General features: G+C 36.1%; 4 protein-coding genes and 1 pseudogene across 5 annotated transcripts; 4 read left to right on the forward strand and 1 right to left on the reverse strand.

Moving 5' to 3' along the window:
- The first annotated feature begins 4,566 nt into the window (after positions 1 to 4,566).
- On the forward strand, positions 4,567 to 5,356 carry LOC140021646 (small ribosomal subunit protein bTHXc-like). Its single transcript, XM_072072936.1, has 3 exons — positions 4,567 to 4,827; positions 4,952 to 5,016; positions 5,103 to 5,356. The coding sequence occupies exons 1-3, from the start codon at positions 4,647 to 4,649 to the stop codon at positions 5,229 to 5,231; spliced, it is 375 nt and encodes a 124-aa protein (XP_071929037.1). The 5' UTR covers positions 4,567 to 4,646; the 3' UTR covers positions 5,232 to 5,356.
- Positions 5,357 to 31,154: 25,798 nt separating this feature from the next.
- LOC113717763 (transmembrane 9 superfamily member 2) lies at positions 31,155 to 36,524 on the reverse strand. 2 transcript variants are annotated; one of them, XM_027242564.2, is made up of 8 exons: positions 36,343 to 36,524; positions 34,484 to 34,636; positions 33,927 to 33,967; positions 33,261 to 33,837; positions 33,012 to 33,140; positions 32,760 to 32,916; positions 32,178 to 32,662; positions 31,155 to 31,623 (listed from the first exon to the last, which is right to left on the reverse strand). In XM_027242564.2, the coding sequence occupies exons 2-8, from the start codon at positions 34,630 to 34,632 to the stop codon at positions 31,404 to 31,406; spliced, it is 1,758 nt and encodes a 585-aa protein (XP_027098365.2). In that variant the 5' UTR covers positions 34,633 to 34,636; positions 36,343 to 36,524; the 3' UTR covers positions 31,155 to 31,403. The 2 variants fall into 2 exon arrangements, with proteins under 2 accessions (XP_027098365.2, XP_027098364.2); XM_027242563.2 differs by having other exon boundaries at positions 34,484 to 34,642; positions 36,343 to 36,523.
- Positions 36,525 to 38,837: 2,313 nt separating this feature from the next.
- On the forward strand, positions 38,838 to 41,883 carry LOC113717635 (small ribosomal subunit protein uS11m). The gene is made up of 2 exons (XM_027242403.2): positions 38,838 to 39,004; positions 40,799 to 41,883. Exons 1-2 carry the CDS (start codon positions 38,863 to 38,865, stop codon positions 41,548 to 41,550), a joined length of 894 nt encoding a protein of 297 aa, XP_027098204.2. The 5' UTR covers positions 38,838 to 38,862; the 3' UTR covers positions 41,551 to 41,883.
- Positions 41,884 to 44,343: 2,460 nt separating this feature from the next.
- On the forward strand, positions 44,344 to 48,759 carry LOC113718932 (transmembrane 9 superfamily member 3-like; annotated as a pseudogene).
- A 2,870-nt stretch (positions 48,760 to 51,629) lies between these two features.
- On the forward strand, positions 51,630 to 53,693 carry LOC113716459 (uncharacterized). Its single transcript, XM_027240791.2, has 3 exons — positions 51,630 to 52,087; positions 52,914 to 53,114; positions 53,444 to 53,693. The coding sequence occupies exons 1-3, from the start codon at positions 51,977 to 51,979 to the stop codon at positions 53,477 to 53,479; spliced, it is 348 nt and encodes a 115-aa protein (XP_027096592.2). The 5' UTR covers positions 51,630 to 51,976; the 3' UTR covers positions 53,480 to 53,693.
- The last annotated feature ends 14,625 nt before the right edge of the window (positions 53,694 to 68,318 follow it).

Genomic DNA, 68,318 nt, shown 5'->3' on the forward strand with positions numbered 1-68,318 from the left:
ACCTCAACCTCATTCTGCGTTCGAAGCCAAGCTGGAAACCTGGGTCCCACAATGATGGATCCCATCAGAATTCATTGGGAGTTGAAATGGAGGAACCCACGGGGAGATCACGTTCAGAGCGAGGGAGTTTCCAGTTAGGTCCAGTGACTTTAGCTCTCGGAGTTTCACAAAATGGTCTTCAGATAGGACACCAGTTAATGAATTGTAACCAATGTCAAATACTTGTAGCTTCGTCAGCTGCCAAAGATTGGTCGGTATGGTACCATTTAAGCTATTATAGGACAATAATAGGTTTGTTAGTTTTGGAAGCTGGACCCTTGCAAATTGTTATTCCCCTTATCCAAATAAGTAAGACTGCTTGCATTACAAAATGATTTCAACGTTGAATCATCAAAGCGGTTTGAAGATAGATCGAGATGAACTAGAGAGGTCATTTGGTCAAACAGGCCATGAATTGGATCAGAAAGATTATTATCACCAAGACGAAGATCATGGAGGCCAGTAAGATTAAGGAGCCAAGGAGGGACCATGTAGTTGTTGAAATTATTTTCACCGAAGTCAAGGGAAGCAAGAGATGTGAAATTGACATGTGAAAGATGAAGATAGATGAAAAGATCACAACTATTCAAGTCTAGTATTGTTAGTGAATGACGCATGTTAATTGACTATACCCATCTTGAGCAGCTGTAAGGTTCACCCTGGACAGGACTAGGCCTTTTAGAGAAGAGAGCCCAGCAACCCATCCGTGATCCTTAGTGCTTAATGAATTCCATACTGGGGAGAAAACTGAATCTCCAAGATCTAAATACCGTAAATGTGAGAGATTTCCTAAATGACAGGGAATTTCACCATCAAATCCTGCGCTTGAGAGATTGAGGTATCTCAAGTTTTTCAACAATCCAAGGAATGCGGGAACTTGGATTCCCAAAAAATTATTGGAGCTCAGGTCCAAATATCGCAAATTGGTCAAATTGACCAAAGATGGATTTAATTGGCCTCCCAAACAGTTTGTGCAGTGATAACCATCATCATCATAAAATGGCACCGTATTGCATATATCAAGTTTCAAAAGACTACCACTAGTTTTGTGGCAACTAATGTCTTCCCATGAACAACAGCTTTCTCCAATCCAAGATAATAGATGATTTGATTCATTTATCAACCCACGTTTGAATTGAAAAAGAGCTTGTCGTTCATTCTCAACACAGGAGACATTTGAATAATTATGAGCTTGTTTGCTGCTGCCAAATGGGAATTGGCTGGTTACAGGAATAGAACTAAATAAGAAGAGTTGTAGTAAAGATGAAAAAGTACAAAGAAGACGATGCTCCATTGGATTTCTCTGGTACAATTGGTTTATTCGATATAGTTAGCTCAGATGGGTGGCCTCATTTATACACTTTAAAAAGCATCACTTCACCGTTGTGTTTGTATGAAGTAGGAAGGAACTATACAAAGGTGATAAAGCGACGATGACTTCTAGTCTTCGTTGAAAAAAATCTGTTGACATGGTGGAGGAGAAAGACAGCATGGAAAATCCTTGCGTGCTTGTGGGGAAAATCCTTGGCGACATACAAATGTAAATAGTAATTCATTTTTATCTGGATTTTAATTTGATTTGGATATATACCTACGTCACCACAGAAAATCAATACTAACCTATGTTTTGTTATTCATATTAACTAGTGATCGGGACACATTGTATGTGTGTATAAATAATTCAAGCTATGTTTAGTTGTAAAAATTAGTTTTACACTTTGAAAATTTATGTTTTATGAACTTTTGTGTGAAAAACAATAAACACGAGTATTTAATTTTTGTTAGTTATCGTTAATTGTAAGCATTAGCAATACAACTAAAAATTTTGCATAAAACAAGAAAAAGTAATTTTTCAAATATGGTTATGCCATTTTACCCCTTAGTGTAAGAATGAAAATGGTAATGTAAAAGATGACAAAAAATTTGTTTTATAGTTAGACATGAAAGAATTAATGTTTGATATAATATCATCAAAAAAAAAAAAATCAGCGTTCGACTTCATATTTATTTATTTATTTGGCAAGCAATATCCAAATCTTGATGGTTTGCAATCTATAAGATAAGGAACTTAACCATTTTCTTTTATGACAATTACAACTATACAGGCATGGGGGACAGAATTAGTTTTTTTGGGAAGAATTGATAGTTATATTAGTCACAACTGTACGCATGTCTATATGGCAATTATTCCTTAAACAAACAAGTTCATAACTTCGTTTATATGTTACATGATTGTAATCACACCTTTCTCAGTTTGTGTCCATTTTAATTAGATGATTAGGAATGTTTACAAATGGAAAAAAGCGAAAATACCATATTTTTTAATATGAATTCTGACATCTACAATGTATAAGCAGGTCCCCAAAAAAATTTACTGAAAAGATGAGAGCTGCACACTTTATTTCATTATAATATTCGCCTAATAAAAATGCATTTGTCCCCTCAAACAAAATGATAAATCATTATGCTAGCTGTGTGGTCTAACTCCAACGTAGTAGCACAAGTGACACACAGTCAAATCCCAAAAAAAAACAAAAAGGAATTCTTGTCATTGTAAATTTTTTTTATTGGGCAAATTCCACTTTACCCCCTGTGGTTTAGCCATTTTTTTACATAACCCCCCTATGGTTTCAAAAGCTATACATAACCCCCTCATGATTTGGATTAAAGTATCAAAGTGATGGAAATGATCATTCATAACGGCGTCACCTAAAATGTCAAAATTACCCTTATGCAAAGTTGAAATTTATGTATTAACCAAGGGGGGTTATGTGTATATTTTGAAAATTATAAGGGGGTTATATGGTAAAATATTAAACCATAAGGGGGTAAAATATTAAACCATAAGGGGGTTATATGGTAAAATATAAAAATCATACGGGGTTAATGTGTCATGTATTTATAAGGGTAATTTTGATATTTTTAGAAGTTCCGTTACACGTGACTGTTTCCGTTACTTTGATACTTTAATTCAAACCATGAGGGGTTATATATAGTTTTTGAAACCATAGGGGGTTAAAAAGGGTAAACCACAGGGGGGTAAAATGTAATTTACCCTTTTTTATTTGTTGTGCACAAGTGACACACAGTCAAATCCCAAAAAAAAAAAGGAATTCTTGTCATTGTAAATTCTTTTTGTTTTGTTGGGCAAAATCACCTCATTTTATTGATCATCAGATATCTAACAAATGATTAATATCTAACATTGTGAAAGTTTTTATTCCTACTATTGTTCAGTTCTTATTAAACTTCGAGTAAGCATCTGATCTAATCGAATTTGGCTGATGAAAAGAAAAGTAATTGGCTAGAAATATTGGTGGAATAGTACTATAGAAATGCTCCGCAGGAATACTACTATAGTAATTAGCTAGAAACCTTAGCGATTGTGACGTAGAAAATGCACTGACCCCCTAAATGATGCAACCCTGCTTAGACAGATATCCATCATTAGGGAAAATCGCCAATTTAGTCCTCAAACTATTTTATTAAAGTCGATTTGGTCCCTCAACATTTTATCGTACGAATTAAGTCCCTTAATTAAAATTCTTATGCCAATTGAGGACCTATACGGCGTTGCCACCCAAAACACATGTATCTGTATAGAAACCAACGGCGAGGCAGGGGCTTTTTTGGAAATAAAAAAATATAATTTCTATATCCTCCTTTTCGTCTTCTTCATCGTGGATCGTTTCTTCTTTTACGGGTGTTTTTGGGATTTCACCGGTTAAGCCGGCTTCCATCATCCCCTTCTTACAGGGGTCTAAGTGGTTGCCCAGTAGCCAACCCAGTATTGGGAAGGCGGGGAGTTTGATAGATAAAGGGGGAACTGCTGCTACGGCGGATAAGTCTAGTAATACCGGGAAGCAAGGGCCTGTTGTGGAGAAGAGTACTGTTGCTGCAGTGGCGGCTGAAAAAAAATCATTTTCTGTGAGTCATGGGTTCCATCATTGTTGTATATTGCAATTTACTGAAAAACTTGTAGAACTGGAATTAGGCACCTGTATTCTCGGAAGCCTCTGATGGAGCATTATAAATTTGTAGTCTCTTTTAAGTAAAGCCCAACTTCCTTCCTTGTTAGGACTTGGAACTCTTGGTCTCGTTGTGATTCTTGTGAAACTCAGAAAAGTGCATGTTTCACAAAGAACTCAAGTGATGTAATGTTGCTTACGGGCTGGAAAAAGTAGGAGGAGGTTTGAACTTGGAAAGAAAAACAAAGAATCATCAACATACGTATTGTTAACATAATCCTTGTGGGAAATCTTTGTTAATTGAATCATTAATATTATTGAAGGGCACCACCGGGAGGGGGCAAGCAACGCTTTCATTTTGATGATCAAACGGTTGCCCGTTTCTCCCAAGTATCAGGAGTTGGGCCCTAGGACCAACCATCATCATCGAGCATCAAAGACCGCCCACAAAGTAATCTATCTAAACAAGCCCAAAATCTAAACTAGTAATTTAAGAATTCCCAAAAAAAAAAAAAGACACTTCATCCTCTTGACTTGACGGCATTTTGATTTTATCCGAAAGTTAATGGTTTTAATTTTAAGTGGCCAATACGGAGGGATTGTCTGCAATCTTTCATCTTCTTCAGCGCTGCATCAACAATGGCGTCTCTGTTAGCTGGAGCAGTCCCAATGGCAGCCTCTCAAACGGCCTTGTGTTTTCCTCTATCTCCTTCCTTGTCTCGTCCTCAACCCCTGCTTTCTTCTTCTTCCTCCTCCTCCTCCTCCTCCCTCTCAACTTCACTCTCACTCTCCTCACCCGCCTCTTCAACACTCCCTTTCAGTAAGTAGCAATTAATTATATCCTAATCCTTCACCCCAAAAAGAAAAGAAAAAAAGAACTCGATCTCACATGCGTCTATTTCTTCAGTTGCTAAAGTAATTGCATTATTTTCTTGGCCTCTCAGTTTATTGTGGAAGAGGAGACAAAAAGGCTGCAAAAGGCAAACGCTTCAATCACTCCTTTGGAAACGTGAGTGAACTAATTTATATTTCCTTATTTATATTTTCAACAGGAGTTATTTACTTTCTCGAATATGGATATACCTGTGTCCGTAGGCGAGGCCAAAGGACAAGAAGAAAGGGAGAGGACCACCTAGGGTTGCTGTACCTCCGTCGCCCCCCAGGAAAGATCGATACGACGACGGCGAGGTTGTTAAGATTGAGATTGACGAGTCTCTAGGCTGAGCAGATGACGGATTTTAATTGGTTTTCCTTTTTGTGTAATTCTGAGCTTACATGTGGCTTTTGCAGTTATGCTCTCATCATCTCTCATGCAGTTTCATTACCTTGATTACTTTGTTGTTGCCAAACTCCCCGCCTTCCCAATAGTGGGTTGGCTACTGGGCAACCACTTAGACCCCTGTAAGAAGGGGATGATGGAAGCCGGCTTAACCGGTGAAATCCCAAAAACACCCGTAAAAGAAGAAACGGTCGACGATGAAGAAGACAAAGAGGAGGACGTAGAAATCGTATTTTTTTACTTCCAAAAAAGCCCTTGCCTCGCCGTTGGTTTATGTACAGATACATGTGTTTTGGGTGGCGACGCCATATAGGTCCTTAATTGACATAAGAATTTTAGTTAAGGGACTTAATTCGTGTGATAAAATATTGAGGGACCAAATCAGCTTTAGTAAAATAGTTTGAGGACTAAATTGGCGATTTTCCCCCATCATTATCTAAAACTACCAGTTGATACACGAAATAATGTAAAATCTTGTACGGTAGATGTAAATATTAGAACAAAATATGTACATAATATAACAATAATATGTGAAAACATACTAAATTTTATCATACATTCAATCTATCTTTTTAGTTTCAATCTTACTCGTCAGTCCACACTAACTATACTTTGCGGTCACTACTACATAGGATTACATAGAATCTAAATCCCTTAAGCAGCTGTAGAATGTAGTTGGATATTTAATATTACATACATAATACCATTATTTGGAAAGAAACAATCACGAGTTTGTTCAAATAAGCAATCTAAGAATCACTCAAGGAAATTGATTCAATTGCTATTCTTGTGGTTCATAGATAGTATTTAGTTTATTGTTGTAAGGAATATATAAGGTAATTTTTCTGATTTATTTTACGATAAGACCAGTATTTCTATCACAGCCAACTCTTTTCATGAATCATGACCGACAATTCACCATGACTAAATATTTGATTTATCTATCAAGGAAATTGCTTTGGTATTGGTCATCTAGAAAGTAAGCTTAGATAAAGCGTCAGCTACAGTAATAAATATTTGTAGAAAATTGTAGACAAAATAAGTAGAACTGAAAGTCTTTATGACTAACAACTTGATTTATTTATCAAGGACAGTGCTTTGGTATTGGTCATCTATGAAGTAAGCTCAGATAAAGCATCAGCTACAATAATAAATGTTTGTAGAAAATTGTAGATAAACAAGTACGACTGAAAGTCTTTATCGCTAGCGACTTGATTTACTTATCAAGGAAATTGATTTGGTATTGGTCATCTATAAAGTAAGCTTAGATAAAATATCACCTACAGTAATAGCAGAAAATTACAGATAAAATGAGTATGACTGAAAGTCTTCATGGAAAGTCTGTAGAGTGATGCTTTCCTTTATCAATTGGTATCAAAATTAATGGCATGGACCACTTAATTAATGGCTGGTTGAATTTTTTTTTATAAAAGAAAATTTCATTAATAGATTGCTGGAAATCATCCATCATGATTTGATATACATCACTGACCTAATGACAGGTAAAACATGCAACAAAAATTACCCATCTACCATAGATACAATATACTTGAAAAATACAAGAAATTTGTCAATTGTTTTCCAATAGATTAATCAATGCAACTACCCTCGGATGCATGTTGTAATCGCTAGATATGCTAATCAATGGTTTGAAACTCCAATATTGGCTGGCTGAATTAATCCATCTTTAAGAATAAACCAACCAAATTTTAGAAAATAGGATCCACATACTTTGTTAATCAGTTGATCCTGCGATGTTCTTCATTAAAGTGGACAATTTACACACACAAAAAAGATTTAAACTTTATCTCATGAAAATTCTTTCCAACATTTGTATGGATCTATGTCTCTTTCTCTGGTGATTTAAACTTTATCTCTTGAAGACTCTTTGCAATATTTGGATGGCTCTATATGTCTCTTTGCAATATATAACGTTCCAAGTTGGGTAGAAAATTGACGGATGTGCCGGGTCCAAGTCCTCGCCAATGGAAGTCTTGATACACCGTGGAAAATTTTATTTGCTTACAGACAAAATCCTTAGAGACATATTTGTAGTGACCTAATGGTAATTTTGATTCTCTATCAGTTGGTTGTGGAATTGATTTTCTGATTTACGACCCTCACGTTTGCAATCTAAATTAATTAAAAAATGTTTGACTTAAAATCACCAAAGCTATTGAAATTTTGTCACACATCCTAAATTTGATAGGTTTACATTAAAGAAGCAAGTAAATAAGGTTTCCATGAGAACAACAAAATCTAAAGCACGAAGGACAGTATTCTGCATTGCATGTTGGATAGTTACAAAAAAAAGTGCACATTTATCAAAAAAGTTTTGTATAGATTTTGAATTTTTTTTATGTACTTGTTCATTATCAAAATTTGATCTTTCAAAAGTTTATATTGTTGAATATGAGGTTTGAGCATTCAAAAAGCATTTCTACCTAAAGTGAATTATATATAGTGCGACAAACAGTTTAATTGGATGACCTCTGGTAGTTTCTCTTGAAGGACATGCTCTTTGTCCAAGGAAGACATTCTTTGACATTAATGTGGCATTATAAAGTTTTTCATAAGTTAAAATTTTAGTTGCTTTTAAATTATAAAGAAGATGAAGCTAAAAAAAAAAAAAGGAATAGACCAACAACCTAGAATACAAATATCAAACCAAGAAAAACAAAGAAAAATTCCTAAATGCATAGCATCCAAGATCAAGATGTCCACATATAGCGTTTCAAAGGGGTTAGAATAGTAGGTTTGGTGTTCCAATACTTTCGCTTATTGTAAGGGCCTCAACCAAATTACATGATATGTTCATGTCTGCAATTATATGGGAAAAGTCTCCAATTGGGTGAAGATTCTCTGCAATTCATCTAATTCATGGAATTTAAATGGACACATGTTGTTTTGATGGATACATAATTATAAATGAGTGAAGTCATCCTAATAATAAATGAGTGGCTAATATGATGCGACATATAGGTTTTATCCTGCTATCACATGTTTCACTAGGGACAAAATTGTGATAGTAAATTTGGTATAACTAATAGTAAGATTTTGTACAAAACAAATAACTTTTATTATTTATTGTAACTTGCTGTTTAAATATTAAGTCTTACTAGATTTTTTAGCAAAAATTACCACCATTTTTTTCCAAAACTTAGCTTTATATATATATATATAACAAATGATTTCTCAAGAAAAACTTATGACTTCATCAACAAATCTTATCACTTTTTTTAGTAAAATTTCCTATATCATTAACAAAACCTTTCTTTTTTTCAAACAAAACTTCCCATTTTTTTTTTATACAAAACTTGCTACTTTTTCAAACAAAATTTATGACTTTGCTCATAAATTTTAACATTTTTTTCATGTACAATATACCAGTAAAGATCTAAATAATTATAAGATTGATTACTACTGCCAAATGGGAATTGGCTGGAAACTTGAATAGAACTGAATAAAAACAGCTGTAGTAAAGATGAATAAATACCAAGAAGATGCCCCATTGGATGTTTTTTGGTACTGGATACTTGATAAAGCTAGCTCAGATGGGTGGTTCATTTAAATGCTAGTAGAAATTGCTGATCAAGACGACTACCTAAAAGTCTTCATGGAAAGTTGACCACTTGCTCTGGACTCTGGAGCGATGTATACATTTGTTTTTCATAAGAATTATCACTATGAACCAGTCCATCGACGACTTGGGACAGGGATCGTTGTCAGGTTAACTGTCTTTAACGGTTTTTGTTAATATATTGAATAAAAAGTTAGGTCGTCAATGAAAGTCCCCGTACGGCATACGCTGTGGGAAAAAAAAATCCATGGAGACATATTCTAGATTCAATTAATGGAAATGTTCATTCCCTATCAGTTGGTTGATTTACTGATTTATGCTACTACAGAACTTCCACCCTCTTTTATGCAATTTAAATTAATACAAAATGTTTGATAGAAAATCACCAAACCAATTGAAAATTTGTCAAATGGGAATAACAAATGTTTTGGGGTTCGAACTATTTTCATCTTTAAAGTTTCCTTGAAGACATATTTAGACCTAACAGTTTCAAATTTTTATCAATTCTATATAATTGATGACAAATCAAATAATTTGGATACCCAAAAAAAAGGAGCTTGGCAAATAATGAATTAAGTTTTTGAACACTGTTAGTGTAAATATTTTTTACACTAGCAGTTGTAGATGTATGCTACCTTTGAAAAAACTGAATTTCAAATTTAAAATTAAATTATGTAGCATATATCCAATATAACTTAAGTATACACTGGCAGTGTATAAAAAAATTATACCTTATCTAAAGTATCTTTATTCGCTCATCTCATATTTTTTCTCATTTAGTCCTTTTCCTTTTTCTCGAACACAAAGTGGTCTTTATTAATAATTTTAGTTTCTTCCACCATCAAATCCAGCACCGCTAAAGAGTGTGACCAAAATTTCAACTGGTCTCTTGAATAAAAAAAAGCGCGATCTACTTTCTTCCCATTTGTTTTCATTTTTAAATATGTCTCTCCTTCTTATTATTATTATTTTTTTGTTTGCACGTTCTTCAACAATTCCTTCCACTACGGATTGGGTTACCAAATTAAATTTCATCATAATGGTTCTGGCACCTCTGGCCTTAGACCCTCCTTCTCCTTATTCATATTAATTCTTGGGCTTGGATAATTGATGAATTACAACCAATAATATGCATCAATAAATATATTTATTTATGTAAATGCACGATTTTGTTTAGTGGATTATAATTTATAGTTTTTTTTGTTTCCCTGGTCAGTCATGCAAGTAAATTTTTTTTTTTGGGTGCAAGTAAACGATTAAGTATTTACCTAATGACAACATAGAAAAAGCAATGCACTTAAGATGCAAAAGAACAAGGGTAAATTATGATTAAACAACCTCAAGGGGCTAATTCCAAATTTAATATAATTGCCTATCCTGTGTGTTCTTGACGTTGCTGTGAGGGTCTGGGCCTGAGTCGTGAGTCAGCATCGGACATTCTGACGCTAGAGGAATGTTTATTAAACAAATTTGGCTTTAAGGAAAAAGATTCCCACTTTGGTGCTTTTCTGAATATTGTGGTTTAATCCTCACATGGTTTTAAAATTGATTTTCTGATTTATGTTTGCTAGATAAACAAATTTTGATCCTCTTTCGCAGTTAAATTAACATGGGAGTTTCCTACAAGAAATCAGCAAATCAATTGAATATTTGTCAAATATTTTAAGCTTTTTTTTCCTTATAATATTACAAGTAACCCACAATGGTGGGAGTAAAATAAATGATTACAATCCAACAATATAACAAAAATTACATTATTAATAAATACTAATAAAGTTTCTAAATGCATCTGATGCTTCTATAGCTGTTTCTCTTAACGATCACTCACAGTTTTGCTAGAGATAAGTGAATCCTTCAAATCTTTAGTGAATATTCTGGTGTTTGAATTCTTCAAAACTCCAAAAGTCAGCTACAATGGTGGTTTCGTAAGGTTTGACCGTTGTGCATTTCTAAGGTAGCTGTTCGAAGCACAATTTACAAAATACAGGACAAATATAATATGAGATATTACTAGAGCTACCTTGGTTGTGCATCCTGGACCCATTAGTAGTTTAATTGAACATATAACAATATATCTTTTTGGTATACAATGAATAGAAATACAAGAGAAAATTTAAACATTAAAACAATCAAAATTTATTATGAAGAGAAATTTCATCTATGAAATTAGCCACCTCCCCCTCCCCCGCTTTTTTAAGGAATGAAATTAGCTCCCAAATTGTTGTGATTTGGACACAGAATTTTGAACCTGTATTATGTGACATGATGATACCAAATAAAGCAGAGAAAGTAAATACACTATAAATGCATTACCAATTCAATAGCATTCAAGCATTTGGAATTCCACATTCAAGGAAAATTATCGTCTCAATCTGAGTTGAACTCGAAAAATGTAAGTGTAATGATCTTAAGGAGCGGGAAGGAAATTCAGGGACCCAAACTCGTGACTTCAAAAGATAAGGATGAAGAAAAGATCGAGAAAGAGCTTGAGGATGAGGACAAAAACAACAAGAATCTAATGGTACTCCCTGACCCAATCATAGAAGTTAAAACTAACCCGCATCCCTTTCCTAGCAAGTTGAAGAAATCAAAGAAACAAGACAAGAAGAAAGAGATCTTAGAAGTATTCCGTAAGGTAGAGATCAATATTACCCTACTAAATGCAATCAAACAAGTGCCAAAGTATACAAAATTTTTGAAGGATTTATGCGTCAATCGAAGAAAGTTGAGAGGAGACGTAAAAGTTATTGTGGGGGAGAACGTGTCAGCGGTTCTACAAAGGAAACTCCCACCAAAATACGGGGATCCAAATATGTTTACTATCCCCTATAAAATAAGCAATACTTTGATTATAAATGCCATGTTGGATTTAGAAGTATCAATCAATGTAATGTCTAAATCTATCTATATTTCTTTGAACCTAGGTCCGTTAAAAGAAATTGAGATAATAATTCAATTAGCTGATCGAACAAATGCATACCCTGATGGGTTGGTCGAGGATGTGTTGATTAAAATTAATTAATTAATATTCCCAACTGATTTTTATGTACTTGACATGGATGATGATCATTTTCCCGATCTCTCGCCTTGCTATTAGGTAAACTCTTTTTGAGTACAACCCAAACTAAAATTGATGTCAATAGGCGTACCTTGTCCATGAAATTTGATAGGAAATTGTTCATTTCAATATTTTTGAAATCATGAAATACCTCTCGAACTCTAATTTTAGTTCCATTTTTTCTGTGAGTGCTATTGACCTTGTGGTACAAGAAGTGTTTGAAATTATTGGCAGGGACGAGTTAGAAGTTGTTCTAACCAAGTACCTCGAGTTGGAAACAACTCATGAGGTAGATTTAAGTGAAGATATGAAGTACACGATTGGGGCATTACACTCGTTGCCAACCATAACGATAAAGTATGAACTCGCACCTATTTTCATACCCGAATCTCACCAAAGAATATTACCGTCTGTGGTGCAAGCACCTGTACTTGAACTAAAATCTCTGTCGAAACACTTAAAATACACATATTTGAGCGAGAAGGAAACGCTTCCGATGATTATCTCGGCGAAACTATCTAAAAACCAAGAAGACAAGTTAATCCGAGTTCTTAGGGAATATAAGCAGACAATAGGTGGACCATTACCGACATCAAAGGGATCAGCCCGTCTGTGTGTATGCACAAAATTAGGCTTGAAGAAGACGCCAAACCTATAAGGCAAGATCAAAGGAGACTCAACCCCATCATGATGGAAGTGATGAAAAAAAATATTAAAGCTGTTGGATGTGAGGATCATATAGACAATATCAGACAACTCGCGGGTGAGCCTGATACAGATAGTTCCAAAGAAGGCAGGAGTGACAGTGGAGGTCAACCAGAAGGGTGAGCTCATGTCAGTTCACAAACCCACCGGACGGCGGCAGTGTATTGACTATCGAAGATTAAACGCTGTCACGAAAAGGATCATTGTCCCCTTCCCTTTATTAACCAAATGATTGAATGATTAGCTTGTCGATCTTAATATTATTTTTTGGATGGTTTTTCAGCATATTTTCAAATTGCAATCGCATCGGAGGATCAAGAGAAGATTACCTTCACGTGCCCATTTGAAACTTTCACATACAGGCGAATACCCTTCGGATTGTGTAATGCACCTGCATCATTCCAGAGGTGTTTGGTGAGTATTTTTTCAGAATACATTGAGAAGATTATTGAGATTTTCATGAACGACTTTAGTGTATATGGTGATAGTTTCAATAATTACCTAGATAATATGAAATTGATCTTGTTGAGATGTATAGAAACTAATCTCATATTTAACTAGGAAAAATATCATTTTATGATTGAACATGGGATAGTTTTAGGTCATGTAGTGTCCTCTAAGAGTATTAAAGTTGATTAGGTTAAAATAGACATTATATCTGCTTTACCTTACCCCATGAGCATGCGGGAAGTGCGTTCTTTTCTTGGACATGCAGGTTTCTATCGAAGATTTATCAAGAATTTCTCGAAAATTGGAGCTCCTCTATTTAAACTCTTACAAAAAGATACAGCTTTCGAGTTCGATGTCGAGTGTGAGAGAGCATTCGACAAGTTAAATAAACTATTGATATCGCAACCGATCATCCAACCTCCTGATTGGAATCTCTCATTTGAGATCATGTGCGATACCAGTGACTTTGCAGTGGAGACGGTGTTGGGGCAAAGAGTAGGAAAAGTAATTCACACCATCGACTACGTGTCCCAAACCTTGAATGGAGTTCAACTGAATTACTCCACTACTGAAAAGGAGCTTCTAGCGGTTATCTTTATTTTAGAAAAATTCAGGTCATATTTATATGGTGTTAACATTATTGTATTTTATGATCATGCAGCGTTGAGATACCTAATGACCAAGAAATATACGAAATCGAGGCTAATAAGGTGGATATTGTTCCTGCAAGAATTCGACATGGAGATAAGGGATAAAAGAAGTTTAGAAAATTTTGTAGCTGACCATTTAAGTCGCATATGAGTTGGAAAGAGAACGTGTCATTAAAGGATACATTTCCTGATGAACAATTATTTTCTCTAAATTCTAAAGTGTCTTGGTATGTTGACTTAGTTAATTACCTAATAACTGGTAAATTACCTGCAGGTTAGCCTAAAGCAAAGAGGGACAAGTTGAAGAGTAATACCAAATATTTCATATTGAATGACCCTTACCTGTGGAAGAGATACGCAGATCAGGTAATGAGAAGATGCGTAAGTGAAACTGAATTCCAGTCAATATTAAATTTTTGTCATACTTTTACATGTGGAGGTCATTTTCGACCAAAGCGAATTGCGCATAAAGTATTGGAGAATAGATTTTACTGGCTTTCGTTATTTAAATATGCATATTTGTTTTGTAAATCTTACAATCGATGTCAAAGAACAGGTAATGTAGCCCGTAAAGATCATATGCCCCAAGTCTCGATGATTTTTGTAAAAATTTTTTATGTTTGGAGTATAGATTTTATGGGACCTTTTCCTGCATCGATTGATTTTACATATATATTGTTGGCAGTGAACTATGTTTCCAAGTAGGTGGAACCCAGAGCCACTCGGACTAACAATTCGAAATTGATTTCAGAGTTTATTAAATCTAATATTTTTGTGTATTTTGGGATACCAAGGGCCATTGTTAGCGACAGGGGGATACACTTCTACAATAAGACCATAGCAGCGCTATTTCGAAGGTATGGTGTACTCCACAAGGTCTCGACATCGTACCACCCTTAAACCAATAGTTAGGTGGAGGTTTCGCATAGGAAGATTAAGTTGATACTGGAAAAAATGGTTCGCCCCGACCAAAAGGATTGGAGTCTTCGATTAGAGGATGTGTTTTGAGCGTATAGGACTGCGTATAAGACCCCTATAGGGATGTCACCCTAAAGATTGGTATTCGAAAAGTCGTGTCACCTCCCAGTGAAATTCGAGCACAAGACCTTTTGGACGATAAAACAGAGTAATATGAATTTAGAAGAGGCCGGTGCCCATCGAAAGTTAAATTTGCAAGAATTGGAGGAGATCCAGAACGAAGCGTATGAGAACACGGTAATTTATAAAGAGAAGAGTAAGGCATTTCATGACCAACAAATTTCTAGGAAGACCTTTGAAATTGGCTAGAAGATTCTCCTGTACCAATCCAGGCATAAATTATTTCCAGATAAACTGCGTTTCTGTTGGATCGATCCCTTTATTGTTATTCAAGCCTTTCACTATGGTGCAGTTGAGATCCGGAGCATTAAGACGGACAACAAATTTGTGGTGAATGGGCATCATCTCAAATACTATTACAAAAGTTTTTCAAGTGGAGAAGTGGAGATGATACGTCTGGATACACCAAATTATTCTAATTAGCGACACCTAGTCATGTTTAACTAAAGACGTTAAAGAAAGACGCGTATTGGGAGGCAACCCATTTTCTTTTAATTATTTGTTCAGTTTTAGTTGGTCATTTCAATGTGTTTCCTTAAGGTTTTCCTAAATTCTTGGTTTAATTTTTCATTTTTGATGATTAGTAGGTGTTCCCTAAACATGACGCGCCCACGTCAATAGGGCACGTGATAATGTGCAACTTCCAAATCTTTCGTCAGAAGGGATTCCACCCTCATAACGTGCCCGTGTCGAGTTGTTTGGAGAGCTCTTCCTTCGATTCTGGAGCGAACTGACCAACATGATGCGCCCTCTCCAACAAGCCGCGTAGTAACTTCTAACTCAACAATTCTCCATCAGAAAGGTTTTCACACCCATAACGTGCCCAAGTCACCTAGGCACATGGCAATGTGCAATTCTCAAAGTTTTCAGCAAAAGAGTTTCCACCCTTATATCATGCTTGCATCAATCGGGTACATGGTAACTTTGAACTCAACGGACATTCATCAGAAGGGTTCTTGCCTCCTGGACATGCCCACATTATGTTCGAGGGAAAGGTATGTATAATTAAAATACAAAAAAAATAATAATAAAATAAATAAATAAATAAAATTTTCATTTCGCCTTAAAATTTAATATTTAAATTTCAAATTTTATAATTTGAATTCAAAATTTAAAATTAAAAAAAAAAGACAACCGCAACTTTTTTTTCCCTTCTTTCTTTCTCTTTTCTTCCTTCCCCCCTTCCCCTTCAGTTGAAACCTAGCGCACGCCGCCGTTGCCAACGCACGTCGACGCGCGCGCCACTTCCTCACTCACACACACACTCTCTCTCGCGACCCACGCCTGCCACCACCCAATTTGCCGCCGTCTTCCTTGCCGCAACTCCCTACGCCATCGCTATCGTCATCAACCCACGACTGTCCGCCGTCGCACACCACTGTCGGCCGCTCTCCTCGCGTGCCTCACTTGTTGTGCGCCGCCACTGCTACTGTGCCACCGATTCCTCTCCCCAAGTTCCTCGCCGTGCACCACCCACTCACCTACCAACGCACGCTGCCACGCTCACCTCCGCTCTATCCGCCGCCATTGTCACACGCCGACGTCCACTCCTACTCCCAACTCGCTAACGCCGATCTTTCTCTCTCCCTCTATCGCACTACCACTCTTCGTTGTCAAAGGAGTTGAGGTATTCTACTTCTTTCCCCTCTACTAAATTTCACCCATTTTGAAGTATTACCTCCGGTAGTACTTATTTGACTCAGTTGGAAACTACTTTCCTTGATTATATCGATTCTGGGAGTCATTTAATTTGAACTGCTGCGTTGTTTGGGAATTTTCTGATATTGTGGCTGGATAAATTTTGTATTTGTCCATTGAATTGGGAGGCACCTGTGACACTTGATTTGCTTGTTAAAATTGATTGAATTTAATTGCATTGTTAGGGGTAATCTGCCTATCGACGACGTGTGGATTTGTTTGGGACATTTATTAAGATTTTGCTTAGACAAATTGAACAATAACCTATACTGATTGAGTGCCTATTGCTTTGGTTGTTGTTACCACATCTGGATTACTGGCTTTGTATATTCGCTAGAAAATCTGTTTCTTTTGTCGATTAGGGTGATAATTGGAGACAATGGTGAGGTCAAAGTCCACTTCTAAGTCTAGAACCTCTCAATTTCAGCCTACTCCACCTCAACCCACCATTCCTGTGAATAAACCTACCAACCAACCTTTCTCCTCGGGTGTACGAACACGTTTAGGCAGGGGTAAGGGTGTTCATGTGGCTACACCCTCTCACTTTGGGGGGCATTTAAACTTCAGTAAAACTGCTGATCAACAGTGCTATCCTAAGTGTTGTGAGCGGCGTATCATTCCCTGCAAATGTTATGAAAAAATTGTCATGGATGCACTGGGTATACGGGAGAAGGTTGAGCGGATGTTTACCGCCATAAGTTGGCGACCTTATCTTGATATTTTCTGTCCCGCCTTTGTCGAACTGGTTAGGAAGTTTTACTCTACTTTGAGTTTGAATTGCCTATGGGATATACTGTCGATGCCCTAAATATGATTCATTTCCGTCTAATGGGTCAAGAATTCAATTTCTCCATTATTCAATTCAATTTGATATTTGGATTCATTATTCGAGAGTATGTTGAGACCAGGGAGTACGCTGAGAGTGTTTATGACTACATAGAACCATTTTTCTCTCACTATCCCGATATTTGGAAGGACATGTCTGTCGACGGGGACCGTTATGACTCTTCTAGATCCATGAGTTCTTACCTTAAGGACCCCAGTTCTCGATATGTTCAGCGCTTCTTAGCTTACAGCTACTCGGGTCACAAGGATAGCTCTGGTATACTTTCTCGACCCGAGTTCTTCTTTATCTGGTGTATGAAAAATAATATTTGGGTGAATTTGGGATGTTGGCTAGCATCACAATTTAAGACCGTTTTGGCCAAGAGGAACAGACTCTTGATACTTCAGTCGTATATCACGTACCTGACAATCCAGTTGGAGGTTCTTAATCTGCAGAACCACGATCTCTATCTAGTTTTTGACATGGAATTTCTGGATGAGAACTGTCTAGAGAAAATGGGAGTTATAGAGCGGGTTGATGATATGTACCAGTTTACCCTCTCGGGACCCATTCGAGCACCAGGTCGACGCCCTTCTACACGAGCAAGGTACTCTTCAACTCCTGGATCGGCCGATGACACTGTCGGACCCTCTTCTTTTGTGCCTCCTCCACCGATGGCCTCTGATGCTGAGTGACGCCACTTGCGAGCACAAGTTCACCATGTTGATGAGCGAGTGACGAACATCGCCAATCAAGTGGCACAGATGTCTCAGAATTTGACCGCCTACTTCTACCATGTTGGTTTCACTCCACCGTTCCCGCCTATCCCTTAGCCACTTGAGAGGAAAGTTTCATTGTCCTTTTTTTGTAAAAATTTCAAAAATTATCGTTATTTTATTTTATTTTTTTGAGCATATTTTCTTTACTTTACTTGCATTACCCTAAGATTAAATCACTTAAAACATTTCCTTGTATTGCATTGCATTTGATTGCTTTACTTGAATTGTAACATTTTCTAGACTTGACATTTTATATATATATATATATATATCTCACTAGATACACTTTAACCAAATGTCCTTTTATTTGTGGTTGGAATTTTATATGATAGTTTAGAGATGTTAAACAGACATTGAAATATTTGGAGGGTAGAAACTTCATTAGTCAAAGATTAAGGGAAGAAAAGGCCAAGAATAGGCCATGTGGCAAAACCCTAACCATCCATCTTGTTTGACCAAAGGATTAGAGGAATTTTAAACCAACTTTTCTTCATTTTATCCTCCATATAGCCAGCCATCTTGAAGCTTCCAAGGGAAGAGAGAAAACTCCATCTTCTTGCTTTTTAAACCCTAGTTTAATCTTGAGCAAAAATCAAAAGAGAAAGAACTTGAGTTAGTGAATGATCTATCTTCTACTCTAGTGTGTATTTCAAACTTGGAGCTTTGATTTTGGTGGTTTGTTTTGGTGAGTCAAGCTTTACGTAAGAGAGGTACAAGACCCTTAAATCTTAACTTTATTGTGTTATATCATGTGTTTTAAGTTTTGATGGCAAACTAGGAGTTGTTTAGATGATATTTGTGATGAAACGTCTTGAACTAAACAAGTGAAAGTAGGGTTGGTTGTTTTGCATACCATGTGTTTGATATTTTGTCCAAACTTTGTTTATGATTTTACTTGATGTATTAACATATTTTGGACCCTTTTTGAGCTAAGGACAACTCTTGGAATGATGTTTAAGTTAACTATAATGAAGGGATGAAGGTTAGTGTTGCTTGGGAACTTGCGGACTGTTTTGGTTTATCTTTGCTGTCCAGCCATGGAGTGGAGAGTTTTTCTTGATTTTTGTAACTCATTTACACCTTAATTAAGGCTAAGAAACTTGGCTAAATATTGATTTAAGGTTTGGTGTGAGTTGAAATGGAAATGAAGCAAGTAAAGTGGTTGTTTGGACCACTAGTGGACTGTTTTGGTTCTTTTGTTGGCTAGATTGTTTTGGTTCTTTTAATCACGTTGTGTATTACATTTTAAGCTTCAATGGTGTTAGATAATTTGATCCCCTGTATATGAACTCTAGGAGGTTGAATTGGATGAATTTGAACCAAAACAAGTGAAATTGGCAAGAGGAAATAGAGTAATTTTGTTAGGATTTTGAGCTGATCAGAACCAAAAAGTCAGCCAATTTCCTTGAATCACTGTTATTGATAGAAGAGGAACTAGAGTATACATTTGATACTGTTGGAAAGCCCTTTGAGTCTAGCTTCCAACGCCGTAAACAGCACCTAATTCTGACCTTCCTACAGAGAGATATGACCGTTTTTCAGAGATTGCGCAGGCGTGATTGTTTTACCCACGAAAATCACTTTGAACTTAAATGAGATTTTTCTTTTGCTCAATTTTCTTGTACTTGTCAAACTTGTTTTCTTATGACCTTTTACTGCATTTTAAGCCTAACTTGCAAGGTAAATTGAGTATATCTAACCACTCATTTGGTCACCTAATAAACTTATATTTGGATTGAAAAATGAACCAAGAATGTTAGCGACGTTCACTCGTTGCCCTAGGATTTGGGAAACGGAGGTGATGATTATATGTTATATATTTGCTTGATTTAGTGAGTTGTTAGCCTGATATGTATATGCTTGAGTTGAGGCTGTTTTGTGGTAAGAATGAAGCCTTAAATTGTTGGAAAAAATTGGTAAAAACAAAGGAAGTGCTGCTGAAAATTTGTCCACAGGGAACCTTGGATAGTTTTAGAAATTCTATTATATCTTGGTGTAAAAAAGTCAGAATTGACTTCCATTTATTGTGTTTGAAATTAGATTCAGAGTACTTTCTACCGTGTAAATTTCATAACTTTTCTTAATTTCTATGAATATCTGTGATTTTTCAAAGTTGACTGATTTGCCATACCTGTTCTGTCTTTTGATTGGGTGAAGCAGTAACTTGAGACTGGAATTTGACTAACTTGTGAATTGAATCTTATAAATGTGTCTTTTGAAAAATTGTAACCCTTTGAGTCTATTTTCCGATGACATAAAGTTTATAAATGTTGGATTTAAAAATTTTGAGATATGATTTTTCAAATAATGTTGTGCAAAAATTGAAAAATTCTGTTCTCTTAAAACCGTTTTTACTTTCATTTCCCACTTTAAGGTTAGAGTTGGTCAATCATTTTGGGTATGGTTTATGAGTGAAATTGAGATTTAAGTGAAAGAAATAAAGTCGTAGAAACCTTAATTTTTTCATGTATTTTGGTTTTGTATTGCTAGTTTTTTTATATAATATGTGACCACAGGACTCGAAAGAATTCAAGAAGACGAACCAAGGTTAAAGTGAAGGGTGACAATTGATTGGTGAGTGTTCCAAGTACATGAAAATATTTACGTGAAATGTCTCCTTATTTGAATAAAATGTTTATTTGGTTAAAGTAATTGCTCTTGAATTGATAACCTTTGGGACGAGAATGTATTTTATCATATTCGATCCTTTGTAGTTCACTTTGTGATATTGATATGAAATGAAATGCTTTGTTTGCACTTGACTTGTTGGTCACCCGGGTGGTTATCCCATCGACTTACGTGTTACATACTCATTGTTATTAGACAATACTAAGTACTTGATTTTTTGTCTCATAGACAAGTGTGTGTTTTATCGCACTTGATCTAACTCGACTAAATTTGTGAGATTTTGTTAAAACATGTGTTAGCCGTTTTGTTACAACTGAAAAGTGGCCAGAATTCGGCCACTTTCTGGCCGAATTTGCTAAGAAAATTTCTGATTTTTGCAACTTTTTTCTAGTTTTCTTGTTCGATCAAGGTTCTTAACCACTTGATTTTCAACTGTTTGGATTTGAAATACTTGAAATGCTTGAAACATGATATATTGAACTTATTTGTGACTTGAACATGTTTAGGCGAGTGTGCTCTTATGTACATTTAATTGATCCGACTTGACTAAACATTTGATATCTCTTTCATACATGAACAAGTAACTTGATTTATATATGACCTGTATATTGACTTGAAATATTTGGAATACTTGAGAATGTGAATTGTTGGACATTACTTGTGACTTGATTTTGGCTAGGCGAGTGTGTCCTTATAGCGCTCGGCATCCCCTTCTTGAATGATCTTGTACTCATTTGCACTTGATTGACCTGTACTTGTGTTTGTACTTATACTTAACTTGTAAGTATTGAGCGATAGCATGTACCACACTCTATCCGTGTGAGAGGTGCCTCTCATCTTGTCTCAATACTTTTATCCTGATTAAATCGATTGGAAAATTGTCTCGTCGACACTAGTACTAAGCGGTAGCATGTATCACACTCCATTCGAGTAGGAGGTGCCTCTTATCCCGTCTCAATACCTTTATCCTATTTTATCGAGTGAAGTGTTATTTTCCCGACTAATTGGTATATTCGAATATTACCACTACTGTTTATTTCTGAATACGGAGCATTAAGTGACAACTAACGTCTCCAAGTTTTACTGTGTGAGCGTTGGATAACAGCCAATGACTCCAATCTTGATTATCTGAATACTTGGGGTTATAAGCCATATCCTGAATTACTGAATATTTGGGACTATAAAATCCAACCTAGAATTAGTTGGTTGAATCGAGTCAACAAGAGTTTGATTGAGAAGATCGACGAACTTTGGATACTTCTTAGACGTTAGGGTCCTGTAGGGGGTTGATCGGTGGACGAAAATTGGTGTAAAGTGGAGATCTACGGACGTTATACTTTTGTGGTTGACGGAGAGTCAATGAATCTTAATCAAGTTACTGTGGAACTTGTTCCTAAGAGTAACCTATATCCTTTTCCATGAATGTGTTCTTTACTGTACACTTCATGATCTATTTGGCTATTTGCTTAACTATATCTTGGGCCATGATTTATTTGAGTTATGACTTGTTTCTTGATATTTGGTGTATGGTCTTGCCTGTTATATTACTTGTTTAGTTATTTGGAACCTCACTGGGGTTTTAATTCATTTCACGCTATTTGTTTTTCTTACAGGGATGAGAACATGCGAAGTTAAATTGAGAAAAGTCTCGATTTCTTCTAAGATTGTTAGTTGCTCAAGCGTGTACTTCATAGATATCTAACCAGCTTATTTGGTTTGATTTTATAAGTCTGATTCTTTGATTGTATTTATAGGTCGTGTGAATGTTGGAGGACCATGAGTGTATATGTTAAAGGTTGTAATAACTATCGTTTTGATTGAGTGTTTTATTTGTAAGTTTTCATAAATTGTGATTGAGTCCTGACGAGAGTTGGGTAGGCTGTCCGCTAAACTCTCGGATACGCCCTAGGGAGAGGTGGGGCTGTTAGAGTTGGTATCAGAGTCGACTCCTGACCCCGGTGTGCCAATGAGGACGCTGAGTTCCCTAAGGGGGTGGCTTATAATGATCCTATATCGGTTAGGGAGGAAGTCTTGGACTGCTTTAATAACCTGTTGTGGTGTCCCCCACCTGACTGAGATCTTTTGGTGAGACATTAGCCTGTTGTGTTGTCCAGCACCGTCAGAAACAAAACCCACAGATCCACGAGGCGGCTAACTGTGGGGCAATATTGGCCAGAGGTGTTAGATTTTTGCTTTATTTGCTCTATTATCTCTATTGAGGACAATATCGGATTTAGGTGTGAGGGTGAAAGCTGTGGTACAACTAGTAGTTTTAGTTTTTAGATATTTTTCCTTTATTTATTGTTGTTTGTTTTGTTTTTATTTTATTTTATTTTTCCTTTTATTAGTGATCTGCAGTTCTGTGACTATCAAGGATTGATGATGGTTGATTGACTCTAATTCTACTATTGTCAAGTTTTAGTAATAAAAATGTATAAAGTTAATTTGGTTGAGTCCAAAAATATCTCTTTGATGAATATCGATGATTTTCTGACTCTTATAATTTTTTATTTACTTTTCTAGTCATAGGGAATAACTGCTTGGCATTTTCAAGTGAATTGGTCCAATTATTAACTTTAGTTCTCCATATTTGAAGAAATGAGGCTAGCTACTATTATTTTATGTGATATTTTGAGTTATTTTGCTACCTGACTGTGAATAAAAGTTGGTTGTACTCCGCTAGTTGTTACTGCTGAGTAATTGGGGATCTTCACCAAAAGTGTCGATTCTCGCATCAAAAAATAGTAATATCTATGAGTACATGGTCTTATAGCGATAGGAGTTGAGTAACCGAGTTCGTTCATCTGATAAATGTTGAAGTTCGCGTCAAAAGACTCTAATTGCTAGAGACTAAGTCTATTAATGTTACTATCGAAGAAAAGCAAAAAGAAAAAAACAAATATATATATATATATATATATATTTATAATTGTGTAAATTGTGTAAATGTGTGATTAAAGTTAGCTTTGCTGATCTATGGTTTAATGTTGAGATTTTAGTTAATAGTTGGAACGTTTGCTGACAAATGTTGATTGACCTTTCCTTTTTCTTAGAATAGGTAACCATGAATTGGAGGAGTCCGCGGTTTAGAAGCTAACCGAGATGATGTTTCTTGGATTTTGACTATTAATACTTGATATTTGTTTTCTCGGTATCTTGGCAATAGGAGGATGGAGTGATAGCCATTATCGGGAATTGGTGCTTGTTTGCTGTTCTCATGCTTGAGAACAAACATGATTTAGGTGTGAGGGGAATTGATAAGTCGCAATTTTGTCATTTATTTTATAATTAATTCCCTTCTATTATATTACCAAGTGTGCATTAATTGACAGATTCTATTCACTTTTGAAAATTTATATTTATTGTAGGGAGTTGGAATAAAATATGGTAAAAGGACGCAAATTCCTCGCTACATCTGCTAATTGATGCAATTTTGCTGGCCATATATCCTCGGTGAATAGGAGGTGCACAGAATTAATTCCCGTGATAACAAGTAAAAGCATTGTGTAGCAGTCAACAAGGTGGAGACTACTTCAATTCTGTTTCCTTATCCAGTGGAAAATATGCGCAGACGTGGAGTCAAATTAGGACACTTCCTTTTTCTTCTTTTGATAGTTTCCAAAGAGAACAGAGATCAACAAAGATTAGGAATCTTTTCCTTTGCTTTTGGGGGTAGCCGTATAGGAGTAGGGAATTAGGTAGGAAATAGAAGGGAGAAGAATAGCAGACAATCTTTATTACTTTTAGTTTTTGACTTTTTCATCTTATTCATTGTTCTTTCAATTATTCATTCGGATTGATCATCCCAATCGAGAGGCGAGGTATGCAACAGTTAATTCTACAATTGTCCGTGAATTTTCCTCAACGGAGATGCACTAAATCTTTTTTTCTAGTCAAGAAATAACGGAAGTTTTAGTTCATCTAAAATTGTGAGATCGAACTAATTTTGTTTATTCCTCTTATTTACTGATATTTGCATATTTTCTAATTGTAGTGCTTATGGTTGTTTTATTAATTGAGTAACTTGGGTCCGGACGTTGAATTAATTTAGCAACCTAATGTCAATTGGAGCGTTGAATCCATAATTGCTCGATTGTTCTAAAATAGTGGCAACTGACATAATTAGATTTATGTCAGGCGAATACGAAGGTTAATCTAAAATAATCGTGGTAATGTGTTATTTGGTTAGAATAGGGATTCTCTAATACATAAGGCAATTGCGGAATTAAATTTTACGGATGTACCTAAGATTATTTCTCGATTAGAGTAGTGATTGACGGACGTACCTCAATCATCAATACAGTAAGGAAGAGTTAACTATCATCACTTATTTGGCAATCATAACTTATTTATTAGTTAGTAATTGGAATTATCTCTGCGTCGATGATCAATTAGTTGAACTATTGTCGAAGTTATTTCTTGACTAGAGCTTAGTTATTATTAATTTGGTTTTAATAATTTGTCATTTAATTTTTAGTCGGCTATTTATTTTTATTTGAACTGTTTAATTATTGCCATTGCTATAAAAAAAACCCCCCCATTGTTAGTTTAAATTTCAAAAGAGACAAATATCCCCAATCCCTGTGGATTCAACCCTACTTATCACTATTTACAGAAATTACATTTTATTTGAGCAGGTATTTATTATTACACAGACTCGACAACCTGTCAAGCATGTGTTTAGGTATATTTATCGAAATGCCCTCATTTTGGTACATTTAAAGTTTTGATTTATGGAGACATTTGGGTATTTCTGAAATATGGAATTATTTTGCAATCGTTTTTGTATCGAATACAACTCATATAATCTTATGTGTTAATATAATTATTGAATTGGTGTTATAGATACATTTAATTAAAGTGTAACTTTTGTTGTGCAATTAATATAAAAACATATTAGCACGTTACTATCACCAGCCATTAGAGAATATTTCTTTATCTGAAATAACTTATGTTTGCTTTTAGACGATTTTCAACTGACATTTGTAGGGATATTTTGAAATTGGTAAAATTATAAAAGTATTGAAAAAGCGAAGTGTATAAGTATGTACTGCAATTAGAATTAATTATTATTAATTTTGTCATATTTGATGACTATTTCTTTCCAGAATATACTATTATTTGTTCAATGAAAAATTCTCTCTAATCATAGGCACCAAACACTCGTGCGATGCACGGGCACTCTTCCCCTAATATTAATTAATACATTATGATACATAAATTCTCTCTTATATATTTACACATAAAAAGATTTTTTTCACATACATAAATACATTTTCACATACATAAATATATTTTCACACACTAACACACTTGCACACACACAAATCCACACTCACTTCTTAAACTTCTTGGAAACACATCATAAATAGAATAATATTTTATATTGCTTGTACTGCAAATTTTAGATAACAAATTGTACATTTAAATAGATTAGTTAAAAATTTTTGTTTACTTTATATTTTTTAATACCACTAATTGATTGAAACTTATTTTTATCACAACTTATTTAACACTTTTACTATTTATATTTGCTCTATTGTAAGTCGTAATATTCTATATATTTAAATTATTGAATGCTAGATTATATTATAATCAAAAATGTAATTAAGAAACATATAATTTATTGTATTATAATATTGATGAGGAATTATTAACAATGAAAAAAAAGTTAGAAAAAATTAAAAGAATGCAATTAGAACAAATTTAAAATTCTATTCTAGGTATATGAAATATTAACAAACAGAAGTAACAATTGAAAAACAACAATAAAAAAAAGGAAAAAAGGGAGGAAAACAACATACTCTTAAAAGCTATAATAAATTATTATAAATGTTGAGCAAGTTTAACCATTGTTGTAAAAGCAAAATAAGCATCAAGTTTTTTTCTGTTAAATAAAAATTTTAAAAATTGATTGAAAACATATATATAAGAATTTTGAATACAAATTGGTCAATGAATTATTAACACATGTCTAAATACAAGTGGTTGGACAGATGTGTATTAAATTTTGTATTTATTATTTTGAATTATTTTTAAACAGGTTGGGTATTGGATGTCCAAATAAAAAATCCAATCCACTCAATAAATATTAGGAGAGGTTTTTGAAATTATCCCAGAATAAAAATAGATCAATACATAAATAAAATTAAAAGAAATAAAAGTTCAAGGATAATTTTTCCCCTTCTCTTTCATAGCAAGGGGCATATCGTGGTTTCAGACCAATCCCAAAACCAGCCACTTAATTTTTTAATGTAGAAGTTATGATCTCTGTCATCGTTTCACCGTTAAGCCGTGCAACTGAGTCATTGATGTCTTGCTAATTTTTCAAATCATATGAAATTACAAGAAGAAATGTCTTCAAACTAAATACAATAGATCAAACTATACATGGCAATTGACTGGATTGACTGGGTTTTGGACCGATTGATATTTAATTTTTACTTAAATGAGTTATACACATCCCGTCCAACTTTAGATTGGATTGATTTTGGATTGGATCATTGATAGGTTGCATTTTAGTGGGTATTTTGGGCATTATTGCATAATTAATTGACTAAATATTTTCGTTAATTGGGTGGATTCTACTGATATTTTGTTTTGGGTGCTAATTGCAGGAATGGTTGCTGAAAAGTGCCTAAATTCAACTTTTAGAAGATTCATCGGACGTGGGACCCGTTTGAGAAGCTGAAGAAACCTAATTGTAATAGATTTTATTTTAATATATTTCTAGGGAGTCTGGCTGCAATTTTAAGAAGTAACAATTTTTAGGCTATTGTGGGGGGATTGTATTTATCTCTCGCGCGGCTTAGGTAATGGGGAGTCTTTTCTTTTGTTTTTTTGGAAGGAGCTGAGGAGGCCGGAGCTTTGTAAGGCGGCGGGGACAAAAGTTTTTCTGGCTAGACTTTTGTATTGCTTTTGATCTTTTTGGTTGACTTAGGAATTGGAGGCCTTGAAATTGCCTTGACCCAATGGATACATCAAGCAATTGAAATCTTTTCTCTCGTAGCTTTTGTTGAGCAAACAAAAGGGAGACCGTTATTGTTGACTTTTGGAACTCAATGCTTTACAATCGGCTTTGACCGAAATCATCAATGGGAAAAACCTTTCTCTCGTGTGTCTTGCATAGAAATCAAGGGAACAAAGCCAAAAGCTAGCCGCCGTTGTTGACTTCTGGCTCTGGTTCTTTCACTTTGTTCTGATACAATCGGGGAGAGCAATCAGGATCATCCGCACGTCTTGGTTTGGAAACAATTGAGAGGTCCGATTCAGCGACTTTTCCCAATCCTCCACGCGCGCTTGGTTCTCCATTAATGGAGGGCTAAAACTCTAATTCTAGTCAAGGGGACAACTGACGAATTGGTTCAACAATTACTGTGAGATCTAATTTATTTTAATTGCTTCCTTCATTTATTGGTATTCATATGTTTCCTGTTTTTAATTGCTATAGCTCGTGTGAGTGATTGCATAGATGCGCAATATTTAATTATTCACATAGGCTATTTTGCTAAATAGGGGTAATTGAATCCGTAATTGTTCGTTACCTCTATCCCAGTAGCAACTGGCGTAATTAGGTTTATGTCAGGGAAACATACGATCTAACTTAAATAAACCATCGTAGCGTGTTTGTTAGTTAGGATTGGGCCTTTCTAATTAGTAATGCAATCTAGAAATTAGATCCTACGGTCGTACCTAGGGTTGTTTTTGGGTTAGAGAAATAGCTAACGGTCGTACCTTAGCTATCGATAAATTAAGGAAGGGTTGGTTGTTTAGCGCGTGCGAGACAACTATAACCAATCTATTAATAAAGGTTGGAATTACCTGTGATTCGATGATCAGTGCATGAACCATTTCTGAAGTATACCCTTGGCTAGAGTTTCTCTTAGTTATTTCTTTTAATCAATTATTTTCTGCATTTAATTTGTTTATTTGGCATTCGATACCAAAACCCCCCATTAATCTTGATTTGAAAAGAAACAAATATCTCTCCAGTCCCTGAGGAGACGACCCTGCTTACCACTGTCTACTAGTTAGGGAGTTCAGTTAAATAATTAATTCAGGTATATCGGATTAAGCAAACTCTTCGGGAACAGGGTGAATCAAGTAACCCATTGCACACCTAAAGTCCCTGCTCTAGTACTCGAATTGATTACTAGCTGTTGCAGGTGGTAGTTAGGATTTATTTATTATTATTGCACAGGTTCGGCACCTGTCAATCATATTGGGTCATTTCAAACCCATGACCCAACATCCTTATACTATATAAAAATGAATTGTGGTTAAAGGGGGTTTGAATTTCAACGCATGGATAGAAATTTTTTGGGAATGTGGAATGCTGTGTAGGTTTTTAAAAATTTTTAGTACAACTAAGGGTAGAATGTGTTTAGGTATATTTATCGAAATGCTTTCATTTTGGTACATTTAAAGATTTAATTTATGGAGACATTTGAATATTTTTGAAACATAGAATTATTTTGCAATCATTTTGCATTGAGTATAACTCATGTAAACTTATGTGTTAGTATAATTACTGAAATGGTGTTATAGAAATATTTAATTGAAGTATGACTTTTGTTGTGCAATTAAAACGAAGACATATTAACACGTTGCTATCGCCTAGAGGATATTCCTTTATCTGAAACAACTTAAATCTACTCTTAGACGATTTTCAACTGATATCTGGAAGGACCTTTTGAAAATGGTAAAATTGTAAAAGTATTGATAAAATAAAGTGTACAAGTGTGTACTGCAATTAGAATGTATTATTATTAGTTTGTCATATTTGATAACTATTTCTTTCCAGAATGTACTATTATTTGTCCAATGAAAAATCCTCTCTAACCATAGGCACCCGCCCTAGTATTAATTAATATATTGTGATATATAAAACTCTCTCTTATATATTTACACACACAAAATTATTTTTTTCACATAAATAAATATATTTTCACACACTAACACACTTTCACACTCACAAATCCACACTCACTTCTTAAACTCCTTGGAAACACATCATAAATAGAAGGGTTAAAAACAAAAAAGCCCCCTGTGATAAACCTAATACACAGAAAAGCCCCCCATGGTTTCAAAATATACAACACGACCCCTCATGCTTTGAACTAAATTGTAAAGGTGACGGAATTCGTTAAACTTAACGGAAATGACATATTGGAACCTAAAAAAAATTTTTTATACCTATTTATCAAATATACCTATTCTACCCCTTAACTCTCAATTCTCTCTACTTAGAAAATAAAATAAATGATTTTTTGAGCTGTTTTTTTGTTGAATTATATCAGGGTATTTTGGTCATTTTGACTATTTCCGTTAAGTTTAACGGATTCCGTCACCTTTACAATTTAGTTCAAAGCATGAGGGGTCGTGTTGTATATTTTGAAACCATGGGGGGCTTTTCTGTGTATTAGGTTTATCACAGGGGTTTTTTTTGTTTTTTACCCTAAATAGAATAATATTTTATATTGCTTGTATTGTGAATTTTAGTTAATAAATTGTACATTTAAATAGATTAGCTAAAAGAATTTTGTTTACTTTATACTTTTTAATACCACTAATTGATTGAAACTTATTTTTGTCACAACTTATTTAAAACTTTTACTATTTATATTTGCTCTATTGTAAGTTGTAATATTCTGTATATTTAAATTATTGAATGCTAGATTATATTATGCTAAAAAATGTAATTAAGAGACATATAATTTGTTGTATTATAATATTTATGAGGAATTATTAACAATGAAAAAAAGTTAGAAAAAAGTAAAAGAATACAATTAGAACAAATTTAAAATTCTATTCTGAGTACACGAAATATTAACAAATAGAAGTAATTAGCAATCAAAGAACAACAATCAAAAAAAAGAAGGAAAAAAGGGAGGAAAACAACATTGTCTTAAAAGGCATAATAAATTATTATAAATGTGTGGCAAGTTTAATTATTGTTGTATTAGCAAACCAAGCATGAGTTTTTATTTCAAATTTCTTTTTTTCTTTTAAATAAAAATTTTAAAAATTGATTTAATATATATATATATATATATATATATATATATATATATATATATATATATATATAAGAATTTTGAATACAAATTGGTCAATGAATTGTTAACACATCTAAATACAAGTGATTGGACAGATTTGTATTGAATCTTGTATTTATTAGTTTGAATTATTTTTAAATAGATTGGGTATTGAGTGTCCAAATAAAAAATTTAACCCACCCAATAAATAAGTTGGTTGTTCTTATCCAATCCAACAAAACCCATAACCCAACTGACCCAACTCATCCTTTAAAATTAATGGGCAGATTGGGCGGTTTTGAACCCTTTTGCAGCTCTAGATCAAACCAACAACTACACAAAATCTAGTGAGCGCGAAATTGCAATTCTCCTACGCCACAAGGAAATTAGCATTGGCATTGTCAAGGATAGGGACCATGTTTACACTTTCTCAAGACTTGGTGCGTGCAATGAATGCTTCATTTCTTTCTTTTGTAATACTTCAAAATGGAGTTTTCCTTCCTTAATTGTCCATTTTGAATGCTTCTCTTGGACAAAATTTGTAAGTTCAGGATCTAGTGTGATTGAAAGAGCAAGAATGCATCAAAAGGTCAAGGTACAACTAGCTATCAATCACACTTGATAGAACTATATATGCAGCGAACAAATAGTAAAGAAGCAAAGAATCCAACAGTGCCTAACAGAAGGAAAAGGCCATAGCAGATGCAAGCCATGTAGCCAAACAAGAATGAGGTTTGCATTAGACCGCTCATATCTGATCTTTCGAAGTAATAGAAAAAGCAGTAAGCATAGACGTAGAGGGCAGTCGAACCACCATGAAGAAATGACCTGTTCAGAGTACATCATGGGGAACAGATTAGCTTACAGTGTTCAACACCATCAAATGAAGATGCTTTTGAAAGCAACATTTTCAGAGCAAATGTGTTCAAAAAACCAAGATGCAGCTACTACGAGAGAAGGCATATGCTTCACAATGGTTTATGAGAAAAAGTACAGACTACTAGTAAATACACATAAAAAGGGCCATGTACTGACACATCTTTAAGGTATCGGTTGTAATTTAAACAATCATTCTGAAAATTAAAGGTTTCGAGAAAATTAAGTGGATAAAGTATGTCAAATCTAAATGCTGCAATGGAGTATTATGTTTGATAGCATGTGTATACTAAGACAAAATATAGTGACATGGAAAATGCAATTTTCAGGAAAAAGGCATGATTTTCTTCTTTTTTCTTGGTTATCTTTTCCCTTTTGAGATGTTTTCCTTCCTTAATAATCCTATAGTACTAGAAAAATAAACTTGTCTGCTATGCTAAATCAGATTTTTTTCTCTTTAAAGATGATAACCAAAGGCAAAAGAGTGTAGTCAGAAAACAACTAACCTCCACCACCATAGATGATCTTCAGCAGCAAGTTGAAGGTATGTAAAACCAATTGAGACGAGGGCAGTCATGGCTACAAGTAGAATGAAGCAAATGAATAGTACACCATATAATGTATACACCCTGTGACCCCATACACTGGCAAAGATGTAATAGAGCTCAATATAGATAACACTGAATGGCAGCAATCCTGCAAATGCCATTTGAGGAAGAACACCCCTATACCAACGGAGTGCTGGAATTTCTCTAGGACACTGTGTGGTGCGGCAAGGAGCTTGAAACTTGGACTTTGTGATTTTCCCAACAATCCCACCCAGCAAAAGCAATGGGAAAGCTAAAAATAGCCATATAAGAAAAATGACCACAATTGTACCCAAGGGAAGTGCTGCAGTAGAGCCATATATAGTTGCAACAGCATTTAGGAAACAACATGCAAGAAAGAGAGGACCACCGAAGAGAAAGCCAGTTAGAAGCAGATTCCACACCTGTCAAATCAAAAGGGAAGTTTGTTAACATTCTTTAGAAACTGAAAGAGCTAATTGTTAGCACAATCAATTGAGGATCCAAGCCCTCAGCAGTTACCCAGTTGCTTCCTTCAAGTTGATGATAGAATGAAACGGCACTAAATCCAGAAATAACATTTGTTACTGCATATGTGAAGACCAAGGCAATCCTCAGAACTCCACGGTCATATGGACGAAATACACCCATAATCCCTAAGGTCATAATGGACAACACACTGCAATATGTACAAAATTTTATTACAGATAAGTATAAGATTGTTCAATCTGCAACATTTGGATATATTGGACATCAGTCTTCATTGATACTTACACTGTAAATAGCTGTGTGCCACAACCAACTGCTGCAACAAAGAAGGACTTGTGTTTTGGGTATCGGAACACATCCCCATGGATGACCTTCCATCCTGCCTCTTCTTGGTTATCAGCTAGTTCCTCATCACTGGAGTAAATTACAAGATTGAAGTACATTAATTATATATACAGCAAACAATAACTATCATGTTGACAAGCGCCATAGAATGCATAAGTAACTCAGCCCATCTGAAATTTGATTTCTTACTTATTGAAATCTTTCCTGAGGACCCGCACATATAATGCCACCAGACAACCAACCAAGATGAGAACTATCCAAAATGAATATGAAATACTAGACCGGTGGATGCTCATATGACGTGGCAAAATGGCAGAATGTGTGTACTTTAAAGTTCTCTCTTCAAATGGAGCGGTTGTTTCCTTCCACTTTACACTATACAAGAACTCCACCTCAATAACTTTGTCCTCTGTTAAGTCAGTCTCAAATGAGGGATCCGTTCGGAGGTTAATTTCAATTATGTGGTCACCATTATAATAAATTTCAAAATGCACCTTTGTGTATATGAAATATCTAGACCCATTTGGGCTACCATTAGCAATCTTTCCAATAAAAGCCCACATTGGCAAGTCATCATAATACATCTGTAAGTAGTAATCCTGTGCAATTACTGTTCGAAATTGAGAAACTTCTTCTCTAGTCAAGTTTTTCCTGCACAAAACTTGGGATTCTCTGTCCACCCTGAAATCAAGCTTATATGGAGCAGAAACAAGACGATCTCCATTCAACACCTCACCAAAAGTTCCCTTCTTCTCTTCCCAGTGATCTGAAATAGTTCAATTCAGAAAAGCAAGACATTAAGAAAGGTATTGAGAGGCAAAATATGTAGTAAGATAATGTACTATAGAAACAAACCTGGTGGACAAAATGGAAGGCTGTAATATGGATAAGTTTCACTGAAATGAATCATGAGAAAAACAAAAGAGTCAGAACATTAGAAATCAATAAGCTAATTCTCTGCCTGTTACTATGTAATAACATCAACGGACTAACAATCATTATTACATGTCTAGATGGAGAATTTAGTGACTTTGCGACAGAATGATGTGCCATAGATATCACATAATATTTAATTATCACCAGATGGGGTTATATAACCAATGACAGGACAAAGGCTGGATTAGCTATTCTTCTGGAAAATCTAAGTGGTTAATTAATTTGGGGTGCATTCGCATTAATTATGACAAAAACATTCAGGCAGAGAAAATATCTGATGCCAACTTTTACTTAATGCTATTTTATTGAAGATCAAAAAGAAACGAATGGACAAATGATCGTGCATATGAAATCTAGCATAAGCCATTGATGGTGGATTACTATCATTACATGCATATTAAGTAGCTTCTTCAATGTTGCTATTAGTTTATAAAGAAGAGAACAATGATTAAGAGTTGGAATAATGCAGCATTTACCTGGGATTGCGAAATGGTCCAACCGTGTTGGCATATAGGGGCACTGGATCTCCCTTCTCATACCTGTGGGTGAAAGCATCTGACTTTGCTTCGCTAAGAATACCCATTAAAATGACAGAAATAAGAAGAAACTTTGCAGACTCTTCCATTGTCCTGTTTCTTTTAAGATAAAAATACAATAATTAAGACAAGAGATTCTCCCAAACCATATAGATGAACAGCTAGATTCATGTATCTTGGAACTAACACTGGTAAAATAAAAGTCACTAGCATGGCACAATTGCTTTTCCATTGCAATTTTTTTTTAATCTATGAATAATGACTGAGCAGATTGCTTCTGGAGAACTCTATGGAGAAGATTTTTAAGTTGGAGAAGGAACATGATTGAGTCAGTAACTGGGAGTTACTGAAAGGTCAGGAAGACAATGGAGATAAGAAGGGAGGTTGCTAGGTGAGATTGGATGGTATAAGACATTAAAACTATAATTGCATTGAAGATGTAAGGCATTGCTGGAGGCATGGGAAGGTTAAGTATGCTTAAGAGATAGTGCCAATCAATTTGGGGGAGAAAAGTAATGTTAAGTCAGAAAAGAACCTCAAATAAGCGAAATGCTATTTGAGGACGTGAAGTCATAAATGATACAGGATTCATGGAACATAATCATGCACTAATTGTTAATAAGTCAGTTGCCACTTATATCCAAAGGACAGTTATAGAGCTGATTTTAGAGTAAGTTCGTCTTGTTCTAGTACCAAAATAAGGGCACTAATTGTGGTATACCTGACTACTAAAGTTTCAAAGATACAATTAAACTAGCTATTGCATCCACAACAGGCAGATGGGAGCATAACGTTCCTTTTTCGTGATCTATTTCAATGATTTTGAGCAGCCAAATTGATTCAAAGCTTATTGCTGCACTGCCAATGTCACCTCCTTCTCTTATTACCACTAAACTTTGCAACTCAATATAGCTAACAAGGACTACATACTCACATCCACGACTAAATGAAATCTTCGAGTAAGTATGTTATACACAATTCCTGGCCAGTTCACCTTCATCATTGGTTCCGATCCAGTTAAGCAGTACATTTCTGAGGTTGATCCAACATCCCTGTGCACTTTCCCTGCTTCTTCTGAAGAGGAGAATCCTTAACACCAGACTCACTAATGTGCTTCATACATGTTTACTAGTTATTAGTTAAACGCCAGTGTCTGCTTAAGCTCCCAATGCTGTTGACTCACAAGCCATAAGTTTTATCAATTTTCTGAGCGATACATACTAGCTTTCACTAAAAAACGAAAAGAAGAATTTAAAAATTCTGTAAGTTTACTTACATTTAAAAAAAAAAACATAGTGGGAAAGTAAAAAATCTGTCTTGCATTGGAGATCTACTTTGTAACCTAACTTCAAAAAAGATAAAAAGTTTTGTGAAATTTCCACAAGGGATATAGAAAGTAAAGGTAAATCTAATGCAACAAAATGCAGTGTAGGAAACAGAAACTATCCAAGTACTATTAATAGAAAGGATTTCACTAAATCTGGGTATTTTTTCTTAATATCCAAACCATTTTCAACTAGAAGTATGAAGAAACATACTACCAGCATGTTTTGGCCAGAATCAAATCTATCCCTACTGGGATTTTTATTTCCTGAATATTCATAAATGAAATAGTCCACTACTTCAATAATATCTGGCATATCCTTCCCACAAATCAAAACCAAAGATAGAACTAAATTTACAAGCAAAACAAGTTAATGATTAACCAAATCTTTAGAAAAAACCCAAGCATTCTTCTTTATTTCACCAGCTATACTAATGAATTACTATATAAACAATGAATAGATAAGGATTCTTACCGAAAACAACAATCGAAGCCACCCCAGTCGCAGAGCAGAGAGAAGCAACGGTGGTGTCGTTTGCTTACTTGGTTAGTAGCTTGGGGTCCTCCGTACTTTTTTATCCAGACTCAGAAGTCAGAACTGTGGAAGTATGACATGGACCGTTGAGTCGTTGACTATAAAAATTTTAAAATGTTGTTGAAGAACTTTCCAAAGTAGCTTCCCATAGGAAAAAGGGAAAAAGGATAAAACAGAATCAAGGGAAACTTTATGGTCTTATAATCCTTAAATTCAGCCAACCTCACAAAAGCTGTAATTATTAGATATATAATTCGTATAGATTTTATAAATGATATTCTTTGTCACATTCCAAATATTTGAGTGTCTTTTAAATATAAATTGTGAGGTAAACAATAACACATAGTTGCTCTCATAAAATATTTAATGAGAGTTAAATTTAGAATTTTTAATTTTTGAAGTTTCAACTTTTTAATTATTTTTCAATCAGGGCAAAAATTCAATGACTTTTATCACCAGGCCAAATTTTTATTGACTACATTTGAGAATTCAAGGAAATAAATTAGTGATATTACAGTAACTAACTGTTGAGAAGTGTTTAATATTCTAAATCAAGTTCACTATCTTTCTAAATTCTTGAAAAAAAACTGGTACAATACTAGTATTTAACTAGCATTTCTAAACGGGTATATTATCCCTAAAGCACTTATTTCACTTCTTATTCTCAAAACAATTTGGTTATGGGACTTTTGAACCGCAGTGCATTTATACTTGTTGTTTTCTTTATTTGGTAGAAAAAACTCAACCCGTTTGGATTGCATTTTTTGGGGAGTTTTTGGAAAAAATTTATTGTAGCATTTTTTAGGATGTGTAGTATGTGAGGTTTAAAAAATTATTAAAAAAACGTGTAAAAGGAATATTTATTGAAAATGCAAAAATTTTTCTTTAAAAAATCACAATCTCTACGTTTCAATCTCCACATAAGTGATACAATAGAGAAGTAAGGTCCCTAAAAACCAATAATACCAGCGACAAATAATAACAGCTTAAAAAAGTTTGACTAGAGGGATTATTGTAAATTCATTCACAAATACAATGTAGCAAATCCTAAGATTAAACCAACTCCGGAGGAAATTAAGACAATTCACCTAAAAATTTGTCTACCATCTAAGAGATAGTTAACAAATAATTCCATCAATCTGAAACTAAAGAAATTCTCCACTCCTTACTTCCTAACATATTGTAGTTGGCCTTTCCTTCCCGACTTTTCCATTTTGAAATTGTCATCTTCCCCCGCCTTTTTTTTTCAACTGAAATGTCAACTCTCAAATAAGCGTGTTTAATGCTATTGGACCCTCCCCCTAAAAGTTAGCTCTTGAGATGAGAAGACTCAGTAGCACCCACATTGGTATCAGAGTTCAGTTACAACTCATCGGCTGAAAGGTTGACGATCTAATCTAACTTAAATCTCGACATACACATTCAGATAAATGACCGATGCAGTCTCAGCTTCCAATCTAGTGCATGAAAGTAGTGCTCAATGTGTGAAAGGAGAGAAAATTATGACATATTTCTTAAAAAAATTTCTTGACTTCCTTGTAACTATTTACAAAATTTTTCAAGATGTTAATTATTCACTAAAATTCTCCTAAGTGGTTGACTTTAACTAGGTGACTAGATTTAATTTATCCATATCCTTTGTTGTCCCACCATGATCTCGATACAGAGAAATGTGGACCATCATTAGATATCAAATTTTTTAATCTGCATTTTTTGTTTAAAAATTTTATTTTATTTTAATTTTTTGATTAAATACTCCCTTCGTTCCAAAAATTTTGTCGCACTTAGAAAACTGTGCTTTTTATGAATAGTTTCAGCATAGGTGAGTTGCTTACCGTTTTGTCCCTCGCCCAAGCTCTTTGTGTAAATGCAATAGGTTCAGGTATTGATGCCAATTCAAATTAAAAGCCTAAACAACTACTGAAGGGTATGACCAGAACTTTTGTTTTGTTTGCATATATCTTGTGAGTGCTTTGCACGCTGAGGTCTCAACCAAGTTCCTTATGGTTTTTCACTCCACACACATATTCATATGGACTTTTCAAACACATGAATATTGAACAAGTGGGCTCAAAGGGCACACTTAACTTGATTATTGTGGGGACCAGAATGGTAAAAGAGTTTGACTAAAAAAAAAAAAAAAGAATGGTAAAAGAGTGAAATTGAATGAAAAGTCTTTACTATTTTTAGCAAGTGACAAATATTTTGGGACATTTTAAAATAGAAAGTATGACACTTTCAATGGGACACGGAGGGAGTAGCTACTAAGAGTAAGGGTAATATTGTTAATTTGTGACCTTTGACAGAAATATTTAGTTTTATCAAGCTAGCAGGGGATGTAAGTGAGATTTTAAAAAGGTCAAGAGAACTGAGTGATATTATGAGAAATATCAGGAGTGGTTTATGAAATTATCCCAGAATAAAACCCTCGACTTCCTACCTCTTTCTACAGCAAACGCCATGAATCTTCATCGAGCTTCAGCTGGGGCTGGACTTTCCAGCTCTATTTCTCGGGCTTTCCGACCAAGAACAGCTTCGCTCTTTTGCTCCTCCGGACGCTCATTAAACTCTCTTTCTCAAAACCAGCAAGCTACTTTTTCAGGCATGTTATTTTTCATTAAATTCCCCCATTTCGGTTCTGTCTACTTTGCTAATCTGTTGGCTGTGCATATCTTGATTAGTTTCTTAGCGTGAAATTTTGGGTTTAATGCATTGGGGTTCTTCTACGTTTCAATTTTGCAGGGTTGAATCTGATTTCCTTTTTAACGTGTGAAAATCATTTGAAGATGTGTCATTTTATCTGTTTGGCTAGTAAAGTTGTAATTTTTTCCTGTTTCTTTTAGAATTTTTGGTGAGAATGTCAGGTGAACTAATTGTAACTAATGGGATTGTGTTTATGGAACTGAAATGACAATTTTGAGAAGGGTTTTGTTCGTTAGTGATGATAATTAGAGAATGACTTGTTCTTCTGGAATGGAGTTAAGGTGTAACGATGAACTGAATTCCAGAACCAAAAAGCAAATAAAAATTGAAAGAAAGGAGGGGAAAAGGAATGCAGAAGCTAAACACCAGGCTGACCTTTATTTCTTAAAATTTTATTAGTTTTCTGCATTTCTTGAAGATTAGTCTGTAATCGTTAATTATTTAAGCTAAAGGTTTGGGTAGATGTCATGCTACTACTGTTTCAATTTGTAAAGTATTTGAGAAAACGGAAGTTTGTCCTTAAGCTTTTTGCACTGTTGGGAATCTGGATGTGACTTTGGCAAGGCATAAAATCAATAGTTGGAAATCTTCAGAGCTGAGGAGTAGTGTTGAAGTAAATTCACAGTACTGACACTGGAATGGACCATAGTGCGTAATTTAATTGTATTAGACGTTCATACAGGTAACTTCTTGCTCTGGTTGGTAGATGAGCTAGGAAAGCTAAAAGAGACACCAATATTGCTGGCTGCTATAATAGTTGTCAACTGTGTTTGAAGTGTTAGAGCCAATAGCTGGTTATATAATTTAGTCACTATGTCTGAAAACAATATCTGTATGCTGACTATGGCCTATTCATCACATGCCAGAAAGGTAAATGGAAGATGTCCATTTTTCGCCAATGAAAGTATTGCTTACTTCTCAAGTAGTACATCATCATCTTAAGTGGTATCTGGCTCTTTCCCTGTGCAACAACATAATTTGTAGTGAGCCAAACCATAGTTTGCCATGATGTGCCAAATGTGAATGTCAACAAAATTTTAGAGGAGAAGCATTACTTGACTTGCTACTGCCTATCTAACTTGCTTTAGCTTTAGGTTCAGAAGTGCCAACTTTTATTTATTTGATCTCCTTGATGGATAAATTCTACTGATTTTTTAGGGGGTGGGGGGGATCTTAGATCCTAAATACCTTGGCAACTTGGGTAATGCATGTTTGTTCATCATTAGAAAGCAAGTGAAGAAGGGATATCGAGAGAGAGGATTGGAAAAGATTGAGCCTCTATATGAAGTAATTTTGACTTAATAACTGATTTTGAAGTTAGGCAGAAATTTTTAAGTTTCATTACCTAGTAGGTTATGTAACTTCAGCATTTGGTTATGTAAAGAAAAAATGTGATGGATCTTTTTCCTTGTACTTAAAGGAGTTATCATTCCGTCTTTTATGTATCTAAGTGTGCATGATAGATTTAGATGCCATCCGAGAGTTGCTTAGATATCAAGGAGATTAGAAGTTTAGATTTTTTTTGCAATTTTTATTTTAGCTCTTTGTTCTTGAATCCTGACTGTCAGAAGTGTGATAGAGCTGACTGCAAACATTGTTCCCTTCCCTCCCACCCACCCCAACCCCTAGGAACTTTCGCCTGGGGGGTCCTTATCCTAATCTAATGCTTATATGTTTCTTTGTATCAGTGCAGGCTGTCCAGACAGCTACAAAAGCAATGTGAGCAGTTGTGGAAACACTGGGTTCTCTATTTTGGGAAGTTTGAGCCAAAATTTGGCTTCTTTGAAAGTGAAGCAGACGCCATCTTTGCCGTGTGCTCTCGCTTTTCGGAGTTTTATACATTCTGGTGATGCAAAGAAGGCTGATACCGGAAGCATTTCTAGACCTGGTACAGGTAGCATTTCTAGACCTGATACAGGGAGCATTTCTAGGCCCGAGACAGGGAGCACTTATAGACCTGATACAGGGAGCACTACTAGACCAATGGACTTTGTTAGAGGAATTATAGAGGAAAGTGGAATACGTGGATTTGGAGGATTTCCTCTTTCGCCCTATACTGTTGAGCAGAATGCTGATATCGTGCATATGAAGCTGCTTCGAAACAATACTTTTATTACCCTGACAGATTCAAAAGGAAATAGAAAACCTGGAGAGAGACTATCTGCTTCTGCAGGATCTTTGCCAGACAAAGGAGGAAAAGTTTCTCGATATGGTGCTGAAGCGGCTGCAGAACACGTTGGGCGTGAAGCTAGGAAAGCTGGAGTAAAGTCAATTGTGGTGAAAGTTAATGGGTTTACTTTCTTCAAGAAAAAGAGACAAGCAATAATGGCTTTTCGAGAAGGCTTTACACGTGGCCGGGGAGATCAAAGTCCTATAGTCTATATTGAGGATACGACTCGTCGTTCTCATAATGGATGTCGTCGTCCAAAAAAGCGCCGCATATAGATGTTGAAGCTGGATTTGTAACTTTCAGCATTTTGGGATGGAGGCAATTAGTCTGATGGATAGTGAAGAATGTAGATCACATCTGAGCTATAAATAAAGAGATAGAAATTGACTCCTCCCTCCTAAAAGTGCTGTCAAATGTAGGAAATGGCAAGTAGAAAGTTGAGCGCAGCCACAGGTCTATAAATTCCTTATGTGATGTTTGGTTTTTGAAAACCTTAGACTTCTGTACAAGCATTGCCTGGTGATATCTTTTCTGCGTTAGCATTACAGCTTCTAAAGATGTTTAGAGAACTATTTACATGTTCTATGTGATCGGGAGATTTTGTTAAATCTACCATTAGTTCAGGCAAGTGCTTATCCGTCCTGGATTCTAGACTGCTCCGCAGAGTGGTTAGTATTCAGCAAGTGCTTGTGCACATCTTCCCTTGAAAATTCTGAATATCTTTTCTACCCTTCTGGTTGACTGCTTCCATGATAAAGGTCTCTCTCTCCTTTCCAGCAGCATCTCCTGTGCTGCTTCTTCCTTTAGCAGTTCTCTGACCATTTTAGCAATCAGTCTAGCTTAGAGTTGGAGCGGTTGCATATTTGTCATTGCTGTTCTTACAAAAGCCTCGTTTGCATTTTCTTTAGGGGACACTGGGGGTCTGCTATAAAGAAAACTTTTGCTTGAAGCATGCGTCTTTAGGTTCTCCGTTGCCCCAAGTGCCAATTCATGCTGACACAGAAACTAATCAGGCCAAGCCTGGATAAGAGCTCAACTGTACACGATTGATTGCTCTTCAAATTTACTAGTATGGGCTTTTTGACGACAGTGATCTCGCTATTTCTGCCAACATCCCATCCCGAGTTTCCACAAGGGCCGCAGCAATAAACGGCATATGCTATCATTTAAGGTCTACCCCGGGGGAGGGGAAGTTATATTTTGTCAGTATCACAAATTATAACGTGCTATGAAACTTGTCTACCAACTTCTTGACGTCCAAGCACAGTGCCTAACCCCCTGGCCCCTGCCCACTTCCACCCGTGGCCGTGGTTCGAATTGCATGCATATTGGGAGAATGGCTCTACACATACCTCCCAAGCTTTTCATAGTCCAAATTTGATTAGGTGAACCCTAAAGCGTTTTTTTTTTTGGGGTAAAAAACGGCAACATGTCATAGATTAAAGTTCAGATAAATACGACTTAGAGCAACTGCTCTCCTATATCAGCTTTTGCTGCTTCAATCAGCCAAGCTGGGGAGTCAGTCTTCCAAACAGTCTCAAAATTCAAGTTGACAGCAAATTTTGCTAGTCTATGGCTAACATAGTTGTTCTCCCTTTTAGTAAAGGAGAAATGACATTTATCCAAACTTAGTTTTAGTCTTTTGATGTCTTTTGTAATAGTTGAAATTTGAGGATCATCCTCTGCATCCTCTTCAAGTTTGTCAATCACACCTTTACAATCTGTCTCAAATTCCTCATTTTTCCATCCTTCCCTTCTTGCTCGAACCATTGCCGTTATTAACGCCAATGCTTCTTCTACTTTAGCTTCTCTACAAATTTTTGTGAGGCATGCCCCAGACACTATCAGTTTACCCATTCTTATTCCTTGCAACCATTCCCCAACCTGCTCTGTTTTCTTTTTGATTTATAACTACGTCTGTGTTGATTTTTATGCTCTCCCCTGTCGGAGCTGACCATCTGATATTCTGTTCCACTCTATCTACGTTGGCTTCCATCTTCCTGTCCTTGGTCATCCTCTAGTGCCTTTTGGTATTCCAACCATTCAGCCATTGCTTTTTGGGCTACATGTGCCGGGTTCTGAACTTTGTTTTTGAAAGTTACCTCGTTCCTGGCCTTCCAGATGTGCCAGAGTATATACACTCTGGCTTCAATGTGCTTCTTCCCTTCATCTCTATTTGTAGCCTCCATGAGACTCTCCCACGATAACCAGAAATTTCCTTTGAACGTGCCCAGTCCATCCCATTGAATTGGACTTGCCTTCCAAATTTCCTGTGCATTCTTGCAGAGAAACAGCATGTGTTCCAAAGTTTCTGTGTTTTCCCCACAGCACTTGCAGAGGTGATCTCCTTTGCCACATGTTGACTTTATAATTTCATTGACCGGGAGGATTCCTTGCAAGCATTTCCAAATGAAATGCTTTAATTTGTGCTATATATTCATGCTCCAAATGAACTTCCAGCTCTTTGTGGTTCCTTGATTCCTGCTGCCTCTTCCCCCATCTTTTTCTTTTGGCTTCTTCCCCCTTAGGATTTCCTTTGCCAGTGCATTACTCAAATCCCGGACTGCATAATCTTAAATCCTTGTTGTTAGTGACGGATATTGCACAGCTTCAAAATAATGGCAAGCAAATCCATCTGCATATATCTTTTTTTCTCGGAATGCAAGCCATCGATTGATTTTGGATCGTTTAGAAATAGCTCTTAGATGCATAGTGATCAAGACAAAAGTTAGGATTGCATGATGCAGGTTTTATTAAAACAGTTGAGCTGCGCAAGGAGTAAGTGTAACTAGTCCAACAAGTGCAAGTCAACGCATTTTTTGAAGGGAGAGATTATTTGACCGGGCTACTTTGTCTGGTCAAGTCCATTGCCCCAAAAAAAATAGATTCTTGTCTCAGCTACTGCTGATGGCATTGAGTCTGAGCCTTGGCGATTCAGGATTGAGGTGGACTCCTTTTTCTTTTGAATTCAGGTAACAATTCCTGAACCATTTTCTTTTGATGCGATAATTGTCTGAAGTAAACAACTACATGAATGCATACATGTTGATGTTCTTGATAAAATTATTTGTCATGCCTAACCAGCTAAACTTTCAGTGATTCAAGATATTACATTTCCATGAGTTGACTTTTTGTTCTTAGTGTTCTTAGTAATCATTCATTGGCATGGATTTTCAAGAAAAGCACAGTCCAATCCAACAAGGGGGTGATTTTTGTTAAAAATATACAAAGAAAGTAAGAACCCATGACACAGAATTTGTTACTGCTTAGACCACACTTAAAAATTTTAGTTTGATGGAAGACTTAATGTGAGTCAACTGCATCTTGGTACACGGGTAAAATAGAGTGATCAATAAATCTTTTTGAAATAAGTGTTTTTTTTTTCTTGGAGTTATGGAATTTGTAAAGAATTTAAAACTTCATCTGGATGGTCATCATTAGTGAAAAGTTTGAGAAATTTGGCAAGTTGAATATGAAGGAAGGTGAGTTATCTGGAGGTCTGAAAGAAAGTTATTATAGAGATTCTGAACTAGGAGTAAGATATTGATACGTCCAAATGTTCGAATTGACGTGTTAGCATATTTACTGGCATGATCATGTGTTGAGGAGTCCGGGCAATTCACATAGCAAGGCACCTTTGGATCTGGAAATCATGGAGTCGCAGAGAGTACTTGACACAAGGCTATCGTTGGGAAATGGAATCGTACAATTGATGTTCATTACATCTTTGCTAAATGGATTTTCAACCAGACAAGAAAAATGAATTGCTATTTTGCCAGTCGACTTATTCTATTGCAAATTGCAATTTTTGTTTAAATTCTTCATCCATATGGAATTCAGTAAAATTCCATGATGAATGGAATATGCTGCTTGTGCTTCTGCAGTAGCAAATCTTATAAACTAAGCAACTCATTCTAGTTGTAACACCATGCCTCAATATTCAGCAACAGATGACAGTTCACCTTTTGTTTCTTCTAGACTTCAAGTTCCATCAAAGTTAGTCATACAAGAGAAATCCTGCTCATCTTTTGGTTATGTTCTCCATGTTTCCAAGAACCTCATGTCCACCAGCCTTTGAGACTTTTAGCGTTTGTGCATCTCTTCCTTTGCAAGTCAATATCTCCCAGGCTGTGCAGAAATTTTGTTGGCAAAATCATTATCTTCACCTGTAGTTTCATGTTTGCCATCCTCCTGCTGTCTTAACCAGCGGAAGAACTTCCAGCCAATTCTTGAGAGTCATTCCAGTTGTATTAAAATTATAAGACTTGATTTTCTCATGATTTAGGAATGAATGTCAAAGTAGCAGGTCGAAACTGTTCATCTGTTGTCAAATCCTGATAAGTCTGCTTCTATTGCATTGCCCACTCTTCGTCTAGTTATTACAGGTAACTCTATTGTGTTATTTATATTTCTCTCTTTTCTTTGAAGCCACAAGAGAATGGCATGGTTTTGGGAAATTCTTGTTCTTGTTTTTGCTATCTTCTTAATGAGTGTTGCTGGCCAAGTAAAATCAGATGCCTCCAAGCACCGATATCAACAGGGAGATTCAGTACCACTCTATGTCAACAAGGTTGCTCCATTTCACAACCCCAGGTAATTCTCATATTATTTCAAGTAGCCAAATTCTAATAGAACTAATTAAATGCATTTTCCCACAATAATGAATCTGTGCCATCCAATTTAGTTGGTTTATGGGATAACTTATGGTAGGACTCCAGTATCTCAGAGGTTAACCACATAATTCTACTGTAATGCACTCAGGTAAATCTGGAATTGGCATAGCCCCTTATCTTTGATCTCTTGAAACTATTTCCTGATTTTTCTCCAAGACTACATTTCAAAAGAACAAAATGTTTCCTTATTTTGATACATTAAGAACACAAGGGGAAGGGATGGCTGAGAGACAAATGGTGAACATATCCTTGCCACTAGTCTACAACCTAATCTATGTTGGGAAAAATGCTTTACTAAGGAGGTGAATGATTTCCTATGGTTTAGATGAATTTTGTCCGACTAAAATGGTCTGCTAATATGAGGTGACATGAGGCATATTAAATCGACAGTTTTGCTCATTGTACAACTATACAAATAAGCGATTGACATAGTTGAAGAGTGTCCTGTTATTGTTAAAAGATACTTAGCACAATCTTGTTAGTACTATTGAGTACAGACTGATTCCCACTTTTGCCTTCTTTCTCTTCGATTCTGGTTTATTCAGAGAAACTTATGCCTACTACAGTCTTCCATTCTGCCGACCAGGTTTTCCTCTTCCCCTGCATATGCATATTTTGTATTTTAGTTACATGTTTACTCCATCTTTTTCTTATGTATTGATGTTTAACTGGGACTGTGACAGATCCTTTGATAGAGAAGAGGGAATCTCTCATTGAAGTTCTGAATGGCTATCACCTTGTTTCTGCTCCATATAAGCTTGATTTCCTAATCAAGAGTGGCCTCCAAGTCTTGTGCAGGAAAAATCTGACCCGGGAAGAAGCTTTTCAGTTTCGAACTGCCCTCGTGCAAGACTACTTTTGGGAAATGTACTATGATGATTTGCCCTTATGGGGTTTCATTGGTAAAGTTGATCGTGAGGGAAAAGCAAGCCCTGAGGAATACAAATATTTCATATATACACGTATTCACTTCAACATCTTTTTCAGTGGAAACCATGTAATTGAGATCCGTGCTCAAACAGCCACCTCACATTTGGCTGACATAACAAGGGACAAAGAAGTTGAGGTAGAATTTTCATATGTTGCAGTCTGGAAAGAAGTAAATGTATCTTTTGAGAAAAGAATGGATAAGTACTTCAAGTCTGCTCATTTACCTCGTCACTACAGAATCCATGAGTTTGCTATTGGAAATGCATTGTTGGCACTCCTCTTTTTGATAGGTTGCCTGGTGAAAATATGGAATATTTCATCCCTTTTAAGGTAGTACTTCAAGTCTGAAGATGGCATTAGTCATCATATGTGCACTTACACACGGGATTGCTGGATTTAATGCAGTTTCTTTCTATCGTCAGCTTGAAGGAATTGATGGGGTTTGTGTTACTTGTTTCTGTCCTCATAACTATGAAATTTATTAGTCTTCATTTCTGAGCAAGCTTTGAACATAGACTTCTTTTGACATGACAGGTGAGAAATCTACTCCTAACAGGATTTCTTTCTTGTGGACCTCTTTTCTCATTTTGTTTCCTAAATGCTGTTGCCAAGGCATATGGAACCACTGCAGCACTTCCATTGTAGACAATCGCTGCAATTCTTCTTATATGGATATGTCTAGCTTTCCCTATGCTTATTTTGGGTGGGAAGTTCGCGAAAAAAATTAAGTCGGAGTTTCAAGCTCCCTGCCACACCACTAAGTGTCCTAGAGAGATTCCTGTGCTCCGTTGGTACAGAGGCATTCTTCCTCAAGTGGCCTTGGCAGGATTGCTGCCGTTTAATGTTCTATATGTTGAGCTTTACTACATCTTTGCTGCCATATGGGGTCACAGGGTATACGCTCTATACGGCATCCTATTCATTGTCTTCATTCTTGCTGTTGTTATTACTGCTCTTGTTTCCATTGTTTTGACATACAGCCAACTTTCTGCTGAGGATCATCGATGGTGGTGGAGGTCAGTGATTTTAATATAACATTCTCCTATAGCATTTAATTGGTGGTTGAATTTGAATTCTTGATTATATACTTCCTCACATAGAGGGCTGGAAAAGAGGGAAAAAGAATTGCAGAACTGCTTCCCTCAATTATTACTAGTTTCGCAGTCATTTATATATAGGCTTCAATGCCAGTGATTATGGTCAGCAAACACTACTATTTTTTCTCTGAAAAGAATCTTGCAGCATGAAAAGCTGCTTGACACTCTTTAGCATTCTTGAACAAGAAGACAATGAATCAATTGTTCATTTGCCTTATCATTGCATGCTACATTGCTAAATGCTCGTTTACTGAACTTGTTCTGTTCATTTCAAAGTTCAAATTCTCTCTTACCTTTTTTTGGTTAAATCTATGCATTCAAATTTACGTTGGTATATTAGCTAACTCTTTGCTAGTTATGAGCATCATCCTTAAAGGTATTTTCTTGCATTGTAGTTATGATGCCATTCACAAGAACAACGTTTTACACCAAGAACTCTGTACTAATTCCCAATGCTTTATTTTGAACAGATCATTTCTTTATGGTGGCTCAAGTGCTCTGTATATCTATGGCTACTGCTTCTACTATTACTTTTATACGTCAGATATGAGGGGTTTCATGCAAACTTCTTTCTTTTTTGGCTACATGACCTGCATCTGCTATGGCCTCTTTCTCATGTTAGGTACTGTTGGTTTTCGGGCCTCTTTACTTTTTGTGCGCTATATATATGGTTCCATCAAGTGTGAGTAGTTTGCAGAAGTTTCAACTTTCAAGCCATGTAAAAGAAAAGGAAGTACATATTAATTCATGTGGTCATTTTAAGAATTGAAAGCATTCACGCCAACGCAGGTTGGTTCAGCTGGTGAGGTTGTACCATTTTTTCGACAAAGGTCTTATATTTCAGTTCCGACTTGTAGTCCTAGAATTTGAGGACATACTCTAATTTGTGGCGGTGATCAGACCCAAATTCACCCAAACTGTTTCTTACAAAAAAGAAAAAGAAAAAGAAAAAGAAAAAATAGAAGCATTTACAAGGTTTATTTTTGAAAATGATAGTAGTTCTCCTCTCTATTGTAGTTTCATTGGTTAATAAAAAAGGCATCCAATTTACCCTTTTCTTTAGCTTTCTTCTGCAGCTAAATATTATATGAACTTTTAATTAGGAAATTTTCCATAACCCTATTTACTAGATGCTTTTCACTTTTCACAATATTGGGTAAATAGTGTAAATGGTTACTAAATTTTTGAGAATTCCCTATCATAATCATTAAACTTTCTTTAGTCAATATGGTCACATAATTAATAAATATATGCATTTTTGTTACTTTTTTTGTCACTTAACTAATAAAAAATATTTTTTCACCCCAGTGACAATTTTACCTAATCAAAACAGAAAATTTGAAACAAGTCAATAATCATTTTGTGCCATTTGCTCCACAAACTTTCAGCATAGTTGCAACATACGTGTAAGTCTTGCCTACTGGTGGATTTAATGGCTAGTCCATGCTAGCCTGAAGTCAGTCTGGTCAGCCCAGCCCAAAGTTATGGTTCTTGCACAGCCCATGCTCTCTTCCCAAGACTCGTGTATTTATTTGTTTCTCAAATATTTCTCGAAGACTCATGGGACTAGTTGTCAATCAATAGATAAGTAAGAAGAAAATAATTCTGTTTTTAGTCGTTTTGGAATTCCATAAAAATTTTAGAAAACCAACAATTACTCTTTTTTAACTAATACGACTAACTTCCCCATTCATTAATCTTAGAATAGAAAATGCTTTTTTTTTTCAATGGGCGACTCCAAATCTTATCAGGAGAGAGATAGAAAATGCCCTTCAATCTTTTATGCTATAAGTCAAACTTGTAAAGGGAAAAAAAGAAAAAAACATTGTCAATTTTACTTCCCTTATTTACCAAATTTTTTCAATTTCTTAAATCTTGTAATCTTCTATTTTTTTCCTTATTTAAAAAACACTTTCATTCGTGTTTTGGCGATATTATCAAACTCACCAAAATAAAAGCTTCAATTTAAGACCTAAATGTTCTTTTGCCCTCAATTAAAAACAAGAGGGAAATATTAGTTTATTAAAATATTAGTGATTTTTTAATAATTACACTTCATTATCTATACTATATATAAAGTCTCACGAAAGGGTTTGGGGTTAACATTAGGTTAACACTTATAAAAACTACTTTTGCTTTTGCGGCGTATAACTACCCATAAGTGACCCATGACTATTTTTACTTTTAATTATTTAAGTATAAATTAATCTTTCCTATACTGACAGTGTATACACTATCAGCGTTGGATGAATGACAATTATACAAAATTTGAATTTAAAATTCAACTTTTTTATGCATATCATGAATCCAAGGATGATAGTGTATACACCATCGGTGTAGAAAAGATTTACTCTTTAAGTATATGTTTTCAACATAACTACCCATAAATATTATAATTGCCAATATAAAATTATTTTATAAAAAATATTTAAAAGATTGAAGTTTGCTTCGGTAATAAAAATTTTATTTAAAATATATGACCATAAAAATTATGTATTTGTTAATTGTACACACATTGGGTGTGTATTGAGCACTAGAAAACATAAAGTAAAGAATTGAATCCATAGAATAAATTCATTGTTAGAAAATAGTATTTATATTAGAAATGTAAACACAAAGTAGCAATTTTGAAGCAAGCTTGCTTCAAAAAAAATAAGGATGTAAAATATTAATTTATAATCGTCAATAAGTAAGTATCCGGCGAAAATCTAATATAAGTCCAGTCAACATGAATGAATTTTTAATAGCTCTAAAATTGATTGACATTAGAAACATACATATAAATATTTGAATATAATGTAAATAAATTAAATAAAGAATTTTTCTAATGAGTGGTGGACAATGGGCACTTGTTAGAATACTTCAAATTCATTTAATCTACTATATATATATATATATATATAAATACTAATAATTATTATCTTCTTTTACATTTATATGCTTTTTCTATTTAATGTTACCTACCCTCCTCTCTATTTATTTATTTTTTCTAATTAATCTTACATTTAAAAAAAATGACACCTAAAATATATGTTAACAAATGTCTAATAGACCTCCATTAGACATATCTTTAAAAAAAAAATACAAAAACCAAACGTAGAAAGTGATGGCCCTTTTCTGCATCTCCTCGAAACATAAACAGATATATGACAAATCCAACTATCCAAAGTTTGTAGCTTCAGTCCAAGTTCATAACAAATCCCAAATTCCACCTTCATCCACCAGAAGAGGAAAGCAACAGCGCAGGACCAAATTCTCCTCGCACAGCATGTTCAGTACAATCAGCACGTCCTGTACTTGTAGTGAAGTGAATTCCTACTGCCACTGTAAGTCAAATCAGTTGTTAAGTAAGAACGGATTACTTTCTCACGAAATTGTATGTTCAAATTTTTTTGTTGATGTAAAGGTTATACTAGGTGAATAATTTGTAAAAATCTATAAAAAAAAATTATGCATTCGAATTTTGCTATCAACGTGAAAACTGCATTTGATGGATAAAAAACCTCTGTAAGCGACGAATAATGCCAAAAACAACTGTGACGGTGACCTGAAGCACATCTAAAATTTTTCTTATCAAAAAACAAAAAATGAATTTCCACTGTAGAAAGTATGTTCTGACTTATAAATGATCACTATAGGACTGAACTCTGAGAGGCCTCTGGGGTGGCTATTGGGTCAACTCCGGTGATTGCTACCTATAGGATCTGGCTGGCGTTTCCAGGTAGATTAGGGGACGTTGGGGGTGGCCATCGAGTCAATCCCAGAAAGCCATCTACACGATACAATATGGCTGGCCTTTCGACGAGTGGGGGTGGCCATTTGAGTCAACGCCAGTGATTGGTTACCTACAGTATCTGGCCGGCTTTTTTATACTTTATATATACTGGGTAGATGAGCGGGAGTTTGGGGGAGAGTGAGAGGGGAGAAAAATAGAGCGCAGGAGGACCGAGGGCATCTTTTGTTGAAAACGCAGCGGAAAGCTGTGGCAGAGAAGAGGAAAAATGCCGTGCTTGAACCTGACAACAAACGTCAACCTGGACGCCGTCGACACCTCCGCCATTCGGTCTGAGGCCATCTCTGCTGTTGCCAAACATACCGGCTTACCGGAGTCGGTATATATTCCAACTCAACCGCCTCTCTTTGATGCGGATTTCTTTTTCCTTCCTTCTTTGTTTTTGTCCTTCCTCTGTTATTTGCCACCGTTTTGTTGCTTCTGTTGTTCCGATCGTTTATTTTGCTGCTGGGTTTTAATTTTTACAGACCTTTATCCTATAATTAAGGGCTTAGGTCCAATATCTCTCTAATTAAATGATTAAGACCATACTAATCCGGGAAACTTAAATTAGGTTTTGTCCTTTGAATTCTGTACTCTTTTTTTTTTTTAAGCGTACTCTGGGCTTTTGATAGTTTCCTATTCCATTGGAAACTGCCTAAATTAGTTTATTGGCATTTTCACTAACTTCTTCGACCCTAATGACTTTAACTTCTCCAAGATGGGATTTGCTTGTTACTGATTTTGTGATGTGGAAATTTGGGGGATGCATTAATCTGATTCTCCATATTTTTTGACTAGATGTCAGTAAACTGCTTTTCAAAATGTTGGGAACATGTTTGCTGGTTTATTGATTTTTGAGAAGACATAGCGGATTCAAATCCTTGAAGGATGTATAAGATTAAGAAGTTTGAAGGGGTGAATATGGATTATGTCTCACTTCTCACTTATTGGCAGAATTTTCAAAAGATAGAAATGTCTATTTAGGAGGATTGAGTAACGTAGCTAATTGATTTGCTACTCAATTTTTTGTTCCCATATCTATGGGTTTTGAACTGTCCACTGTTAAAGGATTGCATTTAGTATGTTGCAGTGACTGGAACATTGTCTTGAATTCCATTAGTCGATTATAACATTAATCTCTCGTTGCATCTGTAATCCTGCAGTATATTATGACCTCGTTGAAGGGATCTGTACCCATGACATTTGGTGGGACTGAGCAGCCAACTGCCTTTGGTGAGTTGGTTTCTGTTGGGGGACTCAACCCTGATGTGAACGAGAAGATAAGTGCTGCGATTTCCACCATTCTTGAGACAAAGCTTAATGTCCCAAAGTCGCGTTTCTTCCTGAAATTCCATGACACCGAGGTAAGAATTTCAGCTTTCAAAATTGTTAGCAAAATGGTCAAATCCCAAGCACGTAGATTCTTGCTAGTGCATTCTTCCTTTTAGTTTAGGCCCGTCAAAGTCAAGAATCTGCAAAATGCCTGCATGCTTTACACCAGTATTATTGGGTTATGTGATCAACTTTTGTTACTCTGAACCATGAATAAACTCTCTCCTCCATTTTATTTTCAAGAAACCTGATCTTTCTCTGAACTTACTGATTTTCCACCAAAATGTGCTGTAAGTGTCTCTTTGCTGCTATGTTTTGCCACTTTGATGATGCTGATGTGCTGGGAGTTTAATTTTTGCAGGGTTCCAACTTTGGCTGGAATGGGTCCACCTTCTAGGGCCCTTGTTTGTATGTTCAAAGAGTATTTGCTATGTTGAGCTTGTTGACAACACGGCTCAGAATTTGTAAAAAAAATACATAATGTTTATGTGGTAGTGCTTGGATTATGCATGTTCCAAGCTGATTCTGTTGATGTTTGGAGGTGTATGCTTAATATGCTGGATATTTTGTGATCCTTTTGAACAATCACTAGATACTCCATTTGAAGTAAACTGGTGCAAAATTTTCAGTCTTGTGGCATTGATTTACAGTACAAAAAATTCACATATTGCCAACCATTTTATCATTGATCCATTTGCAAAAAAGCTGCAAAATTATGGAAATATATACAGCTGACCAGAAGTGAAAGCAACACTGGATCCCAGTTGAAATTACATCTGAATCAAAATAGGTTTGGCCTATCATATGTTGACAATTCAATATACCTAGAAAGATCTCTAGTTGAAGACTTTCCTAATTATCTGGATATAAGATGATGGAAATTGGAAAGAATATTCTTCAGATGCCTGAGCCTACACCTGGAAAAGGATAATCCAGGAGTTATCACCATATTAGTTTGGTCTTGCCTGTTTTGCTTATTATCTTTCTATAAACATTGCTTTCAAGCCAGTTAGCCATATGAAAGCACCGGATACAGGTTCTTAATTAGATGATAATTGGATGAAAATGATAGATTATGCGATTACAACAATGGAAAAAACTGATAAAATAAATGAGGATCTAACTTCTTATTCTCTTATATATATATATATATATATATATATATATATATATATATTCCTCTAGACCCTCTATCTGATTAATCTTATGCTGTTAATCTGTTCTACAGATATCTCTCAATATACTCTTCCCATTGCCTAGCAATATTGAGTGTGTTTGGATAACAAATTATTTAGCCAAATATATTTACTTACATCACCATTACAATTTTCAATACACCTTTTTATCTTGTCAATTATTTTTTTATCTCACATACATCACATCACAAAAAGTGCTATAGTAAAAATATCTCAAATAATTTACAATGCAAACAAACTCGCGCGATGCTTTCTTGCTCTCAATATTACACGATAAAATAGCACTAAACGAAAGCAAAACAGAAGTACTAATTAAGGTACAATCTGTGATAAAACTACAACGGATCTACTGATTGTTTCTGTTCGTTGCCACACTATTGCGCATCATCCAACCTGAAGTTCTATTTTTCCGCACACACGATTATCCAATAAATAAAAAGTCACTCATGCAGTGTTTATCGTTTTCTATCCAAAAATAAATAAATAAAAATTGTTACTCGTTCACCATACATATATAGCTTTTGTCTTACTTTTGGTTACATACGTGAATAAAGGGTGGGTAAAAATTGCTGCAACAGATTTCATATTTAATCAAGAAATGCAGTTTTCCAGTTGGGGGTTTTGATCGACAGCATTAGCGTACGCCTCTGAATTTTTATGCAAGCTGTCAGGTCATGCGCGTATCATTATATGGACTGGAGAAAGAATACGTAGTAACTTTTAATACTACTATTTGCTTATGGGATGTTGCTACGGCATGTTTAGATGTCAAAACAGAGGTGTGGAAAGTTAAGGGAAAAGACATTCAAGCATTTGTGGACACAAACGGTAGGGGAAGTGTGTTGGCTGGGCACGTGAAAAGGGCTTTTGTGACGTGCAACCGGAAGAGCTATTGGGCGTTGAAGGGGACTCCAACCGCGCATGTGAAATGTTGAGGGGGCGAAATTAAGCAACTGGCAAAGTGAGGGTTTGTACGCGAAAGTACGGCAGGGAAAAAAGGCGCGAAGCTTACTGGATAAGCTAAATAGTGTAGGCGTATTAGAAGGAAGAAGCGCCAAAATCGGAGCAGGAGGAATAGCAGAAGATAGAGATTTGTTATGGAGCTGGCGGCCGAAATAGATGCTTCGGATATGCAGTGGGATAGTGAAGGAGAAAGCGAAAATGTAGTATCGTTGATGCATGAGAGTGGAACACCTTCGAATTATAAAAGTTGCAGCAGTGAAAGGAAGGCCATTCGTCGGACGGCGGAAACAATGGTAAGCCACTCAACTCATTCCGTGAAGAATATGGTGGATTAGCTCTCGGATGAGCAGCGGCAGGCTGTCAGAGAGTTTGGATTCGGGTTAATTTTGAATGTGAAGGGAGTAGAGGTTGACGAAGAGATGTTGAACTGGCTGGTGGATAACTTTGATGTAGATCGGAGGACACTGAACATTCATGGGTACTGTCTACAGGTGACAGCCGAGGATGTGGAATGTGTACTTGGCTTGAGCAGCCGTGGGAAAGATATTGAAAGCGAAAAGTGAAGGCAAGAGATGGATACAGAGTTGGAAAAAGAATTGAATATCAGAATAAATAGCGGTGAAATTGTAGTGGAGGAATTGAGGCACAGTTTATGTAGTTTGCATAACGAAGGCTTAGAATTCAAAGTGAAGTTCGTACTGTTTGTTGTTGGTAGGTTGTTAGCACCAAGTTTGGATGACACAGTGAGCCGGGATCTGGTGGCTGTAGTGGCTACAGAGGAGAATATGGAAAATTTGAACTGGTCGAAATTCATACTAGACAATTTGGTGAAGAGCATCCGTGATAGAGACGGCAACGGAATAGCGGGATATGCACTTTTCTTGATGGTATAAGAAAGACGCACCATTTTGTATTAGACATAGGAATTGCTGGAATAATGAAATTAAACTTTGATATAAAGGACCTGTAAATAATGGTAGGCGTTTTTGTCCGTGCAGATTTACTGTCTGGAACGATTCTATATCAAGGGTAAGGACGAGTTTCGCAAGTTCCAGCCGAGAGGGCCGAAGTTAAGATTTTGGGGAAGGTACGAGATTAATGAAAGCATGCGAATATTGAGGAGGAATCACATATTTGAGGGGGAACAGGTAATGTAAAATCCTTTCGTGTGAATTGTTGTTGAAATTGCAAGCTGCATTTTGTGACGTTACTAGTAGTACAAAACTGAAAGCTTGTAGTGACAGGGCAAAGTGCAGTTTTACAATAACATAAGCTGTAGAGAAGACATTGATAGAAGACTGATTGAAATTGAATGTGGTAATAAAGATGTGAAGGATAGTATTGGTAGAATGGAAACAATGATTGAATGTCGTTTTGAAAAGCTGAGGAGCATGTATGAAAGTGGAAGGGTGTGCAAAACAAACCGGGCACTTGGTGTGGAGGGTAGGCAGAAGGACGATTGGCGTGATAATGTTAAAAGAGGGAGTGAGTTACATAAAATTAGTCCTACAACGCCAGATAGGGGTGAGCATCGAATTCGAATTCGGTAATTCGGTAGGTTGAAATCGGTAATTTTCGGTAAATGGTGTTGGGATATTTCGACCTAATTCGTATTCGAATTACCAAATTCCGAATTCGAATTCAATTCGGATTGAATTCGGTAAACACGAATTGACCGAATTGACCGAATTCCTGAAGCAATTGCAGCCTGTTTTGCTTTGTATAATAAAATAATTTCTAGCAATAAAATAAGTGCTGTTCACAATTATCATTCATAAAGCTGCACCAAAATAATCAAAAAATAGAAGTAGTAATCACGTCCATAGGCACAATAGCCAGATGATTGCACTACCAAATCACAACATATAAAACCTCTTCCCAGTAGCTAACGCCTACCAGTTCAAAACAGCATTACTTAAGAAATCACAAATCCAAACAGAATCTAGAAAACTTCAAAATTACTAACTATCCCAAACTTCATACATATCCAGAAATGACAAATCCACAAATCCAGAAATCATAAATCCACAATCAGAAATTACAGAAATCAATCCAGAAATCATAAAGGTCAATTATCTAGAAACAATCCACAATCCACAAGAACAAACAATTATAGGTGGTTCAACTCTCAAACTTTAGCATTTGTGACCTCTCAAAGGTCAATTACAGTTGATTCAGTTCCGGTCTTCAGCAACTCTGCAAGAACAAACAAAATTCATGAAGTATCATAAAGGCAATTATTAGAAATAAAGAAATACTTCAAATTTTGCAATAAAAATTTTGATAGCATACCAGATTCGAAGGCTTCAAGTTCTTCCAGATTTTCTTCTACATTTAATTCTGTCTTGGAGGACCGAAACCAATCTTGAGCACATATTAAACTTTGCACAATTCTAGGAGTCAAAGAACTCCTAAATGTATCAAGAACACGACCTCCGGTACTAAAAGCAGATTCGGAGGCCACAGTAGAAATTGGGACTGCTAACACATCACGAGCAAGTTTTGAAAGGATTGGGAATCTAAGGCTATTGGCCTTCCACCATAACAAGATATCAAATCTCTCATCATCTTCCTCACAATCCTCATTCAAATATTTCTCTAATTCAGATTTTGCATCCCTACCCCCAAGTTCCATTTTTCTCTTCTTAAACTCCAACTTGTACCGATCAGTGATTGTTTTAGAGGCATTCCCATGTCCATAAAATGTAGTTTTACTCCTTTGAGATTCACTTGAAAGTGAAGAAACATGAGACACAGAATTTGAGGCAGGTGTGTTGAGCATCTTGTATTCATTAAACAGCTCAAACATTGCATCTTTTGCAAGGCCAGCTATTGTTGTACCATCGGACTCACCATACATTTGGCAAACCACAAATTCAAGGTATTCAAGTTTAGTTCGAGGATCAAGCATGGAGGAAATAAAAATCAGCATATTCATCTTTTCAATCTTTCCCCAATACTTATCATATTTCTCCTTCATTGATCTTGCCATTGAACTTAATTCTTCATTATCACTTGCTGCCATTTCAATTAAAATGCCATGTATGTGACTAATATCAGTGAAAAAATTATTTGAAGTCACATATTTGGAACCAGAAACCTTCACAGTTAGCTGATAAAAGTTCTCCAAAAAAATTACCAAGAATCTAGCTTTTGTCCAATCAGATTTTGTTGGCAGATTTTCTAACTCTTGAAGCATGTAAGGATCCTGCTCCTCGAACCTCTCAAAAGCCCGCTCAAACCTTTGAGCCGTGTCTAGCATTAGATATGTAGAATTCCACCTAGTAGAGACATCTAAACAGAGCAATCTTTTGCATTCAATTTTTTCAATTTCCACACATTCCTTGAATTTTTTCAATCTAGAAGGTGACTGTCTAACATATCTAACTGCTGCCCTGATACAATCAACTGATTCCCCCAGTTTTTTGATGCCATCATTAACAATTAGATTCACTATGTGAGCTACACATCTCACATGAGTCCATTTCCCCCCTAACACAGCTTTCCCCCAATTTTGAAGTTTTCCTCGTAAATAGCTGACAGCTACATCATTGGAACTTGCATTGTCAACTGTAACAGTTAGGATATCATCAACTCCCCATTCTAGTAGACACTTTTCTATGGCCTTACCAACTTCAGTTCCCTTGTGACTAGCAATAGGACAGAAATTTAGGATCTTTTTGTTCAGTTTCCAATCATTATCTATGAAATGGGCAGTGAGGCACATATAGTTTATCCTTTGAATGGATGTCCAAGAATCTGTGGTTAGACAAATTTTGCCACTGTTATTCTTCAAGAGATGTTTCAACTTAATTTTTTCATCTAAATACAGCTGATAGCAATCTCTAGAAATAGTCCACCTCGAAGGAATTCTAAATGATGGACAAGCAGTCCGCATCATGTATTGAAAACCTCTACCCTCTATATGTTTAAATGGCAATTCATCAACAATTACCATATAAGCTATGCTTTTTCTAATGGCTTCCGCATCAAATTTCCAACTTATGAGTGCCCCTTTAACCTCTCCCTCTAATGTTTCAGTTTCACCCAAACACAAAGTAGCCTGGCCAGTGTGCTTATTTTTAGGATTTAGAGGACATTTAGCTACATGAGTATTAAGGGGAGTCGTACCATGGCTTTTGGGATCCGCGGCTATGTCCTTCTCACAGTATTTGCAAATTGCATGACGAACTCCATTCACATGCTTTACATGAAAATGATCCCAAGCTTTGGACCTCTTCTTGTACTCTCCTCTTTTCTTGCCAAAACCAGATTCTTCACAGCTTTGTGTTGTAGGACTAGGAAGAAGACCTCTAGATGATCCTTCTTGTTCTAACTCATTGTGACTTGGATTACTCTCACCCTCATTAGTAGTAGACATACCTTAAGTTTTGCGAGAATCTGAGCAAATAAATTATACAATTTAGTGCAACAATCATTTAGCAATAAAATTGAAATAAAAGACTAGATGAAATTGAAGAACCAACTCAGGACAACATTCAATGAACGCTGAGAAAATCAACTAGAGACACAATGAGTGCTGTCTGGGAATGTTTTTACTAAGACCACAAAGTCCCACGCACAAACAAAAGCATTAGTAATTAATCTAACATCGAAATTCCAATTATATGATAAAGCTGCATAATTACAAGGTCACTCCCATACAAGCAACAGTATGCTCTTGACTCCTAGTCATTTAAGTGGGCATCAATCATCTTCATCCTAAGCAGCATTGCAATCGTAAGCAGTAACATCAGTTGCTACTGGTAAATTTGAAGCTTAATGATAGCCTAGAATAATGTTTACTTTTCTCCTTTCAGATAATCGAAGACAATGGGTATTGGAGTATGTATTCTAGTGGCCAGATAATTGGCACATGTGATAATCTGTACAAAAGACTTCCCACTAATGCCATGACAAAACAGAGGCCAAAACCTCAAAAAAAATATATGGAACAGATCTAAAGCTTTAAATGAAGAAATGAACCAATTTCGACATTGACTTGAGTTCAACAGTCTATCCATTTTGGCAATTCACACGAATAAAACGTCCACGGTCACTTAATACCAGGCAATGTTTCCATTAACAATAATACCTGACAGGACAAAAAATCCAGGAATCAACATTAGATGATTTGTAAATGCAAAGATTAAGAAGAAGAGAGGGAGAACCGGCTCAAGTTTGCTGCACTAGAAGAAGAATGAAACTGATCCAAGTTTGCTCAAGTTTGTACCGGCTCAACTACTCTTATCCAATTCAAAAACTCATAACTTTTATCAAGATTCAATCAGGAAGGAAATTGAGCATCAAACATCATACAAGTTCCACTGAAATTAAATTAGCCCATATAAAAAAACTAGCAAATTAAACAACGACATCCAGAATCAAATACCAAAAGAAAAAAAAAACACCAAATGAAAATCCAATTATTGAGTCTTTTTCATAAACCCATTTACCTGATAGGCTTATCCAAGGCTTCACTGGAATCAGCACTAGCGAACTGTGGTCCTGGACCTCCTGGTGATAGTGGATGCTCCGCTCGGTCAGCAATGGTGAAACCTCGGTCAGAATGGGAAACGGAGAAAGAGTGGACTGAGCAGAGGAGAGGAAAGGACAGAGGACTGACTGAGGAGAGGACTGAGCAGAATGAGGAGAGGAGAAGAAACGAGAGAAAGAGGGGAACTGAGGAAGATGGGTCTGCGCCGCGGGCCGCGGCAGTGCAGAGGAGCGAGAGGAAGAGGGGACGAAGAGCGGAATTAGGGCACCACGTCTGAAAATCTGAAATTGGACCAATATGAATATCGGACATAATGAACTATTTCCTATGTAACTTAATTCGGGAATTTCGAAATTGAAAACGGTATATTATTACCGCTTTACCGAAATGAATTCGAATTCGGTATATCCGAATTCAAAAACTATAAAATCGTTTTCGAACCTAATTCGATTTCAACTTGTACTATATCCCCGATTTACCGACCGAATTACCGAATTACCAAATTCGATTTACCAAATTGAAATCGATTTCGGTCGGTAAATCGGTATTTACCGTAATTGCTCACCCCTAACGCCAGATGTTAGGGCCAAAAGCAGGAGTGAAAATGATAGAGTAACTACGAATAGTACTGTAATGAGTGAAAAGAGTGCATCAAAAATTACAAAGTGGAGGAGTAGAAAGAGACTAAGGACGGACAATACGGAGAAGCCTGTGTGGGAAGACAAACAAAACAGAAGGCAAGGTAAAAGAATAAAGGTATGCATCGGTTTGTGCCAAGGTATTTTGTAGCATTAGAAAAGTAAAGTATAAATTGTAGTTTTATGTACAGATGGATAGCAGTGGGATGAACGAGTGTCAAACGAAGATGGTTACTTTATTAGCAAAGGTGAGTATTCCAACGTTCCAGAATTACTAAAGTATGGGAAAATATAGACAATGAAAGATGACATATTTTTGTGGTAGCAAGAAACGAGGCTGGCATCTATCGGTGAAAAATTGAGTGAGGGACGAGCAAAAATACTGAAGTTCTTGTTTGACACTCAGCTGTCGCAAGGGTATGTACTGGATCATGGATTTGTTAAATCAACAGTTCTATTTTGTTTTATCCTTTATTTAAAATTGCAATGGCAAAGGGGACAGAAAAGTATTTGCAATTATAAAGTTGACTAAATATGTAGTATGATTATCCCCATAGGGGAGAGGGCATAGGAACGAAAATCTTGGAAGCAGCTAAAATTGGTTTACAAGTGAGCATAAAACTTACAATTTGTGTGCTGTCAATCATGCCTGCTTATATAAAAAGCAAGGGTAGGTAACATGCTTGCATATAGAATAAAAGGTGAGTATTCCAGAAGTTTGAGAATGGAACTACAATGATAACTCAATGACCCTTATGGTGAGTACATAACCGCCTTAGACTAACTCAATGACCCTAAGGACCGATTGAGTCATTGAAACCGTGATTGTTGGTTGTATTAGTGAGGAAGAGCGAACCTACTCTGGCCGTTTTAACTCGAGTCATTGAAAATGATGATATCAAGTTTATAGATTATGAAACCGTAATACACATAGGAAAAAGATTAATGTACCCTGTTGTAATGACAGGGAAGTACTGGTGTCAATTAAGGGGCAGACAGCAAGTCGGGATGCAATGGGGTCCTTGTTTCCTTAAAAACCCATGGCATGTGATGTGAGTAAATCGAGGGATTGAAATTGGGTGGTGTTATGTGGACTGTTTCATGGAGGACGAAGTGATGTGACTTGAGTTTGGTGTAGATAATAAATTGTTATTGCGCGATGAAAACAGCAAGGCAGCAAAGGCGTGCTGTAGATCAGTCAATTCGATGGTGGTTCATGCCAACTTGGTTTCAAGTACAAGTGTTCGGCCAAAGTTGGGGGGTGTGAGTACGTATATTCATATTAAAATGTCATATTTTACTGTCGTATTGTAGCCAGAGATTTTGGAATTCAACAAATCAGCAGACGAGCTCTACTGTACATATCTACAGGAATGTAAAGTAGGAGGTAATATAAAAAAGTGTGAGAAGGTACGAGAAGCTGCCATGTTATGTAGCATAATGGAATAGATACAGATTCCCATGATGATGACTAACTAACCGTTGCTATGCTTCAGATATTCGTGCCAATGTGGCACGATGAGCATTGGTATATGTGTGTGGTGGACATGGCAAGCGAAAAAGTATTAATTTATGATTCAATGAGAAGAAACAAGCAAACGGATATGAATAGGCCCTTGTAAATGCACTGCCCAGAAGCACTCCATTCAAATCAAGAATAAGAAACTTTTTCTTTGAATCATTGGCGGACGCAAGTTCTGGCGGGTTTTTTGTTACCCTTATACCTTCGACTGGAGAAAAATTGAAGGCATATAGTATTTCAGCACATAAATTTTACATGTGAGATTCAATTTGAATATCATAATGCGAAATCAAACAAGAGGAATTGGAAAGTGTAAAGCAAAGTTCTGGGGTCGAGAATTTATTACAATGTCGTGAGCAGCAGCCCTGCAATAATGGAATAGCGGGAGTAGAAAAACAATTTATGAATGCGATGGTCACGAGGAGATGCATCGGAACAGAGGTACATACACTTTTTATGGTTTCCTTTATACAATGATTAATTTCGTACCAATAATTTGCTACAGCCCTAAAGAATTTAAAATTTAATATTGCCTTCATATGCAACGAACCAATTACAGTAAAGGCGAGACATAATGTACCGTTCCCTGTTTCCTGATGCCCCACATCCTTTGTAGCATCATCTTACAAATCTTCTCTGGTTACAGCCTCATGTGCCTGTTTATTCTCTATCAGGAAAGCAGCATAAGCGAACGGGTCCGCAAGTTTCCCCAAAGCGATCTCCCAAGCAATAAATTTTCTAGCAATGACAACATCAAACTGTACATACATTCAGAAACAATGTCAGACGCAATAAAGTGAGCTTGCCACAAGGGGTTTTCCATTTGTGTACTTACAAATTGTGGCCGACACCCCTTTGCCCAACATTGCGCAAATTTCAAGATGAAAACCCCGCAACTTGCCGCGTCTGTCTGTTTTAGTTTGTGTTTTACAAGAATAAATGTCTAGGATTGATTTTCGTGGAAATAAATACAGCAAGTATCGAATGTTAGAAATATGTTACCTTCTTCGGAAATGAAACTAAGGTACGATTTTGAAGTTTACTCACCACAGATTGCAACAAACCTTGGTAGTATGTTTTGTAATTATCCATAAAATAAATAATGTACACTTCTTTGTCCTTGACATGTGCAATCATGAGCAACCAATAATTTGAATAATTGATTGGGAAAAAAAATCTGCAATCGCATACAACAAGCAATGTCGAATATGTTAAAAGCTAAGGCATATTAGGCTGAATCTAATTCCACTAACATGCAGCTGCTACTCATATTGTATAAGAATGTTAAGGCGAGAATGATAGCTAATGTTTACCTTTTCAGGATTTGTCATGGAGTCGTCATTGCTTTGATCACCGAATGTCTTTTTGGTTGCGGGAGATATGTATGGATAGTCTAACACGCATTTCAACTACAACGAAGTGATTGAGAAGCAAGTATTAGGTCCACATTTTGCAAGGCACAGCAGCACATACAATAATTTTCCTTACGAACCCAAAACATAAGATTGAAGAAAACAAATTGCTTATATTCTTTCTGGAGTAAGTGAAGGTACTGGATCACAAACTTCACAGAATGAAACAAATTCAAACATTCAATAAGAGTAGAAATACAAAGCGAGATCAGTGAACAAGGTAGGCCTGTGCAATCGCATAAAAAACTTACTTTGTCATTGAGACATGTCTCCTGAAACATCACTTGCTCCAGTTCTTCTCTTGTAATATCAAAGAGATGCTGCCTATCTAGTGTACTGACACAGCTGTGAACAATGATTGACATGATTACAATAATCAGATGAAAGCGAGATCATTGGTAGCCATTGACAGTACCGATACTTTAACATACATCTGCGGGACGAGTTCTCTGACATGAAAGCATACAGCTTCTTTCAATTCATCAGGTGCTACGCCGGAAGTTTGTGGTAGACACTGGACAATAAAGGTATTAGCATATATAAAGGGGATTACAGTAAAGCGCAAGAGCATGTCTTACATCTCGTAAAAATGGCAATGTCTCAAATTCGCAGTCCTTCACTTCGATGGCACCAACCCTTTGTAAAATTTGTGTCACTTTATCCACAATCTAGTCATACAAATATTGGGTTATGCTCCTATGTTGCCATCGAAAAGAAGAAACAAAAAAGAGTAAAATAACATTGTCACATACATTTGCCCATTTTCTGGTTTGTTCAGATAGTATGACAACATTTTCAAGGTATGTCTTTTCCCCCACAACCGGCCGCACCTCGACCCCAGCACACTTCCCTCCTTATCCATCTCTTCAACTTTTCTATTCGCGTCCCCAGTCTGACCAATGACAGCATCAGAGGTATAGGATTTCTTCCACATCCAACCACCATCTTCAGTTTTGAATGCCAGTTTTTTGAAGTACGATACTCCCATTTTTTGGGCGTAAAATTCTTTGTCAATATGGTCAGCCAAGAATGGCACATTAAAGCGCCTAAAGAGCCAGGTCAGCAACATACCAAAAGCGAGATGTGTTCTCTTATTCTCCCTACTCTTAATCTTCCTAATTCTGTTGAGCATTGTTGCAATGATCAAATTGGCTATGTTGACGGGTTGTTTGTGTAACATATGTCACAATATAACTCTTTCTAATGCACTAACGGAAGTGATACTTCCGGCTTTAGGGACAATGTTATGAGTTATTATCAGATATAACAGCCGTGGCAACACTTTCATATACGGCGCATAAAACTTAGTTTTTTTGCCCATGTTCATAACTCTGTCACCATTTTGCCTAATCTCTCCAAGAAATTCTAGGTCATTGTACCACTTCACAGCAACCTTATCTACATTCTTTGCGCTAATCCGTTTATAGTCAACAATGCATCCACTGTCAATCAACCCAAACTCTAAACACAAAATCTCAGCAGACAATTTCATGTGTACATTCCTAACCACTGAAGATCAACAAATCTTCTACAGCAGGTGGATTCCAGCAAATAGTTGCGGTGTAAAGGTTGTCCGCAATGGCAACGTTGCGTGTCATACTGGCGGGATACCCCTGTTCAGCCGGAAACCGTGTTACAGACCAGTCTTCAAAGTTGGCGCCGAAGAGGATCCATACATCGGTATGGAGTAGTGATTTTAGACTGAGGAAATGTGCAACAAATTCCTCCTTGCCCACAAACCAGGCATTGTAGGTCATGATATAAAACGCCTTCAGGTTCTGCATAAGGGGGAGTGGACGACGACGCCACTTGACCAGCGACCGGAATACTTCCTCGTTTGCAAATGGGTTTGCGAACGGGGATGCAAGACACCAGCATCGACTGCGAAAACTCCGCTCCGAAAAACCTATCTAACCGAACCAGCACTTCCTCAATTATCCACTTCACTCCAATGTGGTGAAGTGGTAAGACCTTATCTTCAAAGTAGCCGACCATGCCTCCGTTGTTGAGGACATGTATTTCAGGAAGTCGTCCAAGTGCCATGACTCAGTTTGGAAAATGATTATGTTACGAGAAGGCTGGTCGGTTCAGGGGTTAGAACATATAGAACGAAACGAATCTTTCGTCTAGTTAAATATTACAGGTGATAAAGAAAGAGGCGAAACTTATAGAAGGTACTTGTATGAAGTTGAAGCAGCATGCAATAGCGAAGGCTGTTGTGTGAAACCAATGCGGGGGTAAATGGGCATGCAAGGAAGAAATTTAGTTGTGTGAAGTTCTTAAAGGAGGAGATATGGATGACGGACATGAGTTTAAATGGAGGAGCTTGCAGTGCATCGACTGAGTGGTTAAGAGCAGTTTGACCTCTTTCAGGCATCCTTTTGAGGACTACGGTTAACGAACCTAAGTTAGGTTAGTGCGATAATAAGTCACAGTGGGCACTGCATCTAAATTTTTATTTGGGAAAATTAGAAGAACCAAATCGCATGCATATTTCTGAACTGCACTACTCCGTTGTAGATGACCGGCAGTGGACGAGTTCAGTAGGAATATGAGAACAGAGTACCCATTTCCGTAGACAGACATGTTTTTCCGAATACAATAATAACAATGATTTTTTAAATAAAATACCAGCTTTTTATGTGTTTCCGCCATTAGAACAACAGGGTACTCATTTTCCCTTCTACAAATACATTTAGCTGTGGGTCGAATAACAATGCAACCGTTTTCGAAGAAAATATCAACTGTTTACGCCATTCCTCCATTACAACAAAAGAGTACCCATTGTTCCATACACAACTTAATTTAAGGGATATTATACAAATAAAAATATTTCTGAATAAAACACCAGCTATTTTCTGCCTATCCTCCGTTATAAGATGACGGTACTCATTTTCCCATTAACGGCTACAGTTTCTCCTTTGGCTGAAACAATAATAAATCCATTTTAGTAGACAAGAACAACTCTTTATGCCTTTCTTACCCCTATTTGCTTGGAACAAGTTTGTAACTTACTTATTACAATAAACGAATTGAAGACGGTTAAACAAAACGGACTTTATGGCTTTCATGTTGCATAAATAATACCACAGTGCACATTTAAGCAGAGTACCACTAACCAAATTATATATTTGAGTTATAAAGTAACCCTTGTCCACTTCAACATACGCTTTTCTTGGGTTTGCTCCATTGTAATCGGAGTACCCATTTTTAAGTATCAAAGCGAATTCACTTGAATTCGGAGTATCGTCCCCCGAAAATAATTTGAGAAGGTTAAAACACCAACTCTTTAAATCTTTCCTCCTTCATAACCTTTGACTACCCGTTTTTCCAAAACGGGTTATGAAGTTGGGATGACATAAAATGTTAGGCAGTTCTCGCATAAAACACCGGCCATACTTGGCTTTCCTCCATTCAAGTAAACAAATACGTATCCTAATCTAGGTTGAATGGGGCATGCAAAAGAGATTTTTTTATCATCAGTAAGAATACATTTGTAACACTTACTGTATCTTAATCTATATTGGATGCGAGCCTACGAAAGCCATTGTATGAGTTAGTGGGTTAATAAGACCCAACTAGGTTCAACAACTGGTGTAAGGCACACCAGTTATATTTTTTAAGGCGGCAGAAAATTTGAATCCGGTGATCATACGAGTCACATGGGTTACAGAGAGCTTATGTTAGAGAGCAAATTTAGCTCGGTTGGGGTGTAATTCCCCAAGATGACAAGACTGGCGCCAGTCTTACTCATAGGAGAAGATGCACAAAGGTGTACGATTGGACAGATAATGAACGGTGTGGCTTCAATGGTGGCCCACCTTTCAATGTGAATTTCAATGTGATATTAAAAGGCAACGTTTTTGAATGACTACTGCAGCGTGCCCCTTCACATTTGCTTAGGGGTGGCAACATTGGCGGTCCCAATCGCGTATAGCGAACGGACGAAAGTATGTTCCCGCCTTGAAATTTAGTCCAATCTTTACAGGCCATATGCATGGTGCAGTC

Source organism: Coffea arabica, chromosome 11e, assembly GCF_036785885.1.
Source record: "Coffea arabica cultivar ET-39 chromosome 11e, Coffea Arabica ET-39 HiFi, whole genome shotgun sequence".
In the NCBI taxonomy this organism is placed as follows: Eukaryota; Viridiplantae; Streptophyta; class Magnoliopsida; order Gentianales; family Rubiaceae; genus Coffea; species Coffea arabica.

Coding starts and splice junctions, on each gene's coding strand:
- LOC140021646 (XM_072072936.1), top strand. CDS start 4,647: ATGGCGTCTCTGTTAGCTGGAGCAGTCCCAATGGCAGCCTCTCAAACG. Junction 4,828..4,951: donor CTCTTCAACACTCCCTTTCA/GTAAGTAGCAAT, acceptor TTGGCCTCTCAG/TTTATTGTGGAAGAGGAGAC. Junction 5,017..5,102: donor TCAATCACTCCTTTGGAAAC/GTGAGTGAACTA, acceptor CTGTGTCCGTAG/GCGAGGCCAAAGGACAAGAA.
- LOC113717763 (XM_027242564.2), bottom strand. CDS start 34,632: ATGGAAGAGTCTGCAAAGTTTCTTCTTATTTCTGTCATTTTAATGGGT. Junction 33,968..34,483: donor GGACCATTTCGCAATCCCAG/GTAAATGCTGCA, acceptor GATTCATTTCAG/TGAAACTTATCCATATTACA. Junction 32,917..33,011: donor GGCACACAGCTATTTACAGT/GTAAGTATCAAT, acceptor TACATATTGCAG/TGTGTTGTCCATTATGACCT.
- LOC113717635 (XM_027242403.2), top strand. CDS start 38,863: ATGAATCTTCATCGAGCTTCAGCTGGGGCTGGACTTTCCAGCTCTATT. Junction 39,005..40,798: donor CCAGCAAGCTACTTTTTCAG/GCATGTTATTTT, acceptor GTATCAGTGCAG/GCTGTCCAGACAGCTACAAA.
- LOC113716459 (XM_027240791.2), top strand. CDS start 51,977: ATGCCGTGCTTGAACCTGACAACAAACGTCAACCTGGACGCCGTCGAC. Junction 52,088..52,913: donor ATACCGGCTTACCGGAGTCG/GTATATATTCCA, acceptor GTAATCCTGCAG/TATATTATGACCTCGTTGAA. Junction 53,115..53,443: donor TGAAATTCCATGACACCGAG/GTAAGAATTTCA, acceptor TAATTTTTGCAG/GGTTCCAACTTTGGCTGGAA.